General features: G+C 40.2%; 1 long non-coding RNA gene across 1 annotated transcript; it reads left to right on the plus strand.

Annotated features, from left to right (window-relative positions):
• The first annotated feature begins 5,790 nt into the window (after positions 1-5,790).
• On the plus strand, positions 5,791-58,375 carry LOC148139917 (uncharacterized). The gene is made up of 3 exons (XR_015753369.1): positions 5,791-5,842; positions 28,874-28,952; positions 58,242-58,375. It is a non-coding gene; the product is annotated as an uncharacterized LOC148139917 (long non-coding RNA).
• The last annotated feature ends 13,714 nt before the right edge of the window (positions 58,376-72,089 follow it).

Here is a 72,089-nt window from a genome sequence, read left to right on the forward strand (position 1 = left end):
CAAGTGTTGACAGTTCCTTCAGGGAGGATAGCAACATCTAGAAAGTTAAACTGCTCTACATGCATCTTTTACAGGGCACTGCTTGAATCTAATTCATAAAAGAAAATGTTTTTGCATTAATAAGTGTACAGGATGTTAATACACATGAGCCCTGGTTCTGTTATTTAGTTAAAAATCACACAACTCCTTTGTCAGGTAGCTTGTGGGGCAGGATCATAGGACACAGAATTCATCATAAATGGTCAAAGTGTCATGCAACCAACGCAATGTGCTGAACTAATCTAGATTGCTGTTAAGTCTTTAATCACTTAGAATGGGGATACAGGTATTGATTGATTAATATATAAATCCCAGAAGTTCTTTCAAGTCACAGTCGAAGGAGCAGCACTCCAAAAACTTGTATTTTCAAATAAACTTGCAGGACTATAACCAGGCGTTGTGAGATTTTTAACATTGTCCACCCTAGTCCAACACCGGCACCTCCAAAGTCATGTTTAGTGGCATAGTACAGTTGACCAGGCAGGCTGTCACCATTCTTATATTGCATGCTGAGAGAGCTAGTGATGCATGAATTCCTGACAATAGTCCACTTGCTACTCGAGACTTTGCTTTGTGACCTGACATGATGGGGCTGAGCAGAAATTCCAAAGACAGGACCTGCCTAACTCTCAGCACCTCAGACATTCCGTGTCCAAACTTTTTCAAGATGAGCCATGCATTCTCTACCCCAAATGCAGAACCACAAAAAAAGGTAATTAAATTTCATATGGTCTTGTTGGGACATGGTGTTGCCCATTAGAATCCATGACAAATTTGAATAGATAAATAAGAACTGAGTCAGTCATTCAGCCTGTTGAGCCTGTTCTGCCATTCAATTAGATCATAGCAAATGATTTACCTCAGCCCCATTTTCCTGAACTATCTTCATATATCTTGATATCATTAGTCTCCAGGAATCTATTGGTTTCCGTCTTATATCAGCCCAAAGCTTGAGCTTCCACAGTTCTCTGGGACTGATAATTCCAAAGATTTGCCGTCCCCTGAGTGTAGAAGATCCACTACATCCCAGTCTTAAATGGCCTCGTGTTTCTCCTGTTGTTGGCTCCCATGATTTTAGACACATTGACAGCAAATTAAAAATTGAAATTTCTAAATCTTTTAGAGATTGGCAAGGGGAATATATAAGGAATGCTCAACTATACTGTCTGGACTGTTAGTGGTCAGGGTTGAGCTCACTCACTTGTCATTAAAGTGGGTTAGTAAAGTTGAAAATGACTCTCAAAATATCATTAAGCTCCTTAAGCTACAAGCTCTGGAGTTCTTCAAATATTTTTCCTTTCTCTAGCTTTAATATACAAACATATGAATATACAAACATACAAATTAAAGCAGGGGTAGGCCATTTAATTCCTCTAGCCTGCTCTGTCATTCAATAACATTATGGCAGATCTGAGTGTAACCTGAAATCCACGTTCCCATTTATCCGATGGCATTTCACCTCTTTGCTTAACAAGAACTTATCGACCTCCAGGTTAAAAGTATTCAAGGACTCTGCCAATGCTACCTTATCAGGAGGAGTATTCCAAAGACTCAAGTTCTTTGACAGCAAAACACTCTAATCTTTGTTCAAAATGGGTGAACCTTGAGTTTTAAACAGTGACCTTTGGTTCTAAATGTCCCATAAGAGTAACATTGTCTCCATGTTTACCTTGTCAAGACCCCTCAGGATTTTATATGCTTTAATCAAGTTATCTCTTACTTTTCTAACCACTAGTAGATACAAACTTAGCCTGTCCAACCCTTCCTCACAAGGAAAGCAGGTTGCTTATTAAAGATCCCAAAATTTCCTACAAACAAGCTCCTTATAAAGCTTCTGAAATTGTCTACATTTCATATGTTCCAACATCTTTTTGGCTTAATGTCAAATTTTACTGATTACTATTCCTGTGAAGCATCATGGTCTGGTTTAATTCATTAAAGGCTCTCTATATTTCAAGGTGTTGTATGCTGCTGATATCCCTTTCACAGGACTGAGCAGCCTCTGACTGTTGCACTAAACTGTGATTTCAATGATAAAAATGTTGACTGTCCTATATAAGTGATTTGGATGTGAGCTTAAGAGGTATAGTAGTAAATTTGCAGTTGACACCAAAATTGGAGGTATAGTGGACAGCGAAGAAAGTTACCTTGGATTACAACAGGATCTTGATCAGATGAGCTAATGGATTGAGGAGTAGCAGATGGAGTTTAACTTAGATAAATGTGAGGTGCTTCATTTTGGTTGTACACTTAATGGTAATGTCCTAGGGAGTGTTGCTGAACAAAGAGACATTGGAGTGCAGGTTCATAGCTCCTTGAAAGCAGGTAGATAGGATAATGAAGAAGGTGTTTGGAATGCTTTCTTTTATTGATCAGAGTATTGAGTACAGGAGTTGGGAGGTCATGTGGTGGCTGTACAGGACATTGAATAGGCCACTTTTGGAATATTGCGTGCCGTTTTGGTCTCCTTCCTATCAGAAGGATGTTGTGAAACTCAAAAGCATTCAGAAAAGATTTACAAGGATGTTGCCAGGGTTGGAGGATTTGAACTATAGGGAGAGGTTGAATAGGCTAGGACTGTTTTCCCTGAAGCGTTGGAGGCTGAGGGATGACCTTATAGAGGTTTATAAAATAATGAGGGGCATGGATAGGATAAATAGACAAGGTCTTTTCCCTGTCTTAGGGAACTCTGGAGCTAGAGGGCATAGGCTTATAGTAAGAGGGGAAAAATATAAAAGAGACCTAAGGGGCAACTTTTTCATGCAGAGTGTGGTGCATGTGTGGAATGGACTGCCAGAGGAAGTGATGGAGGCTGGTACAATTGCAACATTTAAAAGACTTTGTGATGGTTATATGAATAGAAAGGGTTTGAAGGGATATGGGCCAGATGCTGGCAGGTGGGACTAGATTGGGTTGGGATATCTGGTCGGCATGGATGGGTTTCACCGAAGGGTCTGTTTCCATGCTGTACATCTCTATGACTCTATGATCAAGGCTGAAAGGCTTCTTTCACATCAGAGAAATTTCAGTTAATTGAAACAAGAAAATAATCTAATATAATATGTTAGGCAAATAAAACAATTCTAATATTGTTCTATCATTCCTGAACAATTCCGTACAATTTAAAATATGTTCTTCAGATCCAATACACCAAAAACATTAACAGAAAACAAGCCTTATTAGAACCTATCAGTTCCACATCCGGATTTCCAAACATTAGGAAGACAAGAGGCAAAATGAGTTCATTATTGAATTAAATGATTTTTGCATTTTAATTGTGCTTAATATGGAAGAAAAGACCATCAAGAATTATTTTCACAAGAATAGGTTCAATGTCATAAAATAACTATATTGCAAAAGAAAATGCAGATTGTTCCACAATTATTACTACGCCCTTAGGCAGGCATTCAAAGGACGTTCAAAGGGCTTTGTTCTTTCATTCTCAAGCCACAATCTGCTTTCAATCCAAAGCCACTATGTTTACAGTGGAATTAGTCAATTAATATTGTAGAAGGCCTCTCTTGCTTATAAAAATAAATAGAAAACATATCCTCTCCCCGCAGCATTGTATTGTGATACTTCAGAACAGTATATTCAGAATATGGTTTTGGAGATCTTGGAAGGAATATTAATTAAAAGGAGCAAAACAAATTCTTAAACCACTTCACTCTGACTCCTCATTAAAGATTCATTTGAAAACGTATTGGTCTCCATTTAGAAAGTACTAGGTGGCTGAATTTGATTCTTTCAAACCTTTTTATAGCAACCCATATAATTATACTGACGTCTACTCTATCAATCCCCAATGTGAGCTATTAAGTGAACGAGATAATCTCTCCTCCCCAAAATCATCAAATGTAAGGTTCAACCATGAACTAATACTTCTGCTAATACTCGTAGTTCAATTCAGTAAAGTACTGGAGTTGCTAACTAGATTCACTAAATTATTACATCGTGGAAATAAAATTTCAGATTACACAAACAAGTATACCACAGAAACTCAGCACTATTAGGCTATACTTATTATATGGAGATATTATATACTCAACATGAAAGATTGATATTAAGTCAGTAAGATTAATTTTGATTAGACAGTGTCTAACCTTGATTAATGAGAATAGTTGAAAAATTAAAGCTTTGATTTGAAACCCCACCACCCACTCGAAACCAGTCAAGGAGGCAATCAAATACGGACTGTTATCCATTCCTTTACTGTCCTGATATAATAAACTGCAATTTGCATTCACTATATGAACAGGCATTGTTTTAAATTGCAAACTGGATTCTGATAATATCCCCTTTTATTTGACAATTACAAGGTGTGTTTAAAGCACCAAAACATGCCTTCCAGCCCAACTGATGCACACCAATGTTTGTGATCCAGACCACCTTCCTTTCAACTCTGTATCATCTAACTCCAACCTCCCTGAATTCCTATTTTCCTTTTTTCAATTCTTTTGACTTCTTGATTTGACTTTATTCAGTGTGACTTAATTGATTTTGTTATTTTAAAGGACAGAGAGGTTGTTATGGATTGGCCTATTGACATGAGGCTGGACACAGGGACTGAGTTTGGTACAGATCATGTACAACCAGACCACAGTCATATCAGGTCAGCAAGCTTCAAATGCCTAAACAGCATTCCAGAGAACGTCTAAACCACTGCCAGCAATACAGAATAAGTCTTAAAAGTTGTAACTATTGTAAAATTGAAGACAGTGATTAGGAGAGAGGTTGATTGGAAGAGGGGGAAAGGAAAAGGTTTGTGATAGGTAGAGGAACAATCAAGGTAAGAATTGCAATCATTTTGAGGTCACAATGGAATGTCAAGATCAAAGCTACAGTGGAATGGATGCAGACATAAGCAATTTATAGTTAGTACAATCTATGAAGATCCAGCAAGCACACCTTAACAACCTGGCTCCAAATACAGCTGTACATTTCAAAACAAAACATTACAAAATTGGTGCAATTTTAAGAATCAGTGATATAAGCCATGTAGAAACCTACTTTTCCTACGTGGAGCTGGTTCAGCACCAGCTGAATTCAGGGCAAAAGTATTGGACACCAAATAGATGTCGGGTCTCTTATTTACAAGGTAAACGGTATGACACCTGTTTCAGGCAGATCTTGGGCCCTCATTTATTTGTTGACATTTGAAATGTCCAGATTCTTAACTGCTCTGAGGAAAGTGCAGATTGATTTATTAGCTGCAAAACTGGCCCGAATATTACAGACATTGGTGGTGGGTAAGATGGCAATCCAGAATGGTTTGCCAACTCCTGCAGTTATCAATTCAGTCTGTTACATAAAGCATTAATTGGCCAAATATAGCCACCATGTAGGTTTCCAATCCACAACACTACAGTAAGGTGAACTACTGGCCAATGGTGTTGACAATGTGGGACATCTAGACATGGAGCCAAGAGTAATGAATGGATCAAAATTCAGATTGTTTAAAAGAACATCTGGCATTGGGTCAATGTCAGGTGCAACTGTTTGGCAAAAGGAAGAAATTAGCCAGCAGGACTATAAACATGGCAGAGCATGTGGATATCTGGCTGAAGTGAGTCTTTCATATAATTTGTGCAATTAAGCTGTTGGGAGTTATTTAGAACATGTTTTCAGGAATGAAAGAACAATTAGAATCACTGCATCAGAATTGAAAAAGGGAAATATGCAGCAGTTACTTAATAATTTTATTGGTATCATCATAGGTTGCTGAGAAAAGGGACTCAACAAAAGACAGACAAAGACGACCCTAACGTTTGATTATGGTACTCTGCGTGTTCACCTCCAAACTGTAAGTAGCAGGTAGAAGGTCCTTATGCCTGTCAAAGGCAAAAAGAGAACTCCCAACCTAATGAAGTGGTCCTGTTGGATGTAGCAGCAGACGTTAGCAAGTTTGGGTCCATCTCCTAGAATGTGAATATCATGTTGTAAGCATCAGAAACACTTTCTATGGTTAGGAAGAGTGAGTAAACATCATTGCAGAGATTATCATACATGAAAGAGAATGAAAAGGTACCATCTCACTGTTGCACTGTTTGCCACATAGGAGTGCAGGTTCATCGTTCCTTGAAAGTAGAGTCGCAAGTAGATAGTATAGTGAAGAAGGCATTTTGTATGCTTTCCTTTATTGGTCAGAGTATTTACTGTCGGAGTTTGGAGGTCATGTTATGGCTGTACTGGACATTGGTTAGTCACTTTTGGAATATTGTGTGCAATTCTGCCCTCGATTCAATTGGAAGGATGTTGTGAAACTTGAAAGGGTTCAGAAAAGATTTACAAGGATGTTGCAAGGGTTGGAGGATTTGAGCTATAGGGAGAGGTTGAATAGGCTGGGGCTGTTTTCTCTGGAGCATCAGAGGCTGAGGGATGACCTTATAGAGGATTATAAAATCATGAGGGGCATGGATAGGATAAATAGGATAGGAGTCTAGATTCTCCAAATTACATCAGAATTGTAGACTTAAATCACCAATGCTCTCAACATTACAGCTGAACAAAGGTTAGCCATGTAGATAGGATAAATAGACAAAGTATTTTTCTGCGGGTGCAAGTCCAGAACTGGAGGGCATAGGTTTAGGGTGAGAGGGGAAAGATATAAAAGAGACCCTAAGGGACGACTTTTTCATGCAGAGGGTGGTGCGTGTATGGAATGAGCTGCCAGAGGAAGTGTGGAGGCTAGTACAATTACAACATTTAAAAGCATTCTGGATGGGTATATGAATAGGAAGACTTTAGAGGGATATGAGGCAAGTGCTGGCAAATGGGACTAGAGGAGATTGAGATATCTGGCTGGCATGGGCAAGTTGGACCAAAGGGTCTGTTTTTGTGCTGTACGTCTCTATGACTATGACTCTTACATGATAAAGCAAGAGAAATAAAGGCAGATGCAAGTGGAGCAGTGGGAAACACACTGTATGATGTAGTCCCATTGGCTGGTCATATTTTTCACAATGTGGAGTTCTCACAGTCCATAACTGTAACAGGATGTATGCTTCTGATATTCCACATAGCCACACAATGCCACTTTATTGCAGGATATGAGGATCCACAATGCAAGAGGGAGGAGCTTGACAGAAGACACAGTGGCTGACCTGGCTATCCTCATGCCAGTTGAGGAGGATATGCTTGAGCCGTCTGCCAATGATTGCAAAGGACATTAACATCGAGAGTAATAGGATGATGAACTTGCAAGGAATTATTACGTATTGCTAACAGAGCCAGCTGCAAGGAGGTTCATGAGGAAGGTGTGTGATGGCTGTGCTGCTTGTTTTGAGCTAACCTTTGTTCAGCTGTAATGTTAAGAGCATTGGTGATTTAAGTCTACAATTCTGATGTAATTTGGAGAATCTAGACTCTTAGAGAGATCTCAATATGAACAAAGAACAATGAACAGTACAACATGATTTCAAATATTGTGGAATGTTCTGTATTTGCAATCATCATAACTTTGGAAAACAGCCTTTACCTTCCATTCTTCTTTCTGTCTCCTGCTCTGGTGAACCATCAAATGCCCTATCACTCAGCCCCAACCATGGATCTCATGCAACCTCTGACAAAGAAGAGGAAGTATCAGAGAGTACTGTGTCACATTCTTTCCCAATGTCGACTGACAGTGCAGACTCTGGTTCTGGATCAGTGGTGCTGGAAGAGCACAGCAATTCAGGCAGCATCCGAGGACAGGCAAAATCGACATTTCGGGCAAAAACCCTTCATCAGGAATAAAGGCAGAGAGCCTGAAGCGTGGAGAGATAAGCTAGAGGAGGGTGGGGGTGGGGAGAGAGTGGCATAGAGTACAATAGGTCAGTGGGGAAGGAGATGAAGGTGATAGGTCAGGGAGGAGAGGGTGGAGTGGATAGGTGGAAAAGGAGCTGGGCAGGTCGGACAAGTCCGGACAGGTCAGGGGATCGAGTTGCTGGAGGTTAGAAGCTAGGATGAGGTGGGGTAAGGGGAAATGAGGAAACTGTTGAAATCCACATTGATGCCCTGGGGTTGAAGTGTTCCGAGGCGGAAGATGAGGACACTCTCATTCGTTTGGCCGAACTGGTCCTCACCCTTAACAATTTCTCCTTTGAATCCTCCCACTTCCTCCAGACCAAAGGGGTAGCCATGGGCACACGTATGGGCCCCAGCTATGCCTGTCTCTTTGTTGGCTACGTAGAGCAGTTGATCTTCCGTAATTACATTGGCACCACTCCCCACCTCTTCCTCCGCTACATTGATGACTGCATTGGCGCCACCTCGTGCTCCCGCGAGGAGGTTGAGCAATTCATCAACTTCACCAACACATTCCACCCTGACCTTAAATTTACCTGGACCATCTCTGACACCTCCCTCCCCTTCCTGGACCTCTCCATCTCCATCAGTGACGACCGACTTGACACTGACATCTTCTACAAACCCACCGACTCCCACAGCTACCTGGATTACACCTCTTCCCACCCTACCTCTTGCAAAAATGCCATCCCGTATTCCCAATTCCTCCGCCTCCGCTGTATCTGCTCCCATGAGGAGCGGTTCCACCATAGAACACACCAGATGGCCTCCTTCTTTAGAGACCGCAATTTCCCTTCCCACGTGGTTAAAGATGCCCTCCAACGCATCTCATCCACATCCCGCACCTCCGCCCTCAGACCCAGCCCCTCCAACCGCAACAAGGACAGAACGCCCCTGGTGCTCACCTTCCACCCTATCAACCTTCGCATAAACCAAATCATCCGCCGACATTTCCGCCACCTCCAAACAGACCCCACCACCAGGGATATATTTCCCTCCCCACCCCTCTCCGCCTTCCGCAAAGACCGTTCCCTTCGTGACTACCTGGTCAGGTCCACGCCCCCCTACGACCCACCCTCCCATCCTGGCACTTTCCCCTGCCACCGCAGGAACTGCAAAACCTGCGCCCACACCTCCTCCCTCACCTCTATCCAAGGCCCCAAAGGAGCTTTCCACATCCATCAAAGTTTTACCTGCACATCCACTAATATCATCTATTGTATCCGTTGCTCCCGATGCGGTCTCCTCTACATTGGGGAGACTGGGCGCCTCCTAGCAGAGCGCTTTAGGGAACATCTCCGAGACACCCGCACCAATCAACCAAATCGCCCAGTGGCTCAACATTTCAACTCCCCCTCCCACTCTGCCGAGGATATGGAGGTCCTGGGCCTCCTCCACCGCCGCTCCCTCACCACCAGACACCTGGAGGAAGAACGCCTCATCTTCCGTCTTGGAATACTTCAACCCCAGGGCATCAATGTGGTTTCAACAGTTTCCTCATTTCCCCTTCCCCCACCTCATCCTAGCTTCTAACCTCCAGCAACTCAATCCCCTGACCTGTCCGGACTTGTCCGACCTGCCTAGCTCCTTTTCCACCTATCCACTCCACCCTCTCCTCCCTGACCTATCACCTTCATCTCCTTCCCCACTGACCTATTGTACTCTATGCCACTCTCTCCCCACCCCCACCCTCCTCGAGCTTATCTCTCCACGCTTCAGGCTCTCTGCCTTTATTCCTGATGAAGGGCTTTTGCCCGAAACGTCGATTTTGCCTGTCCTCGGATGCTGCCTGAATTGCTGTGCTCTTCCAGCACCACTGATCCAGAATCTGGTTTCCAGCATCTGCAGTCATTGTTTTTACCGTGCAGACTCTGGTACCTTGTTAGGTTTTTGTGACTCAACGCAGAGAGATGTCGAAGTTGGTGAGCGTACTTCACACTTACCTGTGCAGTTGCTGGAGAGAGAGTTGGAGCAGGCAGTTAGAACATTTTTAGAAGTGATCCAGATGTGACATTTTAGTTGATGAGCTGGCTGTCATTTTTGTCCGCTTTCTCAAAAAGATTTTTGTTGCACTTGCATCATGCTTAGGTTCAGCGGTTCATTTATACTTAGAGAAAAAGGTGAACAAATTCCATAAGGGTTGCTACGGATTGGTGAGTAAAGATGCAAATAGGGATGACGGATAGCTATGGAAATTGTCACGAAAAATCATCTGAATCTAATTTCTTGGGGAGGTAGTGTGGCTGCATTGTTGACTGACTACAGGCTGTTCAGCAGAATTTATTGTATACCCTGCTGGAACCTTTGCATTAATAACGCCTCTTGTGTCTTATGCCCATCAAGGCCCTCCCTGGTCTGTTTATGTCCTTGAAGTGTTCTTCATCAGAGAACTTGATATTTTCTTACACTGGCTGTTCCTCCAGGATATCCCATTCTGCAATGCCAGATTGTTCAGAATGCAACACACAATTGCCATCAGCAGCATTCTGGATGGAGCATAATGCAGAGCTTCTCCTGATCTGTTTAAGTATAAAAATCCTCAGTAGACCAATAGCCTGCTTGATTACAGAACTTATTATGCCATTTCTGTCATTGTCTCCATCCAGCTTCTGTGCTATGGTATGATGACCTATTTCTTCAAGGGAGAGCCCTTATCTCCCATTTCAAAAGCATCAGGTCCAATAATTAAATCTGGAACCTGAGAGCACCTCAAGATGTATAAGCCATAGTAGCTGCTCTTGGTCTTGTAGAATATGTTGCTGGTGGTTGCGCACCATTTGGATGTTTGTACAGTGATCCTCTTCCTGTTGATGAATGTGCAGGGTTAGTCACCCAATGCCTTGTGGGTGGCATGTGTACAGTCAATGACAACCTGAAACTTATAAAGCCTATGACTGCAATAAAATCACTGACTCTTATGAACTGGCTATTACAAACAGCTTGTAAACACAATGAATTGTTCAGATCATCAGAACATTACATCAGTGACAATATTAATGCAATGAAAAATATCACTTGTGGAAAAAAAGCACTCATGCCCACTGTCACCTTCAAAGCCATGGCTACTGGATGCTCCCTTACATAGATGGAGGCTATCTCCTCAGTTGGCGTGTCACAAAGAGATGTTATTTTGGTTCCAGAGAGCCTCAGAATTCTGTGGCACAGTGCACCAGAAATTTACAACTAAGTCATTCTGACCCTGTAAAATTGGCTGGCTTCATAATGCCTCATGGTGGATAAAGAGCACAATATGGTTTTCATGTCATGCTTCTGGGAGTCCACCATTGCTCTCCATGCTGCCCCTTCCATCTGTGATTTTGGAGCAGCAGCTAACCTTTCAGGTTGGTCCTGCACTTGAGATTCTGCTCTTCTCATTCCCCTCCTCTTCACCAGAACTTCTGCCTCACTTATCCAGGCATCCAGTTATTGTAATAAGTACAGATTTACATTTTGCAAGTGAACAATAATAGGCTTTATCAAAAAAAACTATACACAAGTTTAGAGTTGGCATCTTTCCAGAACCTGACAGATTCAGTCTCCATTGACATGTGTTCCCACACTACTATGATATAGCTCCTTATGTACATGCTCAGTCGCTGTTCCAAGAATAGATGTATCATTAACCCTTTAGACCAAAGCTCCCTACAAGATGTCTAAGAATAGACATTTTTGCCATTGCCATTGCCATTTGGCAATGAACATTTCTTTATTCCTACATACTGCCGTCCTCAAAATCCACCAGTCTGTTTTGCTTGAGAATTTCACCTGCCAATGCATTTACAGGTCTCTTGGAAAATATATGGGGCGAAGTGACATGGCAGCATTTCTAAAAACAATAATATTTCTCCATGATAGAATTGTGTGACAGCTCATTTTTACTTATCTCTTCATGTAATGTCGGCATCACTGGCTATGCCAGTATTTATTACCTGGCCCTAACAGTCAACCACAATTCTGTGGGTCTGGAGCCACACAGAAACCAAACCAGGTAAGAATGATGGATTTCATTCCCTAAAAAGATATTAGTGAACCACATGGGTTTTTACAACAATTAAGTTACATGGCCACCATTAGGATAGCTTTTAAATGAATTATGAACTTGATCATTTACCATTGTATGATTCAAACACATGAACCCAGAAAAACAGACTGATTATGCATCCAGTGACATTACTCCTGCATCACTGCTACCCCTAATGGCTGAGCTTTTAATTCAGCAATCTCTTGAGTCATTAGACAGTTCCAATTCCATTTGAGTTTCAATTTGTTCAAGCTCCTTTTGATATCTGGGTTTAAGCTCCAAGGATCGAGTTTTGAAGCTCCATAGTTTGATTCCTTTGGTTTTAAGTGAAAAAAATCTGGAATGTCTCCATTGTAACTCATCACTACCTTCTGATAAGTTGCTGAGACATATTTGAACCATCCAGCTGCCATTTCTGCAGTTCAACCTATTCTGAATACTGAACATTAGCATGATTTAATTTGGACTTAAGTATCTACTTTTCTTTGGATTGTTTTTTATATGGTTGTTGAACTTTTGATTTGATATTTTTCATTAAACATGACCAGTTCATATCGCTGCTTTCTGTACATGAAAATGTTGCACACGTTTGGCTTCTGCAGATGTAGGTGTGGCTTCCTTCACCTTCTTTAAAACTTTCATGTCCATAACTGTGTGCAGGAGCTGAAAGGCCTGTTGCACACATAGTTGAAGATCCCTTTCTAATTCAGGTATTGTGGTGAGTTTGCTAGTTGCAGAACTTTTCATAGTAAGGACTTCTTTTTCCATCCCTGCAAAGGTCCTGCCTTCACTACGTGGAAGAACCTATTCATTTAACTGCAGTTGTTATTTCTGTGTTTTTGATATTTTTAAAGAAATAAGTAAATAACTTTCCCTCTTTATTACCTTCTTCAACAAATGGATGATTCTCTTCATATGAGACAGCAAAAGCTTGCTGAAGAGTGGTGTCTGAATTTAAAAGTACATCAATGTCTAAGGTTCCTGTCTTCAGTAAATAAATAGCATAAATGGTGGATTCCTTGACTTATTCTGTGTTTTGAAATCTAGAATGACCTCTCGTGGTTTGTCACCTTAATCTTTGGTTCCTTTTCCTACCACCATTTGATGCCTTTGTTTTCAATATCTCCTATCTTCCAGCGGTCCTTGGGTCGGAGTATCTGTAGTGAATATGGCTTCATGGCTCAATGGGTAAACTTCAATGACTCCAGCATGTGCGAGAACAAAGACAATGTAAAGCTACAGAGGTATTGCTGCTCAGTAAAGAAGGGTATTGATTAGGAATGAGATGCAAGGTTTCTGAGATCTCACTTTTAGGTTAGATTACTTACTTACAGTATGGAAACAGGCCCTGCAGCCCAAAAAGTCCACACTGACCCTCCAAAGCGCAACCCACCCAGACCCATTCTCCTACATTTACCCCTTCACCTAACTCAATGGGCAACTTAGCATGGCCAATTCACCTAACCTGCACATTTTTGGACTATGGGAGGAAACCGGAGCACCCGGAGGAAACCCACGCAGACACGGGGAGAATGTGCAAACTCCACACAGTCAGTCACCTGAGGTGGGAATTGAACTCGGGTCTCTGGCACTGTGAGGCAGCAGTGCTAACCACTGTGCCACAGTGCCGCCCACAAAGTTTGGCTTCTATCTATCATTTAACTCTAATTTTAATAACTACTGTAACCTGAAATTAAATAGAGAAAGCATTAGAATCTTTTGGCCTTGATCATAGTTCAGTATTTGAAAGAACAGGTACTTGTAGTTGTTTCTTGCCAATAACACCTGTATATGCACATACTAGAATTCATCTTACACGTCTGCCTGATCAGATGTGAGTAAATATTGCAGTGTGCCTACCACATCTCTCATCCTGCCCCTCCATGTCGTTAATTACTGGAACTCTCCTGTGGAGTATTGTACTCTTTATTTAATTTTCTTGTCTGCTACTGCAGCTGCAACATGGTCTCTCTCTTTCAGTCGTTAACTCTTTAATTCTATAGTTGTCCATCATTCCCTGCATGTATTTGTTCATCTAACATGACCTCTCATTCAACCTTGGAAACAATATTGTATTTTCTTCTGTGATAATTTGATTTGAAACAATGGCTACCTGTAAGTCAGCTTTTATTCTTTTGTTCTTGCAGTACTGTATTCAAGAAGGTATAGTTCTTATTGCTTTTTGAATGGAATTAGTTTTGATTTGATTGTGATGAACTCTTACATGAGTAAACTCTTAGAAAGAAAATTGTCAAGACCGTAGAAAAGCTTTTGAAAGATATTTAATGATATCTTAATTATAGAGAAAGATCAGAGAAATCATAACTTGTACAATCAGAACTGAGAAAATTATAAAAGGATTAATGTCTATCTATTCAATACCTCTTACCTCAGGACATGTCCAAAATGCTTACAGCTAATAAAGTGTGGTGCAGAACAGCCATTGGTGGAATGTAAAATGCATATAGAAAAAAAATGCATTTTTTAGAAATTCTCAAATTTATGAAATATCTTCGTAAAGGAAAGATGACTTTCATCTGTAAGCAATTAATTAACTAAAAGCCACACATTAATTTCATCACCAAAATATGGAGAGAGCTTAGGAGAAATTTTCTTTAATTATGCAGCAGGTCATTAGGACATCAAATGGCTTGCCAAAAACAACAGTGGAGGTTCACTCTTAAGAGGGAATTAAAAAAAATAAGAATTTGAAGAAATGAAATAGAAAAGGCAATATGGAAAGGACAAAAAGAACCATGTAGACTGTTTCTTTCAAAGAACTGCCACTTAAAAGGCATCAGTGTTTGCTGTAAAAATCACACCTCAACACTTTCTGGAGGTTCTTGACCAATTCTCATTGTTACTACAAAATCTCTCTCCCAGTGAATGATAAAAATTGGCCCTGACTCAACACAACTAGTTTAGAATGGGTATCTGTTTCGTGTGTGTGTTTGGTGGGGTTGGAGGGGATATAACAGGTGCAGGTTCTGGTGGCTTCAACTTGATATCTAGTCAGAGTCAACCATCCATCCCTCAGCAGTATCTGAGGGATTAAAATTCTAGAAGTAGCCTGATTAAATTCCCAGGCTTAATATGGTGGTTGCAGCTGTAGGAGCTAAAATGTGTAGCAAGCCAAGTTGCTATTGCAAGTGTGCACCAAAGGAATAGCAGAATAGCAGAAGAAACATCAGTGAGAAGCTGAAAGAAACGAATACACCAGCTATAATTCACAGAGATCAAGTCGGCCAGTCCTGAACAGCAGGAATAATTCAAATGTCCAAAATCAGGCCATCAGGTTTAAAGTCATGGAGCTTAAACGTAACAGCTTGGATGCCTCCTCATGTTCATTTTCTACGGCTGCTCAGTACATTAGCAGCTGCACTGTCCAGGACCGTAGGGAATTGTTCAGGCAGCCGATTGTAATTAATTTGAATACCTTTTGAAGCAGTCATGGGGTTGGTGCACGTGTGTGGCACAAGATTCACTGTTTTCACTCCTGTGTCCAAAAACTAAAAAAAAGTATTTCTCTCTGCAGAATCAAAAGTTCAGTGCTGACGTTTATCGGTCCATTTTCATTAGATTTATGCATTAACACGAAGAGTCTGTTGTACTCTATGATAGCTAACTGGCAATAATACAGCTTCCAACATTTAAAAGGCATCAAATGTAAGTTAGTGCCATGGGGTGGAATTTTCCTGTCCCTGGGATGCCTCAAGAAGTGGGGAGAAAGGTGGAAAAATAAGGAGAGAATGGAAGAATCAAATTCTTGCTGTCAAGCAAATAATTTTCCCCTCAAACCTTAACTGGTGACTTCAGAATCTCACCATTGAATAGTAACTACCATTTCTCTATGAATTTGTATCTCATTAAACCCCCAATTCACTGTTATTCATATGCTATTTCTATTTCTTTTCTCCTCTAGTGAGAAACTAGATGTCACAAACGCCTGATGTGTAAACTAGAATAGGTACTTCATGGCTACAACTCACCGAATGCTTGTCCTGACTATGACACCATCGCTTCTTCAGAGTATTGTTCTTGCAAATCCCATAGTGACCACTGCGCAATAAGTATACAAAATATCTGCCGCTGAGAAGTTGATAGAGTAAGCCACTATTTCTTTTCAGGGACAGAGTAAAAAATGCTTTCAGGATGTAACAGATGCCATTTTCTCCAGGGCACAGCTTTTCATATCCTTCCCCTGTGCGCCATAAATATCACTCCTCAAAACATTTTACTTGCGAATGATTTCAGAGCAATTGTGCCAGTTTACGTCTACCATTTTCTCTGTCCCATTCTTCCGGAATAACCAGGACTAAAATAAAAGTGATAAAAAGGGAGAGAGAGAGAGACCATTCACCCCACCTAGTTTACCTGTCTGGTGTTTAGGGGCCAGTGGAAATGACAGCAATGAGGGTCATTGTATATGCACAGCACTTTAAGAGGTGCTACTTATAATGAAGTTTGCTAACTGTAGGAAATGACAGAACCTGCTTGGTCTAGTGTTGTCAGGAGAAAAAAAAAATCACTCCTTGTTTGCTAGAAGAGTCTCTTGTGCTTAACAAGATACAGTATATTGCATGTTAACAGCTGGTCACAGGCTGCCTTAATGTAATAGACTTTACAAAGATACTTTAAAGAGGACCGTGTTTTAGGTTCCACTCCTTTGAGATCCTAAGATACTCTGCCTGAGGATCTCAAGTCCTTATGGCATCATCAGAGTGTGTGGGTGGGCACTGCTCAAAATTAACCATTCAGACCCTTCAGATCTATAGACAGAGTGAGGAGCTAGTCTGATTTTTGTCAAAGGTTCAGGTATTTACTGCCAGAAGTAACAGGAGATCTAGAATGCACCTGCTCAAATTTGGCTCAGTGTTATCTAATTACAGAATAACAATGAGAAAAATTCTCTAATATATTTCTCATGATTAATTTTTCAGCATTGCCTGGAGTCAGAATGGGTTTCTGGCATTCAGCATTGCAAAGGACGTGAAGATAGTGCAAAATGAAGAGATTGCACAACTAATGTCATCTGTCATGTTGGAGAATGTGGGAAACTTAACATAATATTGAAACAGTTTCTTCAGTTGGCACTACTGCATTGTTGAAGGAGATAGAATATTTCTCCTCTACTTCTCTTCACTTTGCTGGGTAAGTTCCTAAGAGATGCAGATAATAGTGCTGTAAGCTGCCATGTGTACTTTAATGAGCCTGAGCCTGGGAAATTTGCCAGGGTTTGAGTAGATCACAGTAGTCAGGAGTCCCATCATGGCACAATTCCGCTGGATCCCACAGAGAAAACTTTGACACTGATTTGTTCATTACTCACAATCTAATAATGTGAGCCTGTTATTACTCCCATATTTCTTTTCAGTTTGTCACCTAATCATTTACACTGTCAACACAGAAATATAATAGCAGAAACAGGCCAGTCAGCTGCTCAAGCCTGTTCAAATATCAAGCAGTTTTGCACCTAAATAACATTTACCCACCCATAGTCCATACCTCTTGATACCCTGCACTAACAAAAATCTTGGGGCAGTCTTGAACAATTCAGTTGAATCAACATCCAAAGACATTTGAGGCAGTGCTTTCCACAGTCCCATGATTTGTGTGAAACATTATTTCCTCTATTTCCTATTAAAATGTCTCATGCTCATTTTCAGGTTGTGCCTCTTTGTAATAGATCTCACCATATCCCTCCACTTTCAAATTACGTTATCACTTTAAATGCTTTGATTAGATCACTCATCACTCTTCTAGACTCCAAAAGATGCAAGCAAAGTTTATGCATTTTACCATCATAATTTAACTTTTCCATCATCAGTATCGGTCTGGTGTACATGTACAGTACTACCTGAAAAGCCATTTTGTAATTCCTGAGATACAGTGTCTCAAACCCCACTTGTGTTCCATCCAAGGCTTTGTAATGCTGGAGAAAACCTCCCTATCTTTTCTATACTAACCCCACTGAGCCCAAGGCCAAAATTCCATCAGCCTTTTTGAAGACATTTTGCACTTGCAAACTAGGGTGTGGATTTTCGCAGAGTCAGAAGGACTCCAGAGCCATTTGAAAATGGTGGACAGACCCAATTCCAGGATGCCTCCTTCTATTCCCAACATCTTCAGATTCCACTAACATCATTGTAAACCAGACCAATGAAAACATGAACTCAGTAGTAGTGCTATTTGGACGAGAAGGAGAAGTAGGTTTGAAGGTAGGAGACAGAGGGTGGTGAAAAAGGATTGTTTTTTGGACTAGACGCCTGTGGCCAGTGGTGTGCTGCAAGGATTGGTGCTGGGTCTACTGCATTTCAACATTTATATCAAACTTATATAAATGATTTGGATGTGAATATAGGAGATGTGGTTCGTAAGTTTGCAGATGATGTCAAAATTAGTGGCGTAGTGGACAGTGAAGAAGGTTATCTCAGTTAATATGTACACTGTTAATGGTAAGGCCCTGGGGAGTGTTGCCAAACAAAGAGACCTAGGGGTGCAGGTGCAAAGTTCATTGGAATTGGAATTGCAAGTAGACAGGGTGGTGAAGAAGGTGTTTTGCATGCTTACCTTCTTTGGTCAGTATAGGAGTTGGGACATCATTTTGCAGCTGTTCAGAACATTGGTAAGCCCACCTAGAAAAGGTTCAGAAAAGATTTACAAGATATTACCAGGATTGGAGAGTTAGAGCTGTAGGGAGTGGTTGAATAGGCTGGGACATTTTTCCCTGAAGGATCAGAGGCTGAGAGGTGACCTTATAGAAGCTTATAAAATCATGAGGGACATGGATAGGATGAATAGCCAAAGTCTTTTTCCCAGGTTAGGGTAGTCCAAAACTAGAGGGCACATGTTTAAGGTGAGAGGGGAATGATTTAAAAAGGACCTAAGGGGCAACTATTTCACGCAGAGGGTGGTGCATGTATGGAAAGTTCTGCCAGAAGAAGTGGTGGAGGCTGGTACAATTATAGCATTTAAAAGGTATTTGGACAAATACATGAATAAGAAAGGCTTAGAGGGATATGGGCCAAATGCTGGCAAGTGGGACTAGATTAGTTTACAATATTTGGTTGGCAAGGAAGAGTTGGACCAAAGGGTCTGTTTCCATGCTGGATAACTCTATGACTCTATAAGTGAAATTAATGATAGATTTCACTTGATTAACATTTTTAACAGATTATAATATGGTGTTATTTCCATGATCTCTTTAGTCTTTAGTCATTATCTCAATGTTTATTTGGTTATGGTTAAAATATTTGAAAATTATTGATTCGTTTCAGGTTGATCTGGTTGACACTTTTATATAAGGTTGCAAGAACAGCATAATTTTTTAAACCTGTGAATGTGTATTATTTTTGAACCAAGATTCGTCACTTGATACTATGTAGCTTGTGAATGGATATTAATTGCCATTGAGTTGGCATGGACATTATATGGAGACACAGGTAACCAGCGGCATCAGTTGGGAAGATATATTGGAGGGATGGGTAGGGTTGTGATTAGTGAGGGTTGGAGGGTGTAAAGTCTTTCAAACCTAGGATAAAGAATTGAGACAGGCCTTTAACCATCACGTCAGCACACACCTACCTCATAGCCACAAAGACTCCAAGACCAGCCAAGCCCAACTCAATCACACACTAGCCCCTAGGAGCAAATATGTATGTATTGTGTACTTTCTTACTGAGGTGGGTTTGGTCAATCAGGAACTCTCCTCAGTCATATCCAAAATTCTAGCAGACCTTAGTATTTTATGTATCTAGTCTGGTGTTTGTTCAAGCAGATCTCTCCTGTTCATGGCTACAATTCTCTTCAGGGTTTTTCCCATTCTGTTGCTGAACTTTGAAGGAGGTGCAACAAAAATCCAATTCAGATTCTTGACAGAGTTATGGGAGCAGTTTCCACGAACCATCCCAGTAAAATTAACTGCCATATCAGGCAATTAATAGTTGTTTGTTCCTGACAGCATATCACTTTATGTATCAGATATTGAAAATGCTCTTACAAAAATGTTATAAACACAGAATTTACTATTGCTAATATTGTCACATAAATGTTTCATGCGTTCATTCTTCTGAGCGATATTTAAGGTGTCTTATTGCAATGGATCAACAAATTCTTTGGAAAAACAGTTTTAAAACTACTGTAAATATCAAAAAGCTACAGACAAATCTTGCAAAGAAGGATTTCTAGAATGTAGAGTTAAACTATGGTATTTGTATAACGTCATTGTCATATCATGCAAGACTTCATGAAGTCAGATAAGTCTATTCTAAGTTAATATTGATTATATTCATTTGTTGAAATATATTATTTAATATATTCAATCTCTGTAATTATACCACATTCTATAGATTTGTTACCCTGCACTTCACCAAGTTATGGTGCATTATTCTACTTTATTACTGACCGTGAGCCTTCATTTTATTCACACTAACAGCACAGCACGGTGGCACAGTGGTTAGCACTGCTGCCTTGCAGCGCCAGAGACCCGGGTTCAATTCCCGCCTCAGGCGACTGACTGTGTGGAGTTTGCACGTTCTCCCCGTGTCTGCGTGGGTTTCCTCCGGTTTCCTCCCACAGTCCAAAGATGTGCAAGTCAGGTGAATTGGCCATGCTAAATTGCCTGTAGTGTTAGGTAAGGGGTAAATGTAGGGGTATGGGGGGGTTGCGCTTCAGCGGGGCGGTGTGGACTTGTTGGGCCGAAGGGCCTGTTTCCACACTGTAAGTAATCTAAAAAATCTAATCTAATCTAAAAGATTTCAATCTCACTCTCTTCCTCTGTTTATATTTACAACCAATTGCTTACTTTTGAAGTGTCAATATCTATAACCTTATAATTCTATTTGTGTTTATATATAATTTGTCACAATTATGTGAATTTCACCCTTCACTGCAGACAAGAAGCTGGGTACAGGGACTGGGAGAAAGGAGAGAAGGAGGATGAGACATGGATGGAGAATACAAAGAGATGAGAGAGGTAAAGTGATGAGGAATAGAACTAAGAGGATGAGGGAAATGGAGGGGCAAATAGGGTAAGAAGTAAATTAGCAGTTCAGGCAGCATCCAAGGAGCTTCGAAATCGACGTTTCAGGCAAAAGCCATCATTCCTGATGAAGGGCTTTCGCCCGAAACGTCGATTTCGAAGCTCCTTGGATACTGCCTGAACTGCTGTGCTCTTCCAGCACCACTAATCCAGAATCTGGTTTCCAGCATCTGCATTCATTGTTTTTACCTAAGGAGTAAATTAGTTAAAATGGACAGGAAAACAAGACAGGAGATGAACAAATAAAAGGAGTCCTGCGCAGTTCTGCAAGACAAGGAGTTCCTAGATTCTGAGCCAAGCCTGGATACTATCCAGGGCTTATTTTGATTTTGCAGAGAAATAATTCCTTGCTGAGTGAAGAATGGCTGTAGAAGTCCAATATAAGTCCACTGCTGCACTCAGTTGGAGAAGTGGTTATATGGACTAGGAATTTCTCATGGAGGAAAAAGGAATTTGAGGCAATAAAGATGTTCATCAGATTGAGGAGCAGGGATCAAAGGAGGAGAATGAAGAGCTACATTCATTCACCTCTTGTAAGTTCCTGGGATGAAATCCATCCGGACCTGAAGACCTGCCAGTTTGTAATTCTGTTGGTTTGCTTGTACTACGTCTCTCGTGACTGTAGCGTTACAAAGTATCTTTCTCCTTCTCTTTCTTGATTTACAGCTAAACTGGAATTTTTAGGTCTCCCATAGTGAAGACAGAGGCAAGAAATTTGTTAATTTCATTGTCCATTTTCTTATTATCTATTATTAACACCCCATTCTCACTCTCTGGAGGGCCAATACTCACTTGCTTATTCGTTTCTCTTTTGAAGTTGAATGGAATTGACTAAAATGCTGCTCTTTGAGTGATGTAGGCAAATCTGGTAGCGCAGGGTAGTGTCATTGGACTAATCTAAAAGCCCAGGCTAATATTCCCCATGGTAGGCTACTGCAAAAAGTACGGAGGTATGGCATTGAGGGTGAGTTGGAGGTTTGGATTAGGAATTGGCTGGCTGGAAGAAGACAGAGAGTAGTAGTTGATGGTAAAGGTTCATCTTGGAGTGCAGTTACTAGCGGTGTTCCGCAAGGATCTGTTTTGGGACCATTGCTGTTTGTCATTTTTATAAATGACCTGGAGGAGGGGCTAGAAGGTTGGGTGAGCAAGTTTGCAGATGATACGAAAGTCGGTGGAGTTGTTGACAGTGAGGAAGGATGTGTCCGGTTACAGCGGGATATAGATAAGTTGCAGAGCTGGGCAGAAAGGTGGCAAATGGAGTTCAATGTAGGTAAGTGTGAGGTGATTCACTTTGGTAAGAGTAACAAAAAGATGGGGTACTGGGCTAATGGTCGGATACTTGGTAGTGTGGATGAGCAGAGGGATCTTGGTGTCCATGTACACAGATATCTGAAAGTTGCCACCCTGGTAAATAGTGCGATAATGAAGGCATATGGCGTACTGGCTTTTATTGGTAGACGAATTGAGTTCTGGAGTCCTGAGGTCATGTTGCAGTTGTATAAGACTCTGGTGCGGCCGCATCTGGAGTATTGTGCGCAGTTTTGGTCGCCATACTATAGGAAGGATGTGGAGGCACTGGAACAGGTGCAGAGGAAGTTTACCAGGATGTTGCCTGGTATGGTAGGAAGATTGTATGAGGAAAGGCTGAGGCACTTGGGGCTGTTTTCATTGGAGAAAAGGTTTAGGGGTGACTTGATAGAGGTGTACAAGATGATTAGGGGTTTAGATAGGGTTGACCATGAGAACCTTTTTCCACGTATGGAGTCAGCTATTACGAGGGGGCATAGCTTTAAATTAAGGGGTGGTAGGTATAGGACAGATGTTAGGGGTAGATTCTTTACTCAGCGAGTCGTGAGTTCATGGAATGCCCTGCCAGTAGCAGTGGTGGACTCTCCCTCTTTATGGGCATTTAAACGGGCATTAAATAGGCATATGGAGGATAGTGGGCTAGTGTAGGTTAGGTGGGTTTGGATCGGCGCAACATCGAGGGCCAAAGGGCCTGTACTGCGCTGTATTTTTCTATGTTCTATGTTCTATTCTAGACACGTGGGTTCAAATTTCACTGTGAAAATTGGTGCAATTAATATTCAACTAATAACATCTGAAATTGAAAATCAGTCTCAATTGTAATTACCATGAAACCAACATTGATTATTATAAAAACATGTCTGATTCACCAATGCCCTTTAGGAAAGCAAATCTGTCTTCCTGTCATCCTAACTGTCACAGTAACTCCAGAAAAGTCTGCAGTTTTTTTTTATTTGAAACAGACACTGTGAATCTGTTGTAATAATTTGGACTATTTATCAGTACACAATTTGTGATTGTCATAAAACTGTGCTGTGTAAATATCATATGGTTAATTAGATGACATAAAAGTGGTGAACAGCATGAGCAAGCTAAAGCTGAGGTCAAAGTTTGCTAAAAATAAGAGCTAAGCCTCTTTCCAAGGAGGCACAACAAATCTTAATGAGCAATTACTCAAGCCAATATAGTAATTTACATGTTCTGATGTTTGCCAGTAGTCAAATGAGGTCTGCCAGTGATCAAACTTCTCATTTGCTAAAGAATGGACAGTTAAATGTTTGGCTGTACAGCTTTTTTGTTTGGAAAGTGTACAAAGAAACCATGTCATAGAGCATAGTTAGCTAGCTCAGGAACAGGTGTCATCTCCGATGCATGACTGGAGGTTGGAACAGAGCAGGCTGATTGCCTGCTTTTACCTGTAAGTCCATGTAAATGGATTCAGTTGTGGTTGTAAACTTTATATAGGAAAGGTTTTTGCAGTATTTTCCTGCTGTGTACTTTGGGTATATTCCATTATTAAAACTGTTTTAGGTTATTGACATCCAGAGTAAACCTGACATACCAGGAAAAGTGGGAATTAAAAAAAATTCCAGGTGATGCTATAATCCTGGTGTACGAGGGACAGACTATAAATGTCATTTAAGGAAATTAAGTGGAGGAGATCTGTTGAGGCTTCAAGCTGATGACAGAAACAGTGTTGGCAGAGGGTCTAAGATTTGACCAGTTGTGATTCTAGATCTAATGTTTTACTGAATGGTTCATGGAAAACAATTGTGGTTATAGGACATTGAGTAGGGAGGAGTAGGGAAAAAGCATGCAACCAAATACTTAAACAAGGTAAATAGGCATGATGTGGAGGTGCCAGTTTGGACTGGGGTGGACAAAGTTAAAAATCACACAACGCCAGGTTATAGTCCAAAGGGTCTATTTGGTAAATAGGGGAATTATCAAAGAATGCTCTGTACTGGCAGCTTACTTGTAGCTTGTTTGACTTCAGGAAATAACACTGTAGACTAAAACATGTTTCATGGATGATGCGTTGTTAAGAAGACTCCCTGGGCTAGGATCATTTGGTTACTTGTCATGACCACACCGTAGTTTGGCCTCAGTGCAGTGCATAAATTAGGAATTTGTATATGTTTATATCTGGTTCCCTTTCAGTTTCCCTTTCCCTGAGTGTTGTCATTTTTTTAAATAAAGCAACACAGCTTTTTATTAAACAAGACAAAATGTCATTTTATTATGCAATTATTGTTAGAGTTTACTGAAGTGGAAAGTGAGAAAAATTAATAGCTAAATACACATTGAAATTTTTAAAGCAAGCAAGGATAAAAATGAGATCAATCTGGACTGTTATTGTAAGATTAACTTCCTTGAAGTTTCTTTTTCTGAAGTAAAGGCAGATTCAGCAACAATGTGGACTCTGTACTCAATTCGTTAGTAGTTGATCCCACAAGTGGATTAAGTGGAACAGATCTTGGGAGTGGGTAAAGACGGCTTTGTTTAGCTTTTGTAGCACTAGATTGTGGCTTTTAGTATCTGGGCTCAATTAACAGTTCTGGATGTTTCCCTCTGCCCCTTGCTGAGAAGCAGTAGCTGCTTTAAAGATATCTCTCACATGGTGTTCAGATAAATATCCTCATAGTCACTGTTTTCAGCCAGCCTTATCACAATTAAGCAAATGTTAATTTTGTTGAATTATTGTCTGCTTAACTGCAAGCTAAAACACCCCCTTCCCCAATCCCAGGATTATGGCCTGAATTACAGACACATTTTATGCTTCTCCATTTGAAGGATACAAAACAATGGGGGTTAAAAAAAATGTTTCAGTTTCAACTATACAGGGGTGCACAAATGAGACTAAACAATCAGGTGCACCAGCTTACATGCTGTGACAGTTGCATTATTGCTATGTATCCCTGCTGTGTTGCAGGTAAATCTGTCTCTGGCATTGGAGGCTGTCCAGAGAAGGTTCACGAGGATGATCTTTGGTATGAAGGGTCTGACTTTTGAGGAGAGATAAGATTGGATCTCTACTCATTGGAGGTTAGGGGAATGAGAAGTAATATTATTGAAACATACCAGATTCTGAGGGGACTTGACAGGGTAATTGTGGAAAGGCTGTTTCCTCTTGTGGGAGACTCTGGGATCAAAGGGCATAATCTCAGAATAAGGGGTTACATGTTTAAAATATAGGAGGAATTTCTTCTCTCAGATGCACATTAATCAATACAATTCTTTACTGCAGAGTGCTAGCAAAATGGGTCACTACACTTAAGACTGAGATAGACAGATTTTTAATCAATAAGCGAAACAAGGATTATGGTGATTAGGCTGGAAAGAGATTTTGAAGATGACCAGATGAACCATGATTACATTGGACATGGAGAAGATTTGATAGGTTGAATAGTCTATTTCTGCAGGTGATGGCATAGCTGTGATGTCACTAGACTATAATTAATAGCAGGAAACTACTCCACAGTTGAAATATAAATATAATGAACAAAATTTAGAATTGAGAGCTAGTCTCAGTAATGATGCCGTGACTTTAACATTGATCATTGTAAAAATCCATCTGGTGTATGAATGTCCTTTAGGGAGGGAATCATTGGTCCTTACCAGGTCTGGCCTACATGTGAGTCCGGACCCACAGAAATGTGAGTGATTCTTAACTTCCATCTAAAATAACATTGATATACACCCAACTAAAAGATAATTTGGAATAGGTCTTGACCACAAACCATGAAAGAAGAAACATTTACATACCACCATGGAATTTTTAAAATATTACATTTACATAAATAGAGCCTCAATTTAATATTTCATTAGAAAACTACATTGCCAGTACAACACATTCTCAGTACTGCACTGATACGTCAATCTAGAGTTTGGTCTCAAGGTTCTGGAATTAGACTTAAACACACAAAATGCTCTGTCAGAGCTGCAGGTGCTACCAATTTAGTCACAACTGGCACATTCAGCACAAGTCTTTGTTTTATATGAGAAAAACAATTCATTGAATGTAATGTTTTGATTTACATGATGGTAATCCTAATTGGTGTTTTAGATTAGATTCCCTATAGTGTGGAAACAGGCCCTTCGGCCCAATCAGTCCACACAGACCCTCCGAAGAGTAACCCACCGAGACCCATTTCCCTCTGACTAATGCACCTAACACTATGGACAATTTAGCATGGCCAATTCACCTAACCTGCACATCTTTGGACTGTGGGAGGAAACCGGAGCACCAGGAGGAAACCCACGCAAACACAGCGAGAATGTGCGAACTCCACACAGACAGTCACCCGAGGCTGGAATTGAACCTGGGACTCTGGTGTTGTGAGGCAGCAGTGCTAACCACTCAGCCACTTTCTTCAATATTATTGATAAAGTTCAAAATTTCAGATGACAGAGAGATAGGGATTATTCCAATACCTTCAGCTCTATCAAAATAACCAGCTTCAAAGGGTCTGAAGATAATAATGGAGTGTAATATCTCAAGGAGAGGAATTTACCTGCAACACTATCCAATATGTACATAGAGCTCAAAACTTCATTGCCTGTGTCTCAACTATGAAACATTTGAATACACGAGGCACAACTGTTAGTAACCAATGGACAAACATTATAGTCATGTTAGCATGAGTTATCATCCTTCAGCAATTTTAAGAACCATTCCAGTTGTGTCAAACATACTATTATGGAAATCAAACAAGAAGTAATGATCCCAAAGAAAGAGGTCATAATTTAATGTGCATTTCTAGTCAGGGGAGAAAAGATATTTTATGTATGAATGTGCTCTAAAGCAGGAATGTTTCAGTTTGCTATAATACTTGGTCATTTATAAATTAATATGTTAAACTGCCATTGTATTAACAGCGAAAACCTGATACTTAAAGGACCACATTAAATATAACCTATTGTTTAGTGCCAAGGTTGTGACCAGAATACATCATGAATGTGTGATTTTCTTAAAAACATTGTGCAAATGTTATTTATAGACCAAAAAACAACAGAAAAATAGTTTAAGATTGGTCTCAACCTTCCTCTTGTTTTAAATTTCATTACTTCCTGTTTTACCTCACCTTGAGTTAACATTAAGGTAAGACGGTGTTGTTCTCAATCTACTTTTAGTTTTAGCAGGATGCAATTAGCTTCTTAAAGAATACAAATCAAAGTTGGGACCAGATCTGAGAATTGACATGTCAGTTATCACAGCAACACTGGAGAAAAAAAAAGTTACGTTGGCATTCAGATATTGTCACTCAGTCTAACCCCGATATACAAACCTGTGTCAGAACAGTCTAATGAAGGCCCTGGAGGAGCAGCACATCTCCAAAAGGTTTAGTGAATAAAGATGGTTTAAAATATTTAACACCTCTCAGAATTTCACTGCATTAATTTGTAGCTTTGATCATATATAATTCATAACTTTTAACATTTAAATGCTTATAGTTGCTTTCCTTTTGGCAGTTGTGCATACTGGACCAGCTGATGCACATCAATGTAATAGAATACAGCCATCAAAGGCTAATTATCACAGTCCTACTTATTTAATGTGCATTCAGTCATTATTAACTGCTTATTACTGGGGCAAGAAATCTTCATGGAAGGTTGATTCCAAACATGAAATAGTAAGTTAAACAACGTTGAGATGTATTGTATACAGCACCTGTGTAAACATTCTTTGTACATACAATCCTGCTCTTCCTGACCCCAGCAAAATAATGAAAAACATAACATTTTGGAGCCTTTTCAACACAGAAATAACCTACTGCTTGCAACCTTTAGTCGCTGCAATCTGCCTACAGCAGGCCACTATGAAAAAGGCAGACTGGCAACATTAATGGGTTGGTGAGCCTTTCAGCTGAATCCTCAGGCTGCCCCACCCCGACAATATTACTTTCAGTGAGTTTAAATTGTTTGTAGAGTCTTAAAGTAATCTTTAATCGATTGGCCTTGAACATCCTGAAGAAATCTTCAATCAACCGGCCATGAAGAATTCTAAAGCAATCTTTATTCAATCATCTCCAAAGAGTCCTATGGTAATTTTTATGCAGTTGAACTTGAGGAATCTTTAATCAATCAAACTCGAAGTGTGCTAAAGTATTCTTTAATCAATTGTCCCTAAAGAATTCTAAAGTAATCTTAATTCAATTGAATGCAAAGAATCCTGAAGTGATCTTTAATCAATCTTTCTTGAAGGATTCTAAGGTTGCATGATCTCAGTCACTTTTTTAAAAAAACACTTTAATTTAATATTAAAGGGAAACTAGACAACCACATGAGACTGAAAAATGCTAATAGCATTAAAATAAAGTACAATGGGAGGAGATTCATCTGAAGCATTAAAAACCGGCATCAACCAATTGAGCTAACTGACCTGTTTCTGTGCTGTATGTTCTATATAGTTCAATGTAATGAATTGACCTGAAAGTACTGGAGTAATCTTTAATCAATGGCATCTTCAATTCAGTAGCTATTTCATATAATGCATAGCCACTAATGGCCACATGTGCCCTATAAAGTGGATCAATAGACTGAGCTCAGTATCCTACATCAAATATCATTGCCACGAATCATTTTTTTCCACTAATGACTTAATCCATTCACTAAAATTGTATTTGCTTAAATAAAACTATTTTATTTTTCCTAATGACAAACTATGCATCTCTTTTTAGTGAATGAATCTGCAGTGTTGGGCATCAAGACAGTCCATGAGTAGCGATACTGAAGGATGCCTTTTGGTTGCTTGATAAGGTGAGAATTATCTGGGATACAGGAGGCTCCTTTGCTAACATGGTATAGGTTAAGTGTTGTGAATGCAATGAATATCATTTCAATATTAAGAAAATAATGTAAAATAAAGATCATGCATGATCTTTATTTGTTGTGATTTTTCATGACTTGATTCTCTGGTTGGTATGTTCCAAAGTCATTGGGTGTCTCATTCACTTTTTGAAATGGTGGTGAAACACACAACCTGATTTCTAATGGCAAGGACTGTCATATCCTCTTCCAATCAGGCAATTTGCTGGGTAGCAACAGATCTCTTTCCAAAATTGAGCTCCCAGAAGTGACAACTCTACACATTGAGGGATTCAAGCCAACCAGATGTTGGCTGTTTTAGCAATAAATAGTACCACTGACAAGGCTAGGTGGGCACCCAACTTCCTGAGGGGCTAGGTGGGCACCCAACTTCCTGAGGATCAAGATCTCTGATAAGTGCTTCTTATTGGAAGGGGGGCTTGTTTCTGATGTTGGTGGATATCAAGGAGTATCACAGTAGGAATCAGAAGCCAGAGTAGGAGTTGACCACTTTCAGTCCAGTCCTTTATCATGCACCAATCAAGGGAAATCTTCCATTCCCCATAACTGACACCCTGCCTGCTTTACCAGTCAGGTGAGTTGACTTGTTCAGTCTCATCTGGAGCTATAAATATTTGCAGCTCAGGTGGAAATAGATCCTTAAGTTGTCCTTAAGTTCTTATTGATCAATCAACTACTAAAGTCCTTAACCACTAACAGTCTTGCCATCCAGGCATTAATTTAGAAAGAGGCTAGAAGGCAACTAGGACCATTAGGGACAAAATATTCAGCCCCTTGTCAAAATCCTAACAGCAGGATTATATCTGTTATACAGCTACACAATACATTATAGATCTGATGGTCTGACTTGATTTAGGAAGATAGATTCACTTTAAACTTCACAAAAGAATTATGACTACACAGTATTAGCTGCAAGGAGAGAAATGGATTACAAAACAACCTTATTAGACATTACCTGTTTGTAAAGGCAGTTGTGAACTAAGGACAAAATCTTAGGTTGCTATGGCATCTGGAATCAGAGAGCTCACTGGCAGTGTTGAGCATAGACCCAATTAGGGAGCATCATGTGTTATGAAGGAACTGACTAGATTTAAAACCAGCTGTAGTATAATACATTTACGATCTGACAGAGTTGACTCACATCACAAGATAAGCTCCAACCATCAGGAAACAAAAGACTGATCCTGGGAGCCACTAACCAGTGCTGTGCAGTATTCTCCATATGGTCGCCAGAGCGTGTATCATTCTTCAGTGACTGTTGTAACTCTTGATAGCATGTAGCTAAAATAGTAATGTGTATTTACTCTTAGTTTGAGCCTGATGTCTCATAAAAGGCAATCATGTATCTCAGATGCAATGTAAGTAGCTGTTAAGTACCATTTAATAAACTTTTGCTGTTTAATCAAAACTAAACCTACGTTCTGCCAAGTACTTGTGGGCATTCTTCTATACTTGGCATCTGAAATTTGACGAATACCAAGAAGAAATATTGGCAGTTCTGGAAACCAATGTAAGAAAAACAACCATGCATCGCAAGGATAAACACATGCCTAAGGGAAAAAAGTATTGACGTGTGGATCTAAAGGTTATATGAATGAGAAAATGCTTACTACCTACACTTGAAGTTGCTATGTCATGTAAAATATTTAATAGACTTCAAGTGGTTGCCAGTTTGCCTGATAGGTCACTTAAAGTCTTCAGGATAATTCTTCTTGTGATTCTTATTTAATCAGTTTCTCAGATAGAATTTTCTCAGCCATTGAGTGACGAAGGCAAAGGCAAGAAATTTGAGGAAAAATAGCAAGAATGAAAAATCTGATTCTCATTGTTGACAAAACTATGTTGATTCATTCCTTAAAGTTTCAATGGTGGGTTCTGAATCTTGCTCATAAACGCTCACTATCCAATTGTGATGCATCATCACCTCATTAGTAGGTGACCTTAACTAACTTGTACGCAGTTTATGGTTTATCTATACAATTCCAACAAACTAGATGACATCAGTTTCATATTTGAAAGTCGGAGCAGTTACTTGGTGGATACAGTTCGCCACCTACTTCTCTGGGCCTCCACCTGAAGGAGCATCCATTAAAATCTCATTGCAGGCTCCATGTGCAGCAAACACCTTCACCTTCATCCATGAATATTAGCTTCACCAAAATACCAGCCTCTCCCACATCATCATGGCTGATCTCAGACTACATTTTAACCAGTTCCAAAAACGCACATCCCAGATGGCCTCCTTCTTCAAGGACCGCAATTTCCCCCCCGACGTGGTCGACGATGCCCTCCACCGCATCTCTTCCACTTCCCGATCCTCCGCCCTTGAACCCCGCCCCTCCAACCGCCACCAGGACAGACCCCACTGGTCCTCACCTACCACCCCACTAACCTCCATGTACAGCGCATCATCCGCCGTCATTTCCGCCCACCTCCAAACGGACCCCACCACCAAGGATATATTTCCCTCCCCTCCCTTATCAGCATTCCGTAAAGACCACTCCCTCCGTGACTCCCTCGTCAGATCCACACCCCCCACCAACCCAACCTCCACTCCCGGCACCTTCCCCTGCAACCGCAGGAGGTGCAAGACTTGCGCCCACACCTCCCCCCTCACCTCCCTCCAAGGCCCCAAAGGAAACTTCCATATCCGCCACAGATTCACCTGTACCTCCACACATATCATCTATTGCATCCTTTGCACCCGATGTGGCCTCCTCTATATTGGGGAGACAGGCCGCCTACTTGCGGAGCGTTTCAGAGAACACCTCTGGGACACCCGGACCAACCAACCCAACCACCCTGTAGCTCAACATTTCAATTCCCCCTCCCACTCCACCAAGGATATGCAAGTCTTTGGACTCCTCCATCGTCAGACCACAACAAAATGACGGTTGGAGGAAGAACGCCTCATCTTCCGGCTAGGAACCCTCCAACCACAAGAGATGAACTCGGATTTCACCAGTTTCCTCATTTCCCCTCCCCCCAGCCTGTCTCAGTCAAATCCATCAAATTCAGCACCGCCTTCCTAACCTGCAATCTTCTTCCCGACCTCTCCGCCTCCACCCCAGTCTGACCTATCACCCTCACCTTGACCTCTTTCCACCTATCACATTTCCGACGCCCCTCCCCCAAGTCCCTCCTCCCTATCTTTTATCTTAGCCTGCTGGACCAACTTTCCTCATTCCTGAAGAAGGGCTAATGCCCGAAACGTCGATTCTCCTGTTCCCTAGATGCTGCCTGACCTGCTGCGCTTTTCCAGCAACACATTTCCATCTCTACATTTTAACACACATCAATCTTGGAGTTTACAGACTCTATTGCAGTGTTCCTGTCAGGTTGTACTGCATGCAGGAATACACATATATTTGCACAGGCTGCATTTTACAACTCTTAGGTTGGTTGCTTAGCACTTACTTTGTGCTAACTTGAAGGCTCACAGCTTTTTTGTCTTGCCTTGCCTTTTTAACTCATTACTTCTTCAATGAGAACTTACAGGTCAAAGCATCTCTGGTTCAATTTGTCTTTTAGTGCAGTTTGGAGGAAATCTGTCATGGTTCCAACGACTAAATATTCAAAAGGGTCAGCATGTTACTGAATGGATCTCATTATATCGCTTGGGAAAATGTTTCTCCAAAAGTGACGTTGGATCAGGATCCCAAAGTCATTTAAATTATATCCAAAATTTCATCTGGCTTGAAAGCATATAGGGATCTCTGAGAGACTTATGACTGTTGGTGCAGAGAGGAGCAAAGGACAAGTTTTGTGGCAAAAGGCTATGAAGGATGGATACAAAAAGGCAATAGGATGATTGTAGATGGGAATGCTAGCTGTTCAGATTGGAAAATGTGGTGCTTGACAAGAGAGAAAACAGTGGCGTTCTGAGACATATTTGTCAGAGGAATGTTGTGCAGAGGAAATTCAGAGTGTGGGGTTCAGCAACTCAAAGGGCACTGCCATTAATCGAAATTCTCCTTCTGAGACCCTGAATTGCCTTGGTTCACTATCTTCAGATTTTGGAGGGATTACATTTTTGTTGCTGAATTCCTTGAAAACTTGCATCCACACTTGCCTTGTTATCCTCTTCCTCTTGCTCTTAAAGAAACATCACCACACATTACAGTCCTTCAGATTTCACAAGGGGACCCTTAGGTGAAAGTCAAAGATTGAAGAACAGCTTTCTCAGGCTGTTTCATATGATCTGATGTTACTATGACATGCTTCCTTTCACATACTCATAAGCTACATCCAGAGTCATGGTATCATAGCCTATACTCTATAGCAAATAGAGGGAATTGGAGAAGGTAAGAAAAGCTTAGTCATTAAGGATTCAGTTACATTACTGATGGGGGAATATAATGAGAGTTAAGCAGGTCATAGTGCCTTTAAGGGTACAAATATGAAATAGGAAATTATTTAAGATCTTAGTGCAGACATATACAGTAGCCCAGTGCCAACTGAATGTGAAGTAGTAAAAGGTATAAATACAGAGATTAAACAAGCATTTAATAAATGCAAAGTGTTATTAATAGAGGATTTTAACATTCATTCAAATTGGGACAAGCAAACAAGCTCATAACAGAAAGCAATTAATTTGTTGAGTTTATTCAAGATAGTTTTCTGCAATGATGAGAAGAATTTTAACTACCAAGAGAAGGCAGATTTGTGTGTAATCATGACATTCAAAGCCTGAATCGCATTATGTTAGAAACCTGCTCCACTTCCCCTTACTCCGCACCCTTCCCAGCCTTCAAGCAAACTTCCAAAACCAGGGTTTACAGGAAAATGAGGAAATCTGGAGAAGCTGTTAGGAAAGTCACAAAAATATGCACGCATGTAATTAATTTTGTATTTAATCATGTATTCTGGCTTTAACAGCCAGCACCTGGGTTCTTCAAAATCACTGCTTCTCACTTGGGTCAGCGTGGTAAGAAAACAGGAGCAAGTGTTTGTTTAATGAAACTTGATGTGTTGGGAGGACTTCACATAATGAAACTGACCACTGTAAACATGTCTATATGAGGAAATATTGCTGACTTTTCTTTTCTGAAAGTGCTCCTTCTGTTTTGCTGGTGATTTTTCAACATCTTGGAAGTCAGTTCAATTTTTTGCACTCCCTTGCAGCTTCTGTGAGGAGCAGGAATGGCAGGAATGCAACAACAACAGAATCAGGTACACAAAGGACAGCAACAGCAGTACTGTCAGCTGCCATCTCCTCACGGGTACACAGAATGGGCAAAGAGATCCAACCGGAAGGGGACAACTCCTAGTGTAGGATCAAAAGGCAGAAAGTCAGCTCACTTGATACGTGCAAGCACAAGTGTCTCAGGTATTCACAGTAAATCATTAGTGACATCTAGGATTTCTAGATAAGGACTTCCCTCCTAGTAGACCAAGACAGTATGTTTTGCCAATGAACATGTGGCTACCACTGGACACATATAAACCTACACCCATCTTTCCCCAACTTTCTAAGCCACTACAGTCCCCTGTCTTTCCCTGGGGATCTGTGCGATCTTCTCCTGGAAGAAAGTAAAACAGAGACTTGTGTGAGAGATTTCTTTATGAGAGATGAGAGAGAGTTAATGTTTCTGAAGTGTGTCTATAAGGTATGATTGTCAGATAACAAGAAAGTTGTGTGTATTCATCTAAGTGTTGACTGTTCTTGTCGTGTTGCCAGCATATATCTGGAGAGAGAGAGGAATGTATGGTGCTACAAGATGGTTTGGTCCGAAGAGTGTTGTGTAGGAGAGTGTTAGGAAAGTCAGAGTGTTAAGTTTTGTACCTCACAATGTTTCGTTACTCACATAAGCTACACTCTCAAGCTCCTTGAATTACTTAAGGCACCATATTCAGAATTAAGGTATCACATGCTTGCTGCTCCCTTCCCTGGCCATTCCATCCATATATACTTATTTTGGAAGGCTAGCCTCTTTGATTTGTTCTTGGAAAGTATCACCTCACTTTAGTGCTTCACGCCTTACAGCAAGATATTTGGATAAGATCTTTTGGGGGAGTGGTGCAGTGGCTCAGCTGTTAGCAATGCGACCTCACAGAACCAGGGGCCTGGGTTCAATTCCAGCCTTGGGTGACTGTCTGTGTGGAGATTACACATTCTTCCTGTGTCTGTGTGAATTCCCTCTGGGTGCTCTGGTTTCCTCCCACAGTCCAAAGATCTGCAGGTTAGATGGATTAGCCATGCCAAATTTTCCATAGTGTCCAAAGATATGCAGGAAAGTGGATTAATCACGGGATAGGGTGAGGGTGAGTGGGTAAGGCTGAAATGCTCTTTGGAAGGTTGGTGTGGACTTGATGGGCCAAATGGCCTGCTTCCACACTGTAGGAATATTATGATTCTGAGAATTTGAGACTGATAGACCAGCTGCGGGGAATCATGCCTCCTTTCCATTCCTATTGTTGAAGCCTTAGAAATCCATGCACAGATTTGACTTGTCATTGGAGCCTGAAGAAAAGTCCCATTGACTTTGCTTCTGTCTCCATTGATGCTGTCACTTCTGCTAAGTTTCTCCAGAACTTACTGCTTTTACTTTAGTTACCTTGATATCTTGAAGAAGTATGTTTCTTTTTCTTTAGAGGAATAGAAGATGAGTGGAGACTTGATAGAGGTGTCCAGAGTCATGAGGGATCCAGCTGAAGCAGATGGAAAGAAAGAAATATACCAATGGTGATATGAGGCAAAGCAATTTTACACAGGAAGTAGTTAAGATCTGGAATGCATTCCCTGAGTATGAAGTGCAGACAGATTCAATTGTAACTTTTAAAAGGGAATTGGATAAGTACTGAAGTGGGGATAAACATTTGCCAGACTACGGGGAAAGGAAAGGAATATCACTAGCTGAGTTATATTTGCAAAGACCTGGCACAACATAATAAGTCACATGACCTTCTTTTGTGCTGAAAAACCATCCAAAATTCTAATAAAATTTCATCCAACATGTTCCATAGCCAATAAAGGGAGGAGACAGTATTCAATTTAGTAATGCTAAACATTCCAGATTCACATAAAAACCTAATGGTGTGTGAAATTTACCTAATAGCAATTGTAAAGTTATTGAATTCAACATAATGTTTAAAAAGAAGAAATGCAAAATAATGACCGAGATTCTAAATTTAGATAGGGCTGACTTTAATGTAGCAAGACAGAAACCATCCACAGGAAACTGAGAAAATCTGTTGATGGATAACATGATTCATGACCAGTGGGAGATGTTAAAAAAAAATTTGATCTGTTACAGAACCAATTCATACCCAAAGGGCAAAGAGCTTTGCAAGGCCAAAAATAAAACACAGCCATAGATATCCACGCTATATGACTCTGAATAAAGAGGTGAGAGGCAACATAATACTGAAAGGAAAAACATACAAAAATGCAATCGAAGAATTTACTGAGCCTGGGAGAGAAACAAAAAATGGTGGAAGGTAACAAGGTCGTAGGAATTCCAAAAAACATACTATGGAAAGGAACTTTCAAGGGGGGGATATCATAATCAACCAAAAATAATTATACAATAATATGAGGAACTGAGAATGATGATGACAATATTGGCTGAAATCTTCCCAGCTGCATCTCAATTGCTGTCAAACAATCAAACAAAATGTTAGCTTTCTCTTACCTTTCTAAGATTTTTAATGGCTAGATTTCCAATTCTTTTGTATTCATTTACAGGATGAGTGCGTCACTATCTAGACAGCATCTATTGCCCAGGAGAAAGTGAGGACTGCAGATGCTGGAAATCAGAGCTAAAAATGTGTTGCTGGAAAAGCACAGTAGGTCAGGCAGCATCCAAGGAGCAGGAGAATCCAAGGAGCAGGAGAAGGGCTCATGCCCGAAACGTCGATTCTCCTGCTCCTTGGATGCTGCCTGACCTGCTGCGCTTTTCCAGCAACACATTTTCAGCATCTATTGCCCATCCCTAATTGCCCAGAGGGCAGTTAAGAGTCAACCACATTGCTGTGGGTCTGGAGTCACATATAGGCCAGACCAGGTAAGGATAGCAGTTTCCTTCTTTAAAGTGAACCAGATGGATTTTTCTGACAATCATTCAAGGTTAATATTAGACTCTTAATTCTAGATTTTTATTGAATTCAAGTTCCACCACCTGCCATGGCAGGATTCAAGTTCAGTCCCCAGGACATCATCTGGGTCTCTGGATTAACAGTTTAATATAATACCACTCAGCGATTGCCTCCCCATAAACATATGGGTAGTTCTGAGATTCTGCTGTATCTCAGAACTTCCAAAAGTTGCAGTTGGTACCACAAACTGAGATTTTGGTTTGACCAGATCTGACCGGATATACTCTCAAACATCTTCTCCACCTCCCTCCCCACCCCCGCCACCCCCCATTAACTCCCAACTATTCATCCAAGAGATGTTCAACCATCGAAAATGGTGTCTCAGAAAACAAGATTGGAAAGGACTGCCGGATCTGGATTATGACTTTCTGTGTTCACAAGCACACAAGTTTCTCTAAACAGCAATGCTTACAAGTTATTTTATTAATCCATTCATCATATGTGGCCATCACTGGTTGGACCAGCATTTATTGCCCATCCCTAATTGCCAAGAAGGCAGTTAAGAGTAAATCACATTTCTGTGGGTCTGGATTCACATGTAGGTTTTGGATTAACAGTCTAGCAATGATATCATGAGACCAGTGCCCCCACCCTTGATTTATATACTTTTTTAAAAATCATGTTTTGCAATTCTTATAACCGTATACTTCACCACATTACATGTCATATCAGTTTTGCCCAATCCCTTCGCCTGTTAATCTCTTTACTGCTTTCTGTCCTCCTTTCAGTTTGCATTCTCAACTAGTTTTGTCTCACCAACAAGTTTAAATCTTTTGCTGTCTCCTCTTTCTCTAAGCCATTCATATAGATTACAAATAACTTGAGCTGAAAATGTGTTGCTGGAAAAGCGCAGCAGGTCAGGCAGCATCCAGGGAACAGGAGAATCGACGTTTCGGGCATAAGCCCTTCCTGAAGAAGGGCTTATGCCCGAAACGTCGATTCTCCTGTTCCCTGGATGCTGCCTGACCTGCTGCGCTTTTCCAGCAATACATTTTCAGCTCTGATCTCCAGCATCTGCAGACCTCACTTTCCCCTACAAATAACTTGAGGCCATCACCTATTTAATGGAAAAGTTAACATTTCTCACCAATACCAATAAAGATTCAATGAGCTTTGGTAGTAGTGAAATGGGTAACCAAGAGAGAAAGGAAGTATGTTAGGCAATGTGATAATAGCTTGAAGATATCCTGTAGTTAGATTATATATTAGAATTGATTGTTTAAGGTTGATATTGGTATTGCTAAAAGTTCTGCTGCTGTTAACTGATATTTAAATCCTGAAGTTAGATTTTGAACTAACTTTTGTGAGTTTTTTTTCTGCAATTAGTTGTATCATGAAATTTTATGCAAGTTTTGAAAGGTACAAAGAGTTACAGTACAGTCGGGTGATCATAAACCCAAAATTGGATATTCTAACTTGATCCACAGCCTGAGAAATTGGACCTGATAGAAAATTGACCAAACTAAATTAAACAGCAGCCAGCAGCTATCAACTACAGAAAACAATGGAAACCAAAGTCAGAGGTTACAAAAATCAGGGGGAAGTAATTACAACCAGCCCTCGGGCTCTGTATTGGAAGAATATTGATCAGACCTTCAGGCAGCTTGACTCTCAGCCAGTGCCTGAGGACATGCACTTTACACCACACCTCTCAGCCACTTTCACTTCAGACTCCAGTAATGATCCTGTAGCTTTTGCTTCCTGCAATGATGGCAATGGTTAGTATTCTTGGTGCTGTAATCAGCAGCTTATTCCCCAGAACCTCTGAGAAGCTGGAAACTCCCTCCAACCATGAGAAGGACCCTGAAGCCAATTAAACGTTAAGTTGGGTCCTTGACCGGCCACAGAGGTGTTGGCCCCTCTTGAACTCGGGGACAGGTCTATACCAGGAGCATTAAATTCCTCTGATGGCCTCTTAAAGCTATCCACTGGATTTCCAACAGAATAATTAGGAGACTGAGATGAACAGACATGGCTGAGAAAATATGAATGGTGGGCAGTTTTTAATATGAAGGATTAAACCAGTGGTCCATCACAGAGTCATAGAGTTGTACAGCACAGAAACAGATCCTTTGGTCCAACTTGCCCATGTTGAGCAGATATTCTAAATTTAATCCTATTTGCCAGCATTTGGCCCATATTAATCTAAATCCTTCCTATTCATAATCCCATCCAGGTATCTTTTAATTGTAACTGTACCAGCCTCCAACACTTCCTCTGGCAGCTCATTCCATACACGCAACTTTGCCTCCTAGGTCCCTTTCAAATCTTTCCCCTCTCAACTTAAACAAATGCACTCTGGGTTTGGACTCCACTAATCTGGGAAAAAGACCTTGACTATTCACCCTATCCATGCCCCTCATGATTTTATAGACTTCTATAAGGTCACCCCTCAGCCTCCAATGCTCCAGGGAAAATAGCTCTAGCTTATTTAAGCCCCTCTTTGTGACTCGAATCCTCCAAGCTTGGCAACATCCTTGTAAATCTTTTCTGCACCCTTCCAGGTTTAACAATATCTCTCCTATAGCAAGGAGACCAGAATTGAACACAATATTCCAAAAGTACATTCAATCATCATTTGGTATTTTTAAAAATAAAGTTCATTTTTAATTCTTGCAGTGCTTATAACTTCATGCTATTTGAATCATTGTTGCAGAATTCAAGAGTGTTCAAATATCCAATTAAATGATACAATTGTTAAAATGTCATAAGTATCATAAATCATAGATGAACATTGACCCAGCAAAAAATATAGCCCGTTTCCTGGCCCCCAAAGTCATGTTTTTGGCTGTATTTCTCTTCTATATTAATTCCCCTTCGGCCATGATATGCTATTCCCTTATCAGTCGTCAGACTCAACTTCTCATCCCAAAAATGCATGTTTCACTGACCGGTGCCTCATAATCAGACACAAAGGATCAAACATGTGATATAGGCAAAGTTGCTAAAGAGTGCTGGTATTTAAGACATGCTCTTTGTCTTCAGTGCCAATGACACTTCAAAATGATGACCACTCACATTCATGTCAGTAATTCAGTTTAACACGTTGGGTGGATTTTTCAAAGTTTCAAAGGTACCCTTGTATATGATGTGACAATATGACATCTATGGTAAAAGAATTAGTTATCATGTTATCTCGTATTCCCCATCCCATGAAACCAAATATATAATAATAATGCCACAAATATAAAGGGAATCTGTTTCACCACCGTAATCAATGCAATCTCTATACGGTACACATTATCTGGTAATGAGGCCTGTAATGAAATTGGAAACCATGATGTGGACATGCTGGTGTTGGACAAAGTTGAAAATCACACACAATAATCAGGTTATAGTCTAACAGGTTTATTTGGAAGTGCAAACTTTCAGAGCACTCTACTTCGTCGGATAGCTAGTGGGGTTGGATCATTTTGTGTCCTACGATCCTGTCCTACTAGTTACCTGACAAAGAAGAGCACTCCGAAAGCTTGTACTTCCAAATAAACCTGTTGGACTATGACCTGATATTGTGTGTGATTTTCAACTTTGGATTATAACCTGGTGTTGTGTGATTTTCAACTTTGAAATTGGAAAGTATGGTAAGTCTTATTGCTGCACTTGAGCCAAGGCTGCAAAGGAAATCTCTTTTAACCACCCTTAACAACATGAAACATTGCAATGAGGGCCTGACAATATTAATGGCAAGATATATAAGAACAAGCAATAGAATCTTAAAAGATACACTTGCAGGATAAAGGTAGCCAGTAAGCAGGGGAAAAAGTCTTGAGTTAAATGGAATCAAGCGACTGTTATAGTCTTGAGAAAAGTCCTTACAGGTAGCAACCTTGTGAAATAATTGTCTAAACTTTAAGGTAATCATAATTATTCTACAATTATTGAGATTCAGCAATGTTAATGCCACATGGCCATGACTCTGATGTATAAGTAACATAAATATGGGCAGTGGACATATAATGGTAGCTATATTACCAGTATGAAATGTGTTGATATGAGTTTGCCTCCAGTATGATATTATACCTAATTCAGGAATTTTTGTTAGCCTGCCACTATGATTTCATACTTGTGTCCACCTCCAAGCACTATATCAATGGAATGGCCCTTCATCCTGTCCAAAAGATCCTTCCTAAAAGCTTTATTTGTTGCAGATGCAATGTCTAATTCAATAAGACCCTGATGATTTTGCTTTGGAAAAGTCAGTCGCATGGACATTTCTCTAACTTCTTCTGATAAACTGGTTGATGGACTCTTGGGTTGCTTTTTGTACTACAAATTGGAATCTATTAGTTCTAAAATTAAAATCTTTCTGTCAGCTGGTCTTCAAGAATGCTCTAGATTTTTTTCTGAATGGGCAAGCAATTTTTTTTAGAGTTATTTTCTCAAAACTATCCATTGTTTAATCTATAAAATAAAACTGCAAATGTTGGCTGAATAAAGATAATGCCGTCAATGTCACATCACTACCCAATCTGTAAGGATGCTTCTTCTATCGAAGTTTTACCCTTAAAACCTAGGACTATACACCAAAGCTATGAGTCTCTGATTTTTTGTCAGTATAAGTAACATTGCTGCTCCACTCACCTTGGTCCCTTTGAACCTGCTCCAAGATGTGACTTGATCCCTCTAAGAATTGCAGGCATGTTGGCAATTTGCTGCCTGTATGTGGCATTCTTGCCAAATGAGGAGTGAAAATGCTCCACAGACTTTTTGTTTTCTATTTTCACACCTTTTTAATGTAGCAAACTGCTTTATTTGTGTGTTTATGCTGTATTTACTTTGTAGGAGTTCTTGGAACTGTGCTATCAGGACCATTTAATGGTTGCTTTTTAAAATCAAATCAGCAACCCCTCATAATTATTTTTGCTTAAATAAAGAGACAGCGATAAGATACAGGTCTGTAACACTTAAGTTTGCTTGTATTTGTAACTCTAGCCATTTTATGTCTAAGTGAAGCAGTCACGTTCTGATGATAAAGAAATTAGCTTTATCTTCTTGCTGGTCAATGCCATATTGATAAATCTTGACAGTTGCCTGTACTCACAGAAACAAATGTTTATGATGGTCCAGATTCTCTGCTGTACATAGCCGTTGTTTAGTTGATCTTCAATTAGATTTCAAAATATCCGAAACCTAGATATCAGAAAGTTTTATATATGGTAACTGCTGCTTACCATGATATGAATTTGCCTCCATCTGTGTATTTTACCTGATATGACAATGCTTATGCTTCCCTCATTATATAAAAAGCTAGATGTGGGTTTTGTGTATTGAAGAGTCCAACAGCTGATGATTACAGATAATAATTATAACAATTATGTAATATTAGAGCAATAACAGAAGCTAGGTTACAATTGAACATGAGTAGCATGCTTAAGTGACCCTGGGATAAAGTGATGTTATGAAACGCTTATATTTTCAGGTCATATAGTATGATATAGTGAAGATATCATGGACATGCCTTTTAAAGGTGTACAGGCATATTGACGATGAGGCAATAATATATTGTGATCCAGAGAATTTTAAATAATACTTCCAACGACTGAATAACTTTGAATGTGACCGATTTTAATACATATTGACACATAAATGATGTTTTCCTTAGGAACTTTGTAGAAGAAAGTCCTTGGACATATTACTATTCTTCCATTATGTTCACAGTCCACACTAAGGAAGTGGTTATTGGGGAGTGGGAGGAGAGTGTAATTGTTGGTATAAGTAGTGACTCTCAGCATCCTCTTTTTTTCCAAGATATAATTACATGTGCCACAAGTGAAAATATGCATACATTAGATAACTCTGGGTATTGCCTTCTGGAAGTCTAGATTTCACACTTGCTTATTCTTGACATATATGTGCATTGGTCTCTTGCATGATGAAGAATCTTATCTCTTTATGAGATACATTGACTTCCAGGCTTGGGTTTTTCCTTGGTTGGTTGAACCACAGGATATAGGTTTCCACTAACAATGCTTACGTGACCGATTTTAATACATATTGATACATAGACGATGTTTTCCTTGGGAGCTCTCTTAACAACAGTGCTTTGTTGCAGGAGTTTGGTGTTCATGGTACTTGGAAGTTTAAGCATCTGAAAATTCTCTGCAGTTCTTCTTTGGCCAAGGTGGAACATGCCATTCATCTTCAACTTTGCCTATGTCAGGACAGATCTCATAACTTGACTAGATAAAATCGACAAAATTGATTGACCTATATTCATTAGCATATCCTGCTGTTGAAAATGTGTCCCTCACAATGAGCTGCCACCATTAGTGAATGCGGATCTCTGTCTTGCTCATCTTTGAGTTTGTTTAACATCACAATATCATTCTATCTATTTACTGCTGGAACAGATCCTGATTGAAATTGGAAACACACAATGTTCAATAGAATCTCTACAGTGTGGAAAAAGGCTATTCGGCTGAACAAGTCCACATAGACATTCATGGAGTATCCCACCCAGTCTCACCCCCTAACCTATCCCTGTAACCTTGCATTTCCCATGGCTAATACACCTAATGTGCATATCCCTGGACACTACAGGCATTTTAGCGTGGCCAATCCACCTAGCCTCCACATCTTTAGAACGTGGGAGGAAACCAGAGCACCCGAAGGAAACACATGTAGGCACAGGGAGATTGGGCAAACTCCACACAGACACCCAAGGCTGGAATTGAATCTGGGTCCCAGATGCTAAACACTGAGCTACCGCAAAAGGAGCTTGCAAGAACCTTTTAACTGGTGGACAGTTATAGGGGATGACATTAACCATTTGTCTAAACATGTTTCATGTTGTGGGCATCACAGAGACATAACTGTAAAGAGATCAGAGTCAAAACGTGTAATGCTGGAAAAACACACAGGTCAGGCAGCATCCGAGGAATAGGAGAGTCGACATTTTGGGCATAAGCTTTTCATCAAAGAGATCAGGTTGGGAACTAAATCTCCAAGGAAATGCATCCTATGGATAGGACGGGCAGGTGGGCAGAGGGGGTGGGTTGCATTTCTCATAAGAAATGATGTCATTCATTAACAAGAAGTAATATGGGGTCAGATGTTGTGGAATGCGTGCAGGTAGAGTTGAGAAACAGCAAAAGGAAGAAAAAACTATGCGGATAGGAGAATGTATCGGCTTCCTAGCAATAATTAGGATGTGGGCCGGAAAATAAATCAAGAGATAGAACAGGCATATAAGAAAGGTACTATTGAAATCATCATGGGGAATTTCAATATGCAGGTTTCTTGGAAAGTCAGGTTTGTGGCAGACCAAAGAAAAGGAATTTGTGGAATGTCTACGGTGTTTTGCGAAAAAAGAGCTTGCACAAACCTCTTGAGTAGCTGTAGGGAACAACATTAACCACTGGGGGTCTGAACATGTTACATGGTGTCGCTCCATGAGCATAAAGAAGTGAAACATGTAGATACCCTGAAAACATTGCATCCAAAACATCAGCATAAATCAATAAGATCAACAGAATAAATCATCATATATGTATTTAGGAACTTTCTAAAACTAACTTGCGAGCAATAATCCAATGGAAATAAAGATAACACATTGTTTGTTCCGTTTTGATGGGGATCAATTTTACACATGCTGACTTAGCATGATCACGTTAGCAATATCTAAAACATTTTGTAGAAGAACTGAACTATATATATATATATAGAGTTCAACTTAAAGAAAAATAAAACAACCCCTGACTGACTGTAGGCTGAATTGCAATTTCTAAAGCAGTACCTTCCAAATGGTATTTGAAAGTATTGATATTTTGAGATTCCTTTGCTGGGTGAATTGACCAATAGCCATAATTGACATCCAGTTTGGAAAAACATTTAGCAGCTTGAAGTTGGGATTCAGTTCTTCTTGTGTTTGAATTTTGTGTGGGCATCTTTTTAGAGAATTGTCTTGAAAGCAACACTTGTATTTGATTTATTACAGTTACATGTACTGAGGTACAGTGAAAAGTATCATATTGCGTGCAATCCAGACAAACCATACCTTACATAAGTACAGGAGAAAGTGAGGACTCTGGGTACAGCAAGTGGGAATAGCCAGGTATTTTTCAAAATCACATTTTCCTCAGTGGTGAGCTTAACCTCCTGAGACCAGCAAAGTTTCTGACCTAGCTAGCAGGGAGGGGAAGGCCGGGGTGGGGTGGTGGGTGGTGACAGTGTATGGGGCCCTAAAGGTAGGAAGCCTAGTAAAAGATTCTGAATTTAAAATTCTTGTTTTTAGGTTCTAATTGTGTTTAATCTGGCTAATAGTGTATTTAATGGTATTACTGTCCTTTGTATAGCTGATTGTGTCAATTTCCCTGTTTATTGCATTTACCTATTTTTTGTGTTATATTTACTTTTTGCATTGTGAATAAATGCAGAGTTTTTTTTGCCATTTGTGTACTGTCCTTTTCATTTCCTATTCCCTGAATAAATGCAGTGTATAGAACCAGGGATCTAGGGTGATTCGTATAACTTAAAAATCAGAAAATTACAGATTATAAACCAGGACCCTACATTGTTCAGTTGCAATACCTTTCTGTAGTAGCTGGGACTAGAACTTAGAACTTTTAGCTGATGGACAGAGAGACTAACACTGTGACTTTTTTAAAAAAATAACCCATTTATTTAATCAACCTGTTTAGAAATGTTATTACACATCACTGGAGCAAGTGGGACTTGAACCCAAGGCTCCCAGGTAGGGACATTACCACAGCGCCACAAGAGACTCCGACTAACATGTGGCATCAGGTTTGATTAGGCATGTTATCAGACACAACGCACTAACCATCTGAGCTGACCAAACTGGAAGACCACGTTACCAGCACAACAGCACAAACCTTGGATGCAGCAGAGAAAATGTCTGCAATGATATTGTTGAATCAGTCTGCTCAAAGAAGCTCTTTCATTCTTCGGGAGCAGGTGGATCTTGAATCCAAAGTTCCATGCATTCAGAAGTAGGAATGCTCCAACTGTACCACTACCACTATACCGCAGGAGCTCAGTGATGAACTCCAGCCGAGCAAGCCATTGTCATTTAAAAAGAGACCTCTATGAGGAAATTAATTAGTGATTTCCCATGCACCTTGTTGGGGTTATCACAAGTCACAGTATTGAGTTTTGTATAGGCTGGCAGTTCTTTTTATTGTTGATCCATATCCCAGGTAAAGTACTTGTTTTCCTGCCGAGGTAAAGTACTTGTTTTCCTGCCGAGCTGCTGTACAGAATTTCATCATGAATGCTTGAATGCAAGAGATGAGTGACCATCTATGTGCAGTCAATTTTACTGTTATTGGCTGTATCATTGAATTCAACTTAATTTAATTCAATCATAATCCAGGTACATATTGTTTGGATTTCAGGTTAGAGGCATGTTTCAGTGCTCCCATGTCAATTGCGTTTTTTAGTGTATATTGACCAAGTTACTTTAGGCATTTGATATTAATAGGGGTAAAAACATTAAACTGTTGAATTTCATCCAGATTTTTGTGTCATATTTCCAATACGAAATGTCAGTTCACCTATAGGTTGAAGGTCCTTCCATTGTAAGTTTTCATCCTGATCTTTCTTTTCTCCAGGCATCCATTTCACTTTCTCTTGAGATGACTGATTACACCACTATCTTCTCAGTTAGAAAATTCCAGATCATTACCACACACTTGTGAAAATGTTCTTTACACCTTTCACTCTGGATCTTTAAAGTCTGTGATCTGAGGACCTCTCATGGGCCTGGAAGCTGGCTCCTGGGGTCACAACGATTAATTTGGAGACATTCACATTCCAAATCCTAGTCCCTTCATACTTTATAAACATTGTCTTTGACTACCTGGTGATCCAGACATCCTCAGCAGTGAACATCACATCTTTTGGACTGCTGAATCTCTGGTCTTCTAATTGAGCTGGCAACTGTTGAGGAAGGGCTACCTATTTTGCAGTTATCAGGCCCTCCACACTAATGGTAACATCTTGGCTCAAGTTTTCAGATCTGTGAACTTTCATCAGAACACATCCATTTATACACATCTTTCTGGCTGAAGATGAATACACTCGAAAGATACAAAATCAGTTCAAGTTTCAAGAAGTAACATTTTTAAGATTTAATACAAAATATTGTTCACAAATTCTGCATACTCAAACTACAATCCTACATACTTCCAGGATTATTATAATCCATTCAACTTTGCAAAAGTCACGGGGCAAGGAGGAGAAAGTAAGGACTGCAGATGCTGGAGATCAGAGTCGAAAAGTATAGTGATGGAAAAGTACAGCAGGCCAGGCAGTATCCGAGGAGCTGAAGAATCAATATTTCGGGCAAAACCCCTTCATCAGGAATGTGGGGGAAAAGGGAGCTGAGAGATTAATTGGACGGCGGTGGGGCTGGAGGGGAGGTTGCTGGGAAGACGATAGGTGGATGCAGGTGAGGGGTGATTGTGATAGGTCAGTGGGGAGGGTGGAGTGGATAGGTGGGAAGGATGAAGGACAGGTCAAGAGGGTGGTGCAGAGTTGAAGGGTTCGATCTGGGATAGGGTCGGGGGGAGGAGGGATTTAGAAACTAGTGACGTTGATGTCAATGCTGTGTGGCGGAAGGGTCCCAAGGTGGAAGATAAGGCATTCGTCCCCCATTTGCCAAATGGTTTGGATTTGGCAGTGGAAAAGGCTCAGGGCTTGCATGTCCTTGGGGGAGTGGGAGCGGGAGTTGAAGCAATTGGCCACAGGGTGATGAGGTTGTTTGGTACCTGTGTCCCAGAGATGTTCCCTGAAATGCTCCGCAAGTTGACGTCCTGTCTCCCTGATGTACAGGCGACCACATCGAGAGCAACGGACACTGTAGATGTGTAGAAAAATCTCCGCCAGATGTGAAAAGATTATTTGGGGCCTTGAATGAAGGTGAAGGGAGAGGTGTTGTGCAGGTTTTACACCTTCTGCAGCGGCAAGGGAAGATGCTGAGAGAGGAGGGTGGGTTGGTGGGGGTAGTGGACCTGACAAGGTATTCACGGAGGGAATGGTCTCTGCAGAATGCAGATAGGGGTAGGGAGTGAAATATATCTCTGTTGGTGGGGTCTGATTGTAGGTGGAAATGGCAGAGGATAATGCGCTGTATCTGGAGATTAGTGGGGTGGAAGGTGAGGACCAGGGTGTTCTACCCTTAGAACATAGAATATAGAACATAGAACAATACAGCGCAGAACAGGTCCTTTGACCCTCCATATTGCACCGACCTGTGAACTATTCTCAGCTCGTCCCCCTACAGTATCCCATCATCATCCTTGTTGTGGTTGGAGGGGTGGGTTCAAGGGTGGAGGTTTGGGAAGTGAAGGAGATACACTGGAGGGCATTATTGATGATGTGGGAGGGGAAGTTGTGGACCTTGAAATTTCAGATCATCTGGGATTCCCTGGAGTGGAATTTCTCCTCCTGGGAGCAGATTCAGTGTCGGCAGAAGAATTGGGAGTAAGGGATCTCTTTTTTAAAGGAGAGGGGGTGGGAAGAGGTTTGGTCCATTGACCGTGGGAGTCAATGGGTTTGAAATAGATGTCTGTGTTCAGTCAGTCACCGGAGATGGAGTCGGAGAGGTCCAGAAAGGAGAGGGATGTGTCTGAGATGGTCCAGGTGAACTTAAGGGTGGAAGGTATTCATGAAGTTGATGAACTGTTCAACCTCCCCGTGAAGCGTGAGGTGGCACCAATATAGTCATTAATGTAGTGGAGGAAAAGGGGGGGGATGATGCCAGTGTAACTGTGAAAGATGGACTGTTTCACATATCCGACAAAGAGGCAGGCATAACTGGAGCTCATGACTATCCCTTTGGTCTGAAGGAAGTGGGAGGATTCGAAGGAGAAGTTGTTGTGAATTAGGACCAGGTCAGTCAATTGAATGAGTGTCTCATTGGAGGGCGACTGGTTGATTCGGTGGGAGAAGAAGAAATGGAGGGTTTGGAGGCCTTTGCCATGACGGATGGACGTGTACATGGACTGGATGTCCATGATGAACATAAAGTGCTGGGGGCTGGGGAAACTAAAGTCATGGAGAAGGTGGGTGTCATGGGTGGTGTCCTGAGTGCATGTGGGGAGTTCCTGGATGACGGGGGTCAGGATGGTGTCGGGATATGAGGAGATAAGTTCATTGGGGCAGGATCAGGCGTGGACAATAGGTCAACTGGGGCAGTCAGGTTTGTGGATTTTGGGTAAGAAGTAGAACCAGGCAGTGTGGAGTTCTGGGACTATAAGGTTGGAGGATGTGGATGGAAGATCCCCAGAGGTAATAAGTTGTGGATGGTCTGGGAAATGATGATTTGGTGATGGGGGGTGAAGTCGTGGTTAAGGGCGCAGAAAGAGGAGGTGTCCGGGATTTGGCGCCTGGCTTCGGCAGTGCATAGGTTGGTGCACCAAACTACCACTGCACCACCCTCACCCCTTGTCCACTGGTTTAATGGTGAGATTAGAGTTGGAGCAGAGGGAGTGGAGGTCTGCGCTTTGTGAGGGTTAGAGGTTGGAGTGGGTAAGTGCGGTAGACAGGTTGAGGCTGTCAATTTCACGGTAGTAGCTGGAGATAAAGAGGTCAACGACAGGTAGCAGATCAGGATGGAGTGTCCAAGAGGATGGAGTATGTTGGAGGCGGGAGAAGGAGTCCTCAGTGGGTGGGTGGGAGGGAGTCACTGTTGAAAATGTAAGTGTGGAGGCAGAGGTGACAGAAGAAAAATTTAATATCGCAACATATATGGAATTTGTTGATCTGGGAGTGTAGTGGGATGAAGGTGCGACCTTTACTGAGGTCTGATCATTCATACTCAGTGAGGGGGAGGTCTGGGGGCTGGTAAAAATCTGGCAGAGCAGGGAGCTGGGGTCTGGGGCCTGGTGTAGAGCTGGAGTTGGGGTGGAGACTGTCTCTGGAGTGGGGGCGATCATGTGATCATTGGTGACGCCATGGGTGACATCACCAGAGGAAGTGACGTAAGTGGCAGTGGTCAGGGGGAAGGAAGCAGTGCATTCGGTGGTATCTGGTGGGAAGTGGGGTGTGGGAAGGCGGAAGTGATGTTCTGGAGCGCGTTCATGGAAGTGATGTTTTTGATTGTGATGTTCTCGGCGCAAAGGCAGCAATTCTACACATTGAGAGATGCAGTGTACATTCCACAGGAGTTAATTTGGGTCAGATAAGGCCTTTCAGTTGGAAATAGATTGAGGCTGTCAATAGGATTGGTTCGCAGTCCAAAAAGGAGGTCCTCCAAGCCAAAACTGACCACTTAACCAACATCACTAAAAAGGGAAAACTGAAAGACCTGTGGATGCTGGAAATTAGAAAGAAAAACAGAAATTGCTGGAAAATCTCAACAGTATCAGTTGACAGAAATCAGTTAATATTTTAGGTCTGGTGACCCTTCTTCAGAACTGAGTACGTTTAGTGATTGAGTGTATCCAAGGATACATCAAACTTTTTGAGCCGAAGTAAATCAAGAAATATTGAGATCAAGCAGGGAAATGGTATTAAGTTTGAAAGCCAGCCATATTATTGATTGGTAAAGAAGGGTCTTTGGCTCTATATACTGCTCCATTCCTTTTTTAAAATATTTTTAATCTTGTAAATTCTTTCCTGCATTATGTGGCAACATAACTTTAATTCTAAGGGTGCCGTGAAGATGGGTATACACCAGTGTCTTCAGCCATGCCATCAATGCATAGCTTTTGCTGCCCAGTAGCCTTCCTTAAGTTGCTTGAATGCAGTACTGGGGAGGCACTGCACAAGTGGAGATGTTGTCTTTCAGATGAAGTGCAAAAGCAAAGTCATGTCTGCATTTGTAAATTTATTAAAAAGATCCCATGGAGCAGGGTAATCAGTAGTTGGCAGGAAATTTCATATGAATTTCTGGACAATCCTTCAACCAATATCACCTAAAAAAAAAAGTTTGGTCAGTGAACACATTACTGTATGTGGAACCAGACTGTGCACAAATTGTTTTCTTATATTACAACAGTGTTTGCACACCTTTTGGCAAAATCCCACAGACTGGTTGGTCTTGTTCTCTCCTTTGTAACCTTTACTAACAGTGTCAACTACCAAACTGCTTTTGAAAATATCAACAATCACAAAATATTTGTCAAAGGTATGCTCAAATGCTTGTGCCTGATGGTCACAGTGTATGATTTAAATTAGAGCAAATAAGGATTATTAAATCATAATTTAGTTTGGAACACAATGAAAGATCAATTTGACTGGACCTAAATTATATAACTTGCTGAAAATAGTGAACTTGTTAGAAAATAGTTATCCTTCATGAAATAATATTTTTTAGGAAAATCGCAGGAAAACAAATTTCACTTTCAATTAAAATAGTGCCTGGTTAAATCTGACTGCATATCAATATGTTTACATGCGATAGCAAGTCTGCAGATCTTAGTTGTACTGCTAGCAACAAGCCTCCAATTTCTCATTCTGGATCAGTGGTGCTGGAAGAGCACAGCAATTCAGGCAGCATCCGATGAGCAGCAAAATCAACGTTTCGGGCAAAAGCCCTTCATCAGGAATAAAGCTTTATTCCTGATGAAGGGCTTTTGCCAGAAACGTCGATTTTGCTGCTCTTCGGATGCTGCCTGAATTGCTGTGCTCTTCCAGCACCACTGATCCAGAATCTGGTTTCCAGCATCTGCAGTCATTGTTTTTACCTCCAATTTCTCATGTCATGCAGTTGATCAGGATCCCACTGGAACAAGGACAAGCTGAGAAACAAGATGTATGCAACTACTGAGACAGTTGCATAAAGCTAAGGTAGCTTTAATTCTGCGAAAGATAATTTAATCATATTATGAACAAATGATAACTAATTTTATATATAGCTTAATCAAGTGCAAAATCTGAGCCATCAGACTAGATGTTTAACAACAGGAACTCCGAAGATGTATAAAACTATTTGAGGATGCATGCGGGCTACTGATCTTAATCGATCAAACTAATGTCACCTCAATCATTTTTAAAAGACTATTTAAATTTAAGTTTTCTAATATATAAAAAAATAATATACATAACTATCTCCTTTGTGACAAATATTTGAGCAGGTAATAATTACAAATTGTCTGCAGGTACAACAGGTAATAAAGAAGGCAAATAGAATTTGGCCTCGGAGGGGGTCGTTATGGCCGATTGCTTGCCCTTCTTCTGTTACGTTCGAGCCCTGGTCTCCTGGAGAAGGAGCACGCTGTGTCTACCAATTCCCTTGAGCTGTTCAGGGAGCGGTGGGCGCCGCGGGGAATCGAGTGTCTTATTTCTCCCTTCAACTCTATTTTGATTTAATCCCTGCCCTCCCCTTCACTGTTTGATCACACAGCATTGCCCTTTGATGTGAAGGGCACTGCTTGTCACTGGCCACTCGGGTGTTTCCTTTCTTCCTAGGGGTGGAAACTGAATAAAGATTTGGACAACTGTTGTCTCTCACTGTGTCTCACACCTGTACACACACAACGTGGGTGCTGGGGAAAATATAAGCACTACCGCAGTTAAGCAGTAGTGTGGGGATAAAGTTTAAATAGGAAAAAAAGGGAAAAAAAAATTGTCCTTCATTGCTAAAGGGATTGAGTTTACAAGCAGCGAGATCATGTTGAGGCCACGCCTGGAGTCTGCGTGCAGTTTTGGTCTCCTTACTTGAGAAAGGATGTACTGGCACTGAAGGGGGTGCAGAGGAGGTTCACCAGGTTGATTTTGGAGTTGAGGGATTGGCTTATGAGGAGAGACTGAGTAGACTGGGATTATATTCATTGGAATTTAGAAGAATGAGGGAGATATAAAATTATTAAGGGAATAGATAAGATAGATGTAGAGAGGATGTTTCCACTGGCAGTGAAACTAGGACAAGAGGGCATAGCCTCAAGATTAGGGGGAGCAGATTTAGGACTGAATTGAGAAGGAACGTCTTCACCCAGAGGGCTGTGAATATATGGAATCCCCTGCTCAGGAAGTAGTTGATGCTCCTGGTTAGGTGGAGCGGTGGCCACAAAAAGATCAGCCACGATCTTATTGAATGGCGGAGCAGGCTTGAACAGCCAGATGGCCTACTCCTGCTCCTAGTTCTTATGTTCTTATATCACACTCACACAAAGCCTCTCTCATACACACACCCTTCCTCAGATACACACATACACACACACTCTCTCTCCCCCTCACATGCAAACCCATACAGGCACATATAAGTCTACGAGGTGAATTTGCTTTTGTAGGTACTTTCTATTTTGTTCAAAAACCACACAAACTGTAGGCAATCAGTCCATATGATATTTTATAAATTCCTACTTTGGAAATAGAACCAGTCTGACTCAAGGTTGGAATACAGACAGGCTCTAACCTGAGCTGGGACGTCACCTTTTTTTTAATCAAACCTTAAGATATCTCAGAAATGTGACTTGAAAGAAGTTCTGGGATTTACAAATTAATGAATTGAAACCTGCAACCCATTGTAAATGATTAAGACTTAACAGCAATGTAGGTTTGATTAATACATTGCATCAGTTGTGTGACACTTTGATCCTTTATTATAAATCCTGTCTCCTGTGATCTTGCCCCACTTGCTACCTGACAAAGAAGCTGCACTCCAAAAGCTTGTACTTCCAAATAGAGCTGTTGGACGATAACTGGTGTTGTGTAATTTTTAACTACATTTAGGTGAGCATTCTTATGGAGCAGCTTAGGAAAATGCACTGAACTTCAAGCCTCATTGATTCCAGGGTCAACACAAAAGTTAATGAATTAACCAAAGTCCCCAGTTTAGATGTCTGATGATATCAGGTCAACAGTCCTGGACTCGACAAGCACCACAATTTATTAGAAATAAGTAAATTCTGTTCACAAGTAAGCAGCTATGCATAATCAACACTTGGTTCACCTAGATAAATTAATATTTTAAATCCCAGCACACACACACACATACACACAGATGTGGAGAATGAAACAAAATTGGCATGACAGGTCAACAAAAAAAAAACTAAGAGAATACGATTCAATGGCAACAATTTGTAGACTCCAATACGCTATACCCTTTTCTTCCCTAGAGCTTCTGTTAGCTGAAGTCATTCCTTCCAGATCCTCCGTTCAATGCCAAGGACACAGGAAACTTTCACATTCATTGTTCAGTTTCTCAGACACTGGTTAGAGGCAACAGTTTACAACAAAAGCTGGGAGACAATAACTAACTGCCTTCAGGCTCTGTTGCTTATTGAAAACAGATCTAGCTTCTTCCAATCTGCCACTGTATTGCTCACAAACTCAAAATGTATAGGGTTATTAGGCCGTATAGGGTTATTAGGCTGATGACCTTTGACATCCACAACTAATCACATTTATATGATCCAATTAGTGCCATATTGCTGACGGAAGTTCACCCTGCACACACTGCCGAGTGCTGTGCCATCTTATCTCACCTTCTCCACTGCTTGCAAAGCAGCAGAGGAAACACAATTCACAATGAGTTCCAATAACTTATTCTTAAGAGTAGAACAATCCCTTCCATAGTCTTTGGTTTTCAATTATTGCTTCTCCTATTTCATTCCAAAGTCAAAAATAAAAATAAAATGCTATAGTCTTTACAGCATCAATTGTAATGTTAAGAGCCTCAAATGGCAGTAGGGTTTGGAAGTGCATCCACAGGCCTTACCACTTTTATCGAATGGAAGCTCTGGAATCCACAACCAACCCTCTCCTACCTCGGATGCTGCCTGAATTGCTGTGCTCTTCCAGCACCACTGATCCAGAATCTGGTTTCCAGCATCTGCAGTCATTGTTTTTACCTGGTTGAACATGTCAACTCCAGCACCCAAATTTACTACAAGGAAGGCCATTAAATTTCTCACACTGTCTCGTGTTTTTATAAAGAACTATTTCCATTTGTGTCCTTTAGGTGAGAAACGTGCTCATCAGCCATCAATAAAACACGTCAAATAAAACAAGTGAATTGTATCCTTGAAAAGGAAAACGACAAAAAAATGTGATTCTAAAAATGTGAAAAAGAATTTGAAGGAAGATTTCAGTAATTTTGAACAGACAATGTTTTTTTCAGTATTCTCAGGAGTGAAACAAACAGAGTTAAAAGCTGTAATCGTAGATTTTTACAAAAACAATATTTTATGAAAAATTCAAAATGTATTTGAAACTAGGAATGCTATGGTTGATATTTACAGTAAATTTGAAGAAATATGTATGTTGCATTCTGGCCATCTTCAATCTGCTTACGAGGATGAGCAAATGTTGAGGATTATTTTCATAAAATGGAGGTTGCAAAGTCAATTAAATGTTCGAAGTGTATAATCCTTCTTGAAAGTGAAAATGGCAAATGGTCAAAAGATTCTCCATAAAATCCAACAGCAGAAATGACATGAAAACAAAAGTTTTATTCTCATTTCCTATTTGTAATGTTTGCTTATTTAGTATTTAAGCATTTGAACATGTTTTAAAAACAGTTTTAAAATATTTTCAAAATTGGGAATTAGATGCAGCAATAAACGATGCTGGCATTTGTGACCCCAAGATAAATATTGATTAAGAACTTGATTAAACCTAAGTAGTTGATGGTAGTAAGACATCTTGTTTCTTTTTCAAAAACTTATAATAACATTGTATTTGTGAGAAATTAACCTTTAATTAACATTTTGTAAAAACCTTTAAAATATTGATAATCAAATGTACTTTTACATTTATATTGAGACAGATACATTTAAGAGTCTGATTTGACTTGATTTGATTGATTTAGTTTGGATTTTATTGTCACATGTATTCAAGTACAAATTACAGGAGCACAGTGAAAAGTGTATAACATCACCACAAAAGGCGCCACCTTCGGTACAAGTACCTAGGTACGGAATCTTAAGAATAAGGTAAAAAGAAAGCACAAAGTTAAAGTTAAACATTGTAGTACAGTGTGAACATAAAAAAAGATAAAAAGTTACACATTGCAGACCTTGTTAATTTTATGTAGAAAATGAAGAACCAAAGTAAAATATGTTGCTTCAATATCCACAAATACATCTTTATCTTATTTTTCATCACTATCGACATTTGAGTCAAAGCATTGTGGTGCGTACGGTATTGAATTTTTGCCTAAATTTCAATAATGCAACTCTTTGTTATTAAGATTGCTAACTCCGAAACCCAGCATTTTGAAAATTCAAGCCTATCTAAAATCAACTGTTGTTGGAAGATTGCCATGGAATACACAAATTATGATGTGATCTACAGCAATATAATGAATATTACAATCTACCTGCTTTTGCAATTCACACAAAAACTGCCTTGTCATTCTACAATGCCACTTGAATTAGTTAAATGACAGAACATAATGCTGCATTGTAGACATAAGACACATAGAAAAAAGTATTCTTAATGTTATGGACAGGGGAGAGATGATAGGATAGTTCCCCTTTTTTCCACTTCTTGACTAACTGGAGATAAATATGTTTAGAAGGAAAAGTATTTTAACAGCTTGAGTAACATGACTATTATGAAACAGCAATAATAGATTTTCTTATAAACTTAAAAAAAAAGATAAATGTTCATTGCTCAACACCTGAATGAATTTGCAACACCATCTACCCTGAGAGCCACAGAGGAAAACGTTATTGCAAAAACAAATTCATAGTGGATGCTTAAACCAGCAAAGTTTTTCAGCTTAACCCCAGTCGAAGGGCAGTAAAATTGCTACCACAAAACTGGAATTGGTTTTCATATGGATAGGTCAAAGGTAGATAGATTTTCTGCCTTCTTATGAGTGACGATTGCTCTTTTTCCTCACTGTCTTAAAAATGGTCTTGGATATTGGCACACAACAGTTTCAATTTGGTTATTTCCACATCCATTATTTGGAATTTCATTCTGAAATGGAGAAGACTGCAAAGCCATTGTGATCCAATTTTGGCAATTATTTGTGAAAGGGCCAGTCACTAATCCAATAAGGAAAATCTGTTGTATTTAAATGCCTCCTCAATGCTGTCTTCAAATTTTATTTGTATATCGATATCTGGTGTATAGTGCCAGGAAAAAGAAAATCCTCTGAATTCTGGACTCCATTTTATTTCAAAAGCAGAATGGGCACTCCTGAAATTACTTTCAAAAGTAGCATGTCCATTTTGAATTTATAATCCATAAATCATTTTGTTTTTATTGTGTGTATAACATTACACAATCCATTAAATCCATAAGCAATCCATAAGCATTTGAATCAGCATTTTGTCTTAACAGTTTTCACTATTCTTGTTCTTCATGCAGTACAGATAAAATCTGGGTTTATACCTAACTGTGTTATTTCTCCAAGATTAATAATTGACATATTAAATATTGATACCTCATTCTGATTTGAAATTTGTGAAGTATTGCACAGTGTTCTTTCATCTATGGAGGTGATTTAAAACCAACTCACTTACTGACTGGCAATTCAAATTAGTTTCAAGTTTTATCTGTTGGCACTTCCCTCTATTTTATATTAAAACGCTCTACTTAGTCCAAGACTGATTGGGATCTTCTATTAAATATGTGACAATATGAGTCCAGTAGTTTCCTAGTAATCAGATTATGTTTAAACTGGTGATCTGAATGAGAAACAATTTGTAGTTTTCCTGTCAAGTGAGGCTAGTGAGAATGAGGAGTTAGAGCAAGAAGGGCTCAAAGAGGTTCCAAATTGTTGTTTTCAATTTCCTTCATGCTTGTGAAGAGGAGATGTGTACCTCTGTGAATCACAGGAAGCATTTATTCCCTGCCTGTCAAAAACTTCCTCCTTTTACAATTGAGAAACTACACTCTTGGATATCATTCAGTGTCTGGAAAGATTCTGACTGGTGTATGCCCAAGGGTTAAAATTTCCCAGCTTAAAGTTGTCAAGATCAGTTTTGAATTTCACTTCGACTCTCACCTATCTGATTTTCTTTGGTGTTGAAATCAGGACTCAATCGCCAAGTTGATTTCTGTTCCCACACTATCCAGACTGGCATTCCATTTTAGTAAGGCTATCATCCAGCAGTGATTTATTAAGTATGTCATGCTTGATTGAAATGGCGATAAGATGGCGGTGGCTCAGGGTTCTGAGACCGGGGCTTGTCTACTCTGCCTGCTTTTCTTTTTGTTTCTCTCTTCTCATTTTGTTTCCTCTTCAATTTTATTTTGCAGACTTCTCAGTGAAGAGGTCAATTGTGGCAACAGCATCAATTGTAACAAGTAGGCCCAGCAGCACAGACCCAGGTAGTCCCAGCAACACGGACCCTAGTAGACCCAGCGGCGTACACCCAAGTAGGCCTAGCAGCGCGGACCCCAGTAGGCCCAGCAGCACACACACAGGTAGTCCCAGCAGCATGAACCCCAGTAGGCCCAGCAGCACAAACCCAGGTGGTCGCATCAGCTTGGACCCCAGTAGGCCCAGCAGCACAAAACCAAGTAGGCCCAGCAGCACAAAACCAGTAGGCCCAACAGCGTGGACCCCAGTAGGCTCAGCAGTGTGGACCAAAGTAGACCCAGCAGCATAGACCCAAGTAGGCCTAGCAGCGTAGACCCAAGTAGGCCCAGCAGCACAGACCCAAGTAGGCTCAGCAGCACAGACCTCAGTGGGCCCAGCAGCGCAGACCCAAGTAGGCCCAGCAGCACAGACCTCAGTGGGCCCAGCAGTGCAGACCCAAGTAGGCCCAGCAGCACAGATCTCAGTGGGCCCAGCAGCGCAGACCCAAGTAGGCACAGCAGTACAGATCTCATTGGGCCCAGCAGCACAGATCTCAGTGGTGCCAGCAGCATAGACCCAAGTGGGGCCAGAAGCATAGACCTCAGTGGGCCCAGCAGTGCAGACCCAAGTAGAATCAGCAGCACAGAGCCAAGTAGGCCCGGCAGCGCGGACTCAAATAGGCCCAGCAGCACAGATCCAAGTAGCCCCAGCAGTGCAGACTGATGCAGTGGCTTCTGCATCAATGAAGCAGTCCTAGCCCTACCTCATGGCTGCTGCAGCAAAGGTGAATTTGGATTGCTGGCAGTTTCTGCTTCCAGAGCAGATTCAAGGAGGTGGCAGCAGAGGTGGGTTTAGGCCCAGTACAAGTCATGACGACATCAGCAGTGGTTACATCAGTGAGGTAGGCCTGTAGTGGACCTATGGCAGTGACGAAGTCAAGTTTGGGTGGATTCGATACCTGGCAGCACCAGTAGTATCTGCATTGGCAAGGTCCAATGGGAACTCAGACTGGTGAAGGAATCATGGAGATGAGATACACCAAAGAGTGGCAACTTTATTTCCAGCTTTGTAGGGAAGGGGACTTATGCGAGGCCACAAAATCCATGGCCCATTACAAAGCCATGGATTTCTTCATTTTCCTGCGATTATAATATGTTTTAGTTTATTTTCTGTGTTTCAGATAGCACCACAGAGTGACAATACTATACAACACATTTTACTGTATTTTGTAACAAGATACAGGTGGCAATAAATAAATCAAACAATTAACATGGAAGCATTTATCCCCACATCTATATTCCATCCTGCCGAACACTTTGTTCAATAACAATATTGAGTCACAGAATGATTACAGCATTGAAGGCAATAATTTGCCCTGTCTTCAACCAACTTTCTGCAAGTGTAATTCACTTAATGCCATCCCCCTGCCCTTTCCCTGCATCTTTTCACTTGAGATAATGATCCAATTCTATTTTGAAAGTTATAATTGAATCTTCTTCCACTGTTCTATCAGGTCGTGTTTTATGAAGGTGTAAAGGTGAACTGTACCTTTAAGAGAGCTGAAAGCTGGCACAGACTTAGACAAGTACAGAGAGTGCTGAAAGAAGTTAAAATGTAACATTTGACTGTGAAACCAATAGTGCAGATGAGTTACCATGATGCAAAAACAAATTCAAAGTCAGCCAATCTGTTTAAATTATGCCCCAAAATACAAAAATCCAATCAAATTTGATTTAAGCATTTTGATAATATTAAAACCAATGAAATGATCCAATGTTTTGGGGTATAAAACTGAACATTTTGAACAGTTCGGAGGAAACCTGCCAAGCCACCAACAAATACAGACTGCCAGCAGAACAACTCTCTGAAAGGTACCTGTCTATAAGAAGTTTGCAAAACAGAACATTGAAAAGACGAGAGAGGAAAATCTGCAGAGGAAGATACAAAGGGAAGGTTCGACAGCTGACTGGTTTTGAAAGTTGATTTTTTTTTTGTAAATCTTAATTAAGATATTTTATCGGACTAGTATTGTCGAGTGGGAGGTAAAAGATAGGTTTAAGAGAAAGGAATTTAAATAGTTGTTGGTTTTAATATTTTCTGTTAAACTTGAAGAATAAAGTTGTGAAATTTTACTTTAAATAATGACCTTTGGGATAGTTCTTTGTCTCTTGAATTTCAATAGATTACAACTCAAGGTGAATCATTTCGATCTGGCTGGTTTAAATTAGCAGAGAAGTTTACCCTGTGTCATAACAAGTACATTCCAGCCTCAAACCATTCAGTGCATAAAATTGTTTTTTTTCCTGATCCTGCTATTAATTATTTTGCCATAAAGTATAAAGTGGTGCATTCTGCTTTTCAATCCATCACCAATGGGAAATGTTTCTTCTTATCTATTCTGTCTGCACATCCTCAGCATTCTCTATGATCCCCTATATCTCTGTCTTGCCTAATACTCACAGTGAGCATACCAATACAATTCAACTCTGTCACTTTGAATGTGAATAAATTGGTGACTATACTTATGAGTTCTTCTATTTACAAAGCTAGGCTGCTACTTATCATTGACTACTTGGAGGCCAGATTCACATGGCTGAGATGTTATTCAATCATTATTGATGAATATATCAATTACTGTTCTCATCATCTTCCTTTTGAGCATATAACTTTTAACCAAAATCCTCTGCTGGGGCAGTTTTACAAAGGTTTATTGGATTCATAGGCCTCCATTGGTGCATATTATGATGAAAGATGTGTGACTTACACACATATATATATATATATATATAAAATATATATAATTTATTTTGGAGTTTGGACTTTGAGCTAGTGGCAAGTGGGCTTTTATCTCTGTATATGCACAAGCTTTAATAATTAATACTGGATAATTAATAATTAATTCTGAATTCATGTTTTTCAACTAGGATGTGTCATAAAACAGGTGACTGGAGCTCTCTTGAAGTGATAATGTGCATTTGTTTATATTGTGAGTTTTAATTAAGGAGAACAAACATCAAAAGGCATTAGCTTGAATCTGGGGTTTTGAAGAAACAAGATTTTTTTTTGCGCCTAGTAAAATGTCTCGGATTAGACAGCTTTTGAGGCAGTTCACAAAGGCCTGGCTGACTTAACATGTGAAAAGAGATTTGTCTGGAGAAAAGACTTATTTCAGAATAATTAGAAAATAGGTTACCTCAATCAAAAGATTTTAGTTTGAAAATTCCAGGGCAGAAGTACTTTGTTAAATTGTAAAGTGTTTATTTGAAGCTAAAAAAGCTTAAGCTCCGGTGTGTGAAAAATTAAGGAAAGGGCATTCAGTTCTGAAGATAATGTATTGAAAAAAACACACAAATCTATAGATGAATTTTCTCTCTTTCATATTTTAATATTATAAAGGGATGGTGTTGGGATAGATGGGATTTTATTCTCTCATTCTTCTGCCTGTTTTTAAAACTTTAAATTAAATGCATATAGCTTGATTTGTTCTGTTTTACTTTCATTTATTTTATCTAATAACCTTCTGTTTTATTGTTAATACCAACATCCCACATTGAATGCTTGTGTTTCTGTGAAAGTCCAACACACTAAGTTAAAAGTTCAAAATCAAATTAAGCTGTGATCTATTAGAATGGATTTCTGTCATGACATCAGCTGGGATTATAACAGTGCACATTATTGGGACAACACATATGTTTTTACATTTTTGGTGACATGAAGTAGAAACATGAAAATATGAAGTAAGGAGGTTAATTTCCCAGTCAAGACTAAGAAATGAACTTAATCATTATTGCTTCTTACTTTGAGCCTCAACCTTCGAAGAACTTCCGGTGACTAACGTGAAATTACTTCCTTCACTTTAAACATAAGCTTATTAGTGTTATACCATTAGTTTAGTATTTCAGGGAACCCATGCAAACCTACATTACTCCAGAAGAATGTCTCATGTGCTGAAACACATTATCAAACAATGATCAAGACTCTGTCAACTTGTATTATCAGACAAATAAACAAGAAATAAGAATTCTTCAAGACAATTTTTTTTCACTATATGAATGTATTTGTGATTTTTCCTAATGCTCCAGTAATGTAGTATTTATTAGCGAGAATTTATCAAATGGGACAGGATACATAGATAGGCGATAATATCTTTCTTAAATGGCATTAATAAACTAAATGGGAATGTATCACAGTTCAGTAGTTTCTAAAGTCATTTTATAATACTGACTCAACGTTAATTAATTCACTTTCATAATTAGACATGGTTATCTATGAGCATATATTAATGACAAAAACAGAGGCTTCACAACCAAGCCCTGCCTCATACAATGATGGCCAAATTAGATTAGATTACATTACAGTGTGGAAACAGGCCCTTCGGCCCAACAAGTCCACACCGACCAGCCGAAGCGCAACCCACCCACACCCCTACATTTACCCCTTACCTAACACTACGGGGCAATTTAGCATGGCCAATTCACCTGACCTGCACATCTTTGGACTGTGGGAGGAAACCGGAGCACCCGGAGGAAACCCACGCAGACACGGGGAGAATGTGCAAACTCCACACAGTCAGTCGCCTGAGGCGGGAATTGAATCCGGGTCTCTGGCGCTGTGAGACAGCAGTGCTAACCACTGTGCCACTGTGCCGCCCACTGCATTGCACCTAAACATGTACATCCCTCCACCTCCCAGCTCCTCTCAGAGCCATACCTTTCTTGTGAAAGGAGGGAAAAAGAACCTTGATCAATAAGGGAAAAATTCCCTTTAAAAATTCCTCAGCTGGTTAAACCAGTTCTGGTGATCACACGAGGCAAGTCATAGAACCATAGAGCTCTACAGCATGGTAACAGACCCTTCGGTCCAACTCATCCATGTCAACGAGATATCCTAAACTAATCCAATCCCATTTGCCAGAATTTGGTCCATATTTATCTAAATCCTTCCTATTCATATAACCATCCAGATGCCTTTTAAATGTTGTAATTGTACCAGGGTCCACCATTTCCTCTGGCAGCTCACTCCATACACACACCACCCTTTGCGTTAAAAAGTAAGGTTCCTTTTAAATCTTTCTCCCCTCACATTAAACCTATGCCCTGTAGTTTTGGATTCCGCAACACAGGGAACAAGACCTGAAAATTCACCTTCTCTATGCCCCCCATGATTTTATAAATTTTTATAAAGTCACCCCTCAGCCTCCGATGCTCCAGAGAAAACAGCCCCAGACAATTCAGCCTCTCCCTAACCCTCCAAACCCGGCAACATCCTGGTAAACCGTTGCTGAACTCTTTCGCGTTTTCAACATCCTGCCTATGGCAGAGAGACCAGAATACAACGCAGTATTCCATGAGGTCTAATTAATGTCTTGTACAACCCCAACATGACCTCCCTTTGTTATCTATAAAGAAGTGATGCAAAGACATATTTTCACAAACTTATGAAAACTCTGTGAATCTTAAGAAATGGTAATAGGAATTAGATGCAAATGTTCAATACCATTTATGACAGATAAGATATTTGCTTGTAAGAGTAAGAGGAAAGTTCACCAAATTCACCAAAACAATTTGAACTCAGTATTGAGATCCAACAGACTTCATTTTATCCGTTTCAATGGCCTAAACCCACAATGACAGTCAAGGATATATTGAGAAAAGCTAATTGTCATCGAGAGTTAGATAATTACTGTATAGCTGTCAGGATATGAAGTTATTTAAATTCCCTGCTGTTTAATCTTTAACTTTAAATCAGGATGGTGCTATTGGTGGGAATTAACAACATTTTCTGCTGGACTGCTTTGACTGATAGGCATAAGTTAGAAAATTAAAACAAAAATCTAGTTGTTCAATTTTAATAAAGGTCTTTCTTGAAATTTTCATAACAGCTATTATGTTAATATGAATGTTTGGCTGAGCTTCAAATGCCACAATTGCTTCTGCAGGGAGATGTGAGTTCCTAGTTTGATTGATAGTCAAGAAAACCTATTAAAGTATTTACTGTAACTGACATGAATTTATATATAAAATTGATTGTTTTTACAGGATATTCACCACTTTGAAAGATTTGAAAGCTTTTCTTTGGGTTCTGTGAATATGATTTTTTTAAGTGTTTCTCAATGAGAGCTAATTTAGTTTGTTTGAAATTTACAATTTCAACTCCACATTACTTGTGAAGTCTGCCAGCAGTGACTATTTGATGAGTGGCTTCTGAAGAGGCATGGAGAGTATGCGAGGTCATGGAAGGTAGACAGGACTTAAGGAGGTTTGAGGGAAGAGGGCCAGATAGTTCACAAGCTTTCAGGATAAATCTTCAAACCAGATCACACAGTGTTGCCTACCTGTGGCGAGCTACTCTTCCTGAGGTTGCTAGGTCTGACTCCATCCCACAACTAACTCAGTAAAAATCCCACAATTCAAGGTAATTTTTGCCATAGGTAGGGAGGTAGAGAAATTTCCCCAACTTAAGTGACCTACCTTTGTAAGCAAACCCAGGACTGGGATTTATGTCCCACTGAAAAACCAGTGCAGCACCCTCTTAAAAGTGTATAGAGGGTCAACATACAAATCAGACGGCAATGTGTTCTGGAGGTTCACTACTTTCTGAAGTCTGGAGTGGTTGAATTTGAATCCACCACCACAAGTGGTAAATATATAAATAAAGCTACTTAGAGTCATAGTCATAGAGATGTACAGCACAGAAACAGACCATTCTGTCCAACCCATCCATGCCAACCAGATATCCCAACCCAATCTAGTCCCACCAGCCAGCACCTGGCCCATATCCCTCCAAAACGTTTCTATTCATATACCCATCCAGATGTCTTTTAAATGTTGCAATTGTACCAGCCTCCACCACTTCCTCTGGCAGCTTATTCCATACACGTACCACCCGCTGTGTGAAAACGTTGCCTCTTAGGTCTCTTTTATATCTTTCGCCTCTCGCCCTAAACCTAAGCTCTCTAGTTCTGGATTCCCCCATCCAGGGAAAACACTTTGTCTATTTCTCCTATCCATGCCCCTCATGATTTTATGAACCTCTACAAGGTCACCCCCCTCAACCTCCGACGCTCCAGGGAAAACAGCCCTAGTCTATTCAAACTCTATCTATAGCTCAAATCCTCCAACCCTGGCAACATCCTTGTAAATCTTTTCTGAAGCCTTTTAAGTTTCACAACATCTTTCCAATAGGAAGGAGAGCAGACTTATCCAAACATTTAATAAGTTGCACAGCGCTAAACTCTATGGAGTGTTTTACATCAATTCCCTACAGAGTTCTCCTTGCTAGATTCAATCCTTGTTTCTTTTCTCACCTAGGTGCAGCTGCTCTCTTAAGGTGATTGCTTCTCTTCTGATATTAATAGATGTTCTTTTTGACTGTGTTAAACCATTGAATATTCCAATGATGCTAGTCCATCCCCAGAACGCTCACATTATGTGGAAAATTGCTTGGAAAAATGCTTATTTTTCTTAGCATGTTCATGACAAATGTATAAAATTCCATTTCTTGGTTAGTGGCCTCCTGTGTTATTTCTCATTCAATTTCATCCTCAGCTCCAGAAGAGTAATGGGAGTAATTTTTCACCTTTATCATCTGGATAGTAATCTGGATGAGGAAATCAGATATTCATTATAAAATCTGACCAATTGTAATTCCCTATAAATTAATAGGTGAAAATGGGACAAATATTACAATTCAGAGGTGACCTATTTGTCCTCTGGTGAAGGTAAAAATCTACTCTACCATTTAATCAATTGAGTCATTCAGCAAAATGGTTAAAAGTAGGTAATTTGAATGACAGTCAACATCCAATTGTTGACTTGAAATATGAATCAAATTGCAGGATAAATTAAATCAACCAAGCTAAATAAAGCAGGTTGACAAATTTCATCCTGTACAAGGCGCTCTTTTGTCACAGGACTGAAATTTTAGTGAGATATATTACTGTGTGTTTAGTTATTTGCATGAATAATTTCCACAGAGATTCTCCTGAACTCCTGTCATGCTGTCAATAGAAGATTGACAAACTCTAATGAAACTTGCACCCCATGCAGTTTAATTAAAACCACAAAATTCTTTCTTGCTCAGTGAGTTTAGCCACTGAATTAGTGAGCCACACAAAGAAACAAGGTTAAAAAAACCTTGTCGGGAAATCTGAAATGCAAAACAGAAACTGCTGAAATTGTCTAAAAAGAATAGTCATATTAGACCCAGCACATTATCTCCACTCCTCCATCTACAGATGCTGCCAGACCTGTTGAGTTTCTCAAGCACTTTCTGCGTTTGGTTTTAAACAACAACGTTGCCTGCTTTGGTCTGTCACCTGTGCAGAATTATTGGATTTCAACTGAGTGAGTCGCAAGAATCTGACAATTGCTATTGTAAGTATTAGACAGTACTCCAAGTATTCTTTCTGTGGATTTCAGATGAGAGCCCCAATTAAGCTTGGCTTTGATACCCAATGGTTGATTCGTTCTAAACAATCTCAGAATTGAATATAGGTAATTTAGAAGGCAGGATGGTTGCCTGTAGAACTTCTCCCCAGCAAAGGGACAAAGTTCCATGGAGCAGAAGGGCATAGGGTAAATTGATAGGTATTCTTTTGATAATTGCTGTTCTTACTGATTAATTAAATTGCAACTTGCAAACTTGGAACTCTAGATCCTAACATCAGTGACTTTCAAGGTATAATTGGCATGAATTAATCCAACACACTTGGACATTCTACGAAGTTTTACCAATCTCTTGCCCTCACTTCCTTGGAAGATTGGCAGAAACTCAGCGCCAAAAGACATAAATGGCCATCGATGTCTCTGCAGAGCTTCTACCGAATATATGAAAAGTGATTAAGCAAAATTTGCAAATAAAAATGCTTTCCTCATAAATAATAATTTTCATTGTTTTCAGTTCCTGGTGAATACCACTGCACATAAAACTGAATAGGATAGGAGAGCTGGCTGTTTTTCTGGGATTTTTCTGTAATGGAGTAATCCCATAGGAAACGTTACCGACTGTCCACGGTTTTATGAACTTCACTCGGAAAACAATAATACCCTGCACTGTGTCAACATGTAGTTAGGCCTTTTGGGGATTTGCACAAAGAAGAATAAGTTTGTTTTGCTTCGAAAGATTAGAAATCCATTGAGTTGTCAAGCCTTCTATTAATGGTGGGAGCTGTAGATTACAACCTGTCTTGATAACTGATAAGGGAATGATTAAACTCTGTACACAATAGCCAAAGGTTGTGTTCACATTTCCTTATCTTTGAAAAAAAACATAAATCAAAGCTGAAAACAAAAATGCTCAATGCACTAATTAGTCTTTGGGGTAAATCTGGCAGCCTCTTAAAATGACTGTGAAGATCACGATATGTAATTAACCCACATATGTCACTGCTGCTGTAGGCAGAGCACTAGGTTCGTGTGGTCTGCCCATTAAAATAATTGTAACATGCAACCCGAGGCTAAATGTACAGTTTGTGGCTATACAACTCAAGATACAGGCCAAGTTTAGGCAAGGCTAGTGCCACTTAAAGATTGCATGAAGTTCATAAAGGCATTCCGTCTGGAGCAAGTACTGAAAGTAGCTGGAGAAGACAATATGAACAGCAATAAAAGTAACTAAAGATGTAAAGGGTGATCAGACCACAGATTTCACTGCAGGAGGTGGAGGGGAGGAAGGATACTCTTCGTGTTCAAGGGTTCAAGAATCCCTCAGCCATCTATTGCAAATCTAGTGGCAACAGATAACGACTCTAATTACTGGAAAAATCACTTTATCACTTTTGCTTCTGTACACTGTGGTTTTTTGAAAGTCATCTGACTTCTCATAAAGAGGGGAAAAATAAAAATAAACTCTAATCTTGGAAATGAATGTATTGGTTTTACTGGCATTCCACATAAGATGTGTTGGCCCAGCTCATTCATGAGCAAGTTTTAGTGTTTTTTTCCCTTTGAGTCTCTGTGGCATGTTTTATAAATGCTACAAAATCAAGACAAAGAAAAGAAATCAGATGACAACCTGGCATCCACCTAGGCACCGAAGATGACAACAGCAAACTCAGTTCTGTCAAACCTATAGATCTCTCCTCACTAACATTGAGGAATTTAGTACCAAAATAAGACAGTCAAGTAACAGGCTAACATAGTCATATACACGTATCTGTACCTGAAAACGTCCCCGACACTATCATCACCATCCCTTTACTATGTCCAGTCCCACCAGCAGGGCAGACCCAACAGAGGTGATAAGACAGTTGTATACAATTGGAAGTGTGCTGTCAAAAGAGTGCTCAGCATTCAGAACAGTCATATCTCAAACTGAAAGCTGGCTTGATAGATCATATGTTGCTTTGTTTTGTTTTTTAACAAGATGAGCATTAGCATGCAATGTTCCAGATTTTATTTTAACAATAAAACCAAAGTTTATTAAACTAACAAAGTTAAGATAGAATAACACAATTGATTTAGATATAATACCATTTCAAGATTTTTAAATACAGAAATACAGTCCCAATAATCCCAAATTATTCCTTTACAGATGCAAAATAATCCTTCATATAGTAATCAAAAAGCACCCCTTGTGCAGTACACATACGAAAGAAAAAGTCTCATTTTAATACTTCAGTACACTTAAGGTAACTGTGACTTCACCTCCCAGTCTGGAAATTCTTCTTCCTTGAGATTATGCATGCTCAGCTTCAAATAACTTCTTTAGGGTTTTATCCCAAGCACTTCTGGTTTGGAAACCACTTTAATTTCTTACTGTAAGGTTGTCGAGTGTTAGGAAATGTAACTATCTTTTCGCTTTCTCTGGAGCACAGCTTATTATGTTCAGCTACTTTCAAGGGCTGTTATAGAAGTGCCCAAAACCGAAAGGATTCAATCTCTAAATTATGGATGTTCCCCTCAGCTTAACAAAAAAAAACTAGAAATTCCTAACAGAATTTGAAGACCTATTATTTGTCTTGCTTTGCCCTGAACCCAGTTAGTGTATACACAAACAAATTAGCTCTGAAGACTTGCACTCACAAACCATTTTAAAACTGAATAAGACAGGAGAGCTAGCTGTTTTTCTGGGAAGTTTCTGTAAAGGAGTAATCCCATAAGAAAACTTACTGATTGTCCACAGTTTAATGAACCTCTATGATCACTCAAAAGGCAATAATACACAATAATATGTCAACATGAAGTTAGGCCTTTTGGGGATTTGCACAAAGGAGAATAAGTTTGTTTTGTTTAGAAAGGCATAGAAATCCATTGACCTGTCATGCCTTCCATTAATGGTGGGAGCTGCAGATCACAGCCTAGCTACAGAAATACTTACAAGTTACTTGTTATCTTCAAACACAAAGAAAAAACAATATGTCATTAATTCAAAATCCAAAGTTAAAATAAATAATGCTAAGGTATATATGAGAGACAGAATCTACATGATGGAACCAACAAGAGGGAAAAATAAACTTGACCTTCTCTCACCAATATGGCTGCAGATGTCTCTGTTCATGAGAGTACTGTTAGGAGAGCCCAGCGTACAGTCCTACCTTCATATTGAGGATACACTTCAATTGTTCTTTGGAATTATCTGCCAGGTCAAGATGGGGCATCCAGAAGGCATGTAAACCACCAGCAGCAGAACACACAATCTGCAATCTCATGGCCTGGCAAATCTGCTACTCTGTCATTACCGAAAAGCCACAGAGTCAGCGCTGGTTTAATGAGGAGTTCAGGAGGGAATGATAGCAGCAACATAGGGTGAAGCTACAGGACAGGACTACTGGCAAAACAGAACAAGCAGCAAGTGTTGGACAGAGTTGACCAAGCCAGCTGTGTGCGACAAGGATTGAGCTGCGTCCATTGTTTTTTGTCATTTTCATAAATAACTTGAATGTGAGCAGAGGAGGTATGGTTAGTATGTTTGCAGTTGACACTAAAATTGGAAGAGTAGTGGACAGCGAAGAAGGCTACCTCAGAGTACAATGGGATGTTAATCAGATGGGTCAATGGGCTAAGGAGTGGCAGATGGAGTGGTAAAGAGTGTTGCTGAACAAAGGGATCTTGGAATGGAGGTTCACAGTTCCTTGATAGTGGAGTCACAGAAGGTAGGATAGTGAAGAAGGCATTTGGTGTGCTTTCCTTTATTGGTCAGAGCATTAGGTATAGGAGTTGGGAGGTCATGTTGCGTCTATACAGGGTATTGGTTAGGCCACTTTTGGAATATTGTGTGCAGTTCTGGTTTCCCTCCTATTGGAAGGATGTTGTGAAACTTTAAAGGGTTCAGAAAATATTTACAAGGATGTTGCCAGAGTTGGAGGGTTTGAGGTATATGGAGAGGCTGAATAGGCTGGGGCTGTTATCCCTGGAGAGTCAAAGGTTGAGGGGTGACCTTATAGAGGTTTATAAATCATGAGGGGCATGGATAGGGTAAATAGACAAGGTCTTTTCCCTGGAGTGGTGGAGCCCAGACATAGAGGGCATAGGTTAGGGTTAGAAGGGAAAAATTTACAAGGGACCTGAGGGGCCACTTTTTCATGCATGTATGGAATGAGCTGCTAGAAGAAGTGGTGGGGGCTAGTACAATTACAACATTTAAAAGGCATCTGGATGGATATATGAATAGGAAGGGTTCAGAGGGATATGATCCAAGTGCTGGCAAATGGGACTAGATGAGGTTAAGATATCTGCTCATCATGAATGAGTTGGACCGAAGAGTCTGTTTCTGTGCTGGACAGCTCTATGATTCTATGACTCTAATTATAAAGTCAATTGATCCGACCTGAGCTTTGCAGTCTTGCCATGTCCAAGTGCTGGAAAATTAAATAATTCAGTGGAGAATGTGCTTCAGTAAATAACCCCACCCTCAATGATGGGAGACCCTAGCTCATCAGTGCAAACGATCTTCAGCCAAAGTGCCAAGTTGATGATCCATTCCAGGCACCCCCCCCACACCCCAGTGGTCCCTAGCATCAGAGATGCAGTTCAGATTCGATTCACTCAATGCGATTTCAAGAATTGGCTGAAGTCACGGGATACTGAAATACTGAAGATCTGTATACTAGAACAATTCAAGCTTCAAACCAAGTCGCTCCAGTACAGCTACAACACTAGCATTTATGTGGCAATGAGGAATATTTCCATGGTACAAAATAAAAGCAGCAGAAATCCAACCCAGCCAAATACCACCCCTTCAATATACTCATGCTCATCAGAAAAATGATAGAAAGGGTCATCAACAGTTCTATCAAGCAGCACTTGCTTTGTGTCTTGGAAATCCTTCCCTTATAGCATTGTGGATTTACTTTCACCAAATGCACTGCAGTAGTTCAAGAGGGTTAGCACTGCTGCCTCACAGCGCCAGAGACCTGGGTTCAATTCCTGCCTCGGGCGACTGACTGTGTGGAGTTTGCACATTCTCCCCGTGTCTGTGTGGGTTTCTTCCGGGTGCTCCGGTTTCCTCCCACAGTCCAAAAATGCGCAGGTTAGGTGAATTGGCCATGCTAAATTGACTGTAGTGTTAGGTGTAGGGGAATGGGTCTGGGTGGGTTGCGCTTTGGCGGGTCAGTGTGGACTTATTGGGCCAAAGGGCCTGTTTCCACACTGTAAGTAATCAGATCTTATCTAGTCTAAAAAGAAGGCAACTCACCAGCACCGTCTCATGGACAACTAGGGTTGAGCAATAAATATTGCCTCTGTAAGCGGAGTCCACGTCATTTGAATGAAAAACAATTGTCACCAAGGCTGGTCCTTGTTTTCTAAAAACTATTCCTTTTTTCAAGGATACCATGGGTCCTTGGTTTTACATCAGAGGGGTTG

The sequence above is a fragment of the Chiloscyllium plagiosum genome, unplaced genomic scaffold (assembly GCF_037043375.1).
Source record: "Chiloscyllium plagiosum isolate Xiang-an unplaced genomic scaffold, Cpla_swu_hap1 HiC_scaffold_36, whole genome shotgun sequence".
In the NCBI taxonomy this organism is placed as follows: domain Eukaryota; kingdom Metazoa; phylum Chordata; class Chondrichthyes; order Orectolobiformes; family Hemiscylliidae; genus Chiloscyllium; species Chiloscyllium plagiosum.